At 43.5% G+C, this 72,089-nt stretch overlaps 2 protein-coding genes and 1 long non-coding RNA gene across 15 annotated transcripts in view; 2 read left to right on the forward strand and 1 right to left on the reverse strand.

The window, feature by feature from the left end:
• LOC307042413 (uncharacterized protein) overlaps positions 1 to 1,130 on the forward strand; it is a 7,747-nt gene extending 6,617 nt beyond the window's left edge. For all 3 annotated transcript variants that reach the window (XM_079686273.1, XM_079686275.1, XM_079686274.1), the window contains one exon: positions 1 to 1,130. This exon is cut by the window's left edge and continues 649 nt beyond it. The gene's annotated coding sequence lies outside the window, so the exon portion shown is untranslated.
• A 4,738-nt stretch (positions 1,131 to 5,868) lies between these two features.
• Positions 5,869 to 12,092, reverse strand: LOC307045450 (uncharacterized protein). Of its 4 annotated transcripts, none has more exons than XM_079691132.1 (11): positions 11,591 to 12,092; positions 10,616 to 10,927; positions 9,780 to 9,996; positions 8,458 to 8,552; positions 8,047 to 8,121; positions 7,638 to 7,679; positions 7,390 to 7,500; positions 6,873 to 6,971; positions 6,447 to 6,514; positions 6,301 to 6,344; positions 5,869 to 6,100 (listed from the first exon to the last, which is right to left on the reverse strand). In XM_079691132.1, the coding sequence occupies exons 3-8, from the start codon at positions 9,993 to 9,995 to the stop codon at positions 6,911 to 6,913; spliced, it is 600 nt and encodes a 199-aa protein (XP_079547258.1). In that variant the 5' UTR covers position 9,996; positions 10,616 to 10,927; positions 11,591 to 12,092; the 3' UTR covers positions 5,869 to 6,100; positions 6,301 to 6,344; positions 6,447 to 6,514; positions 6,873 to 6,910. The 4 variants fall into 4 exon arrangements, with proteins under 4 accessions (XP_079547258.1, XP_079547256.1, XP_079547255.1 ...); XM_079691130.1 differs by having other exon boundaries at positions 8,387 to 8,552; positions 11,611 to 12,001; XM_079691129.1 differs by having other exon boundaries at positions 8,387 to 8,552; positions 11,591 to 12,001.
• An 11,947-nt stretch (positions 12,093 to 24,039) lies between these two features.
• Positions 24,040 to 44,425, forward strand: LOC307043290. 8 transcript variants are annotated; one of them, XR_013809315.1, is made up of 9 exons: positions 24,061 to 24,472; positions 29,197 to 29,287; positions 29,507 to 29,585; positions 29,767 to 29,886; positions 31,170 to 31,210; positions 31,317 to 31,505; positions 31,940 to 32,009; positions 32,770 to 32,932; positions 44,308 to 44,425. It is a non-coding gene; the product is annotated as an uncharacterized lncRNA (long non-coding RNA). The 8 variants fall into 8 exon arrangements; XR_013809316.1 differs by having other exon boundaries at positions 29,767 to 29,861; XR_013809312.1 differs by having other exon boundaries at positions 24,041 to 24,472; positions 29,767 to 31,210.
• The last annotated feature ends 27,664 nt before the right edge of the window (positions 44,426 to 72,089 follow it).

Below are 72,089 nucleotides of genomic sequence, written 5' to 3' on the forward strand. Positions count from 1 at the left end.
AATGTACTTAACCTCTCCTACCAGTATTAAGACCAGAGGCCAGTTATCGTCAAACAATAACATTGTGTGCACTCTCACACACAACTTCTCACTTCAAATAATGTGAAAAAAAGTTGTTATCTTACTATGCATGTTGCTTCTTTGAACTAAGTGAACATTCTGGAATGAATTGCCTTGAACAATCCTTAAAAATGTGGCTTGTGAGGAATATGTAAACGTTTGTATTTAAAACAAACACATGACTAAGGTTGGTTCAAACATTGCTATGTATTGTATTTTAGTTAATTCTCCTCACATGATAACTATCTCAACCTTTACCTAACCCTCTGACTGACAGAAGCTTTGCTGACAGAGATGCACTTTCTCTATTTTTTATTTCTTTACCACAATTCACCTATTCGGGAGTCCTTCTGTGTCAGCAACCAGCTTTCCGTGAGAAGGCCCTCTCTCACACTCACACACACACCTACCTACAACTAGAAAGTGTTGCCGTTTAGGGTTGAAAACATTATATTGGTGTATATCGGTTTTATCTGAGTTATTATCTTCAGAAGCAGAACTCTCCCTTCACTGTCACATTGCGAGTGCAGTAAAGCCTGCCTCCGGTGCTGCAGGATCTGCATTCTGATTGGCTAAATCACTTCTATGTTGAAAACTCTGTAACGATTGGCCTGGAACTTGTGTGTTGTTTACCCTTTGTGAACTGGGATAAATATGCGCAAAAAAACACAAAATAAAAATTCTATATGAATTGAAGTTCACAAACCATGGTTTATTTGTCAACTCACTAATTTCTTTGTTGATGTTCACATATCTGTTATCTGATTAAATAAATGCTATTTTAGCCCACTTCCTTCCAACTGGACAGATGTTATCCAATACCCATAGTCCGACAGGTATTCACCTGGCTTTCTTAAAGTAAAACAGGTACACAAGTTAACAAAATACTACATTTATTGTCATGTGTCTCACACTATGAACCATTACAACAGCATTCGTCTACATATAAGAGGCAATGTAAGCTGTGTTTAAGTTCTGACACCCATGTGCAACATCTCAACTGGCTCATATCTTGGCTTATTAATGTTTCTCATAACTAATTGTATTAAAATAAACTCATTTTCCATCAACCAGCTTGTCACAGGAGTCTCAATGTTCGTCACACCCTCTGAATGTACCATTACAACAGCATTCAGCTACATATAAGAAAACATACAAGTGTGTCCAAGTTACGACACCCTGTGCAACACCTCAACTGGCTCATATCAGAATCAGAAATCCTTTATTAGTCCCACAGCGTGGACATTTCCGCTTGTTACAGCTAAAGTGGCATAGCAGCTAAACAAAATGCATACCACAGAATAAGCTAACATATTAATTATATTATATATAACTATATTTAAAAAATTTTTAGAAGGCCTCACGAAATACTTTAATGTAAATTAAAATGTGAAGGAATGTGTGTAATGTGGTGATTGCTATCATTAACATTATTCACCCACGGATCTATGGGTTGGGGTATTGTTCCGCACGGACATTTTAGTTAACCGGACTTCCTGTTGATGTGAAATCCGAAAACATTTTAAAAGAATAAAATAATACTTTATTCCGAGTGTGCTTGCTTTTCTCTTTGAAAGTCATCACATAACGGCATTGTAATACACGGTTCGGCTGCATTAAATATTACATATCTGCCGTAGTTCTCTATTTATAGAGCCCTGATGAGACTTCTAGACAAACAGGAAGAACTGCCGCCGAAACTGAATATGTTACGTGAATCATAAATATATCAGCAATTAAACAACATCTTGCATTTCTTTTCACACAATACGTCTTGCAGTATCAATACTAATTCGGCTGACTTTTATATTTGATCCAATTGGTAGATAGGCTGTATTTATACCATAAAGGTGCACAGCTGATAGAAAGGGACACCTAGTGGTTAAATCACGTTATTGAATTGTATTATTTGTATTATTAGATATTAATAGGAGACACAGTCAGACACACTAATAAAGCTTAATTTAAACATTAAAGAATACTTTAGGTTAAGGTCTTCTTTTGAATAAGAAAAAAGCTTTGGGGGTATACATATTAAGCCTGACAAAGTACTAATATATTGCTTTCCTGCAATGTTAACTACTGTATGTGTAAGCACTTATTTTAACTGATATTATACATATGTATTATACTCTTATAAGATGTATCTAGACAGTATAAGAAATGTGCAGAATATGACAGTTTAATGGTGGAGGTATACACACATAGTGATAGATGTCTTGTGATGCACTGTTGAGGAACCTGCGACCAAAGTCTTTCATCTCCAACCTTGTCAGGTATTGAACAATCAATAAATAAAGAACACAGAATTATTAAATATAAAACACAGAATTTGTGTGATTATACTAAATGGTTTACAAATAAACACCACTGCATATTTACAACTTTTACACATGCTGCTGTAACAAAAAAATGTCCAACTTGGGATCAATAAAGTATATCTTATCTTAAGATGATCGATGCTACTGCCATATTTACAAAATGAGCCTCTGAACCTTGACAAGTGCATGTTTCAGGCTTATCAATGAACAACAGGAGGGGTCACAGACATAAGACCAGCTGTTAAATAAAGCTCTTCTGACCTTAGCTGTCATGTGGGTATATATTAATGCTGCCCATTATGGGCACAAGCAATTTTCACCCATTTATTAATTATATGTTTTACATTTGAGTGTTTCCTATCCCCTAAACCTCCAGGGATGTACACAGTTTTAATAATGGCAACTTCTTATTATGTTCTTAAAACGTCTTTTAAAACTACAATTCCCAGTAGAGACGTGCCATAGAACATGTTGCGAACATGGTTGCGAAACACACAATAGCCAGCATGTGTAGTTCTGGGGACGGGTTGGGGGAGGGGGGTGGTGGACCCATCCGAATCCAGTTTTGAATAGTCTGCCGTGGTTCCATCCCATTTCAAAGTGCTGCCTGTTCGGCGCTCGGCGTAACCCATGGCGCACTGCCACTCAAACATCCAAATCACAGAGCTTGAGGACTCGTCACGGGGTTTGCAAACATAGCGGAGAGAATACTTCTGTGTGTATGTGTTTGTGTGTGCCAGGTGTGATTCACATGGGGGGATGGGCACATAAGGGGGGGAAAAACATCTAGTGTATGTGTGTGTGTGTTGTATCTGATCCGGATGGTTACTAATTCCATTTCTTTATGGCGGTCATTGGTGTAAAAAAGTTGACTAAATCATCAAAAATTCAATGAAAGTGCTGATCCGCAATTGTATATGTTCAAATGTCTACTGTGAAGGAGATCATAAACCTTAATGCAATCGAATGTAAAACAAAAAAGTTTTGATTGATGAAAGTAGTAAATCGGTCAGATTTGACCCGAACACAACAGGAGGATCAATGAGCGCATTTTGTGTTGACTTTGTTGGAGTTTTGTCAGCTAGGAAGTCAAACTGTTTTGTTGTTATATGTAGGTGTGTATTTCAGATCTACATTTTTGTCCTTTTGGTACAAAGAGCATGTGTTGCGGTCATGTTGCCATTAAGAACAAACTGAAACAGAAATTCTCATGTTGTCAGATTGGTTTATCAAGGACTAGGGAATATCGTTTTAGCTCCTTAATCTCAGTAAGATGCACATTTATGGGATACAACCAGGTGAAAAAATTACATTGCCTACTCCTAGATCTAGTGCCACTAAAGTCCCGTTCAATCTGTAGACCAGGGGTACTCAAATACAAATGTTAAAGGTCCAAAAAAAAGTTTTTAATAAGACAAAGGTCCGATTATTACGGTCATTCAACATTTAAAAAAATTGCAACAAGATTCTTAACACGAGGTTGCAAAAACAAAAATAATCTGTATGCAGCAGTTTTCATTGTTATTGCGTCTGTGCTTGATCCCTCAGAGTCGCAGAGCTGCACAGTTATGAATAAAGGCAGCCGCACCCTCTTTCATCCAGCATTCCCATCATTGCTTTATAAGTGTCTTGCCCCCTTGTGTGTCCACTGAGGTTCGTCAGGCCCAACACATCTTCAACAAACTCCCCCTTTGCCTCATCATAAAAACTCACAAACACCAGCAACTGAGCATTGTCAGTGGTGCCAGTGGACTCATCCACAGCTAAGGAAATGCACTGTGCATTTTGTATTCCATCACAAAGCTGATTAATCAAATCACCAGCCAGTATGTATGTTCTTCTGGTTGCTGTGGAATCTGAGAGGGGGATTTGCTTTATTTGACCTGTTATTTCCTCTTTTTGTTTGCCTTCAAACATGGTCTCCATCACTTCAGTCATGCATTATTTTATACTTCAGTTATTATCGAGTGGAAAGTCCTTACCTACTGGCCTAGTGGTCACTTTTTTTTGACTGGGCAGTGTAGTTTTACACACCGTCTTATTTGACTTTCTCAGGACTTAGAACAGTTTTTGGGGGAAAGACCCCCACAAAGAAAAAACACGTAAGGTCATCATCTTAACAGTTTTGTATGCTCATCCCGTGAACAGAGCATCATGTCTATTACAGCTGAATGCGGCGATTACCATTTTGTTCAGCAAAACGCCTCACAAAATTAGTAAGATCCAAAGCTTTAGTGCGTTTTGATTCAATGCTGAGTACAGCCAAACTTGACAGTCTCTTCTCTGTCATTGTAGACCGCAAATAACTCATTCCTTCAGTACTTGGGTCCGAATCAGTCTATGGTCCGAATGCTTCTCGTTTTGCGCCGTACCGTTCAAATGAAATCGCCGCCAATCATATTTCAACGCTCGCGCCATGGGTTGACGTGCGTTACAAGACGTGTGTCTTGTGCTGCATTCACTTGCACTCGGACATTAGAGACGTTCTCTCATAAATGTCCGATGAGCCACAACTTTTCTTTCAAAACAAAGCTGCCAACTGGGGTGGCAGCTGGGGTGGCAAGGCCTATTTTTAGGGTAGCTGTTGCCACCCCATGCCGCCCCGGGGTCCCCGGTAGGTGAAACTAGGCTTCTAGCTACAGTACAGATGCAACTAGATGAGCTGTTAACTCTCGCTCTGACTTTTTTTTTTTTAAACACACATTTTTCCCACCTGCATTCCTTGAAGACCCGCCCTACTGTGCCTCTGATTCGCAGACTGTTGGTGGGGGGGGGGGGGGGGGGAAAGGCTGACGGGATGCTGAATGTGATTGGACCAATGCGTTGACAGACACACACAGACACACACAGACAGACAGACAGATAGAGCGCTGTTTGTACACAACGGAGAATTTTGACTCGTTGCGTTGTCTCAAAAATAACACAGATAATACAGATAATACATATGAAAAGTATAATTTCGCTCAAAGTCCAGAGACAGTTGTCGTTCGGTCCGGATCCGGACCGGAGTCCGGACTTTGAGGATGCCTGCTGTAGACCATTCGGGTCAATATAAATACAATTAATGCAAAGCTCCTTTACCCTTGACTCGGCTCTCCTGTGTCTGCACACCCTGTCCATTCTGGTGCTGTTACCAAACTACATGTAACTTTCATGACAGCAGCCGAGATGTTGCAGCCCCAGCAGACCAGAGCATAAAAGATTGCTTATGCCATCACAAAGTCATGGAAGGTCTGAAGTAGTGCCCCCTGCACTCCAAAATACCTGTCTCCTCGGCAGATACAGTCTGCTCTGTCTCTTCTTGTAGATAGCAGCAGTGATCCGACCAGTCCAGTTTATTGTTCAGATTAACACAAAGTTACTTGTTAGATTTCACAATCTCAATCCCTAAATATTTATAATATTATTTCATAGGTTATATCTATTTGAAATGTGGTGTAGTAGTGTCTCATGACACAATATTGAAGCATTTGACTCCATGTTGCAAAAAGGGAAATGTTTTAATAAAACAAATTGGTATGTACACACACACACACACACACACACACACACACACACACACACACACACACACACACACACACACACACACACACACACACACACACACACACACACACACACACACACACACACACACACACACACACACACACACACACACACACACGACACTGAATTGACTGGCAGGCTCCCAGGTGTCTTCCCATTTTCTCCCACTGAAAAACACAATGAATAAAAACAACCATAAGATCATTGCATTTGCCGCAAGATAATTTCATATGCATGGGTTAACATAAAACAACAAATTACTTAGGGTCTGTTTTGTAGAAGCCCGATAGTAAACTAGTTATGAAGTAATACATTTATTTATAACGCACAGTCTAAAAAAAAGCTAACCAAAGAGCTGTGTTCTCACCATGATGCGCAAGGCAGCCAGCAGACCATTACCTCCTCTCTTCCCTACACACGGGCACACAAACAGACAAAAACAAGTGTTAGCCATATCAGCGACTACGGGTAAATGCATTGCTGCTTCATGCTCTGTCAGTTTCAACATCTTACCTTCTCTACCCTTCTGTCTTTTATTCCGTTGTAGTTGAATATCCGCTGCCTTGAGCATTTTCTGCTCCCTGAAATGGTGCAAATAAGAAGTTATAAACAAATGAAGAAAAGGTTTGGACATCCTCCAGACGAATATTTGATTAATGACTTTCATATAGGAAGAGAACATTAGCTAATCTGCAATGTGGCCTATTTGTGTCCAACTTCCTTTTTGTTTTATTTCATGAAACATCATTTCTAACCACCTTATAAAAAAAAGACAAGTCATTGAGCAAACCTTTATGGTTTTTTATGGTTATTAAAAAGAGAGGGATTATGGAAACCTGGATCTGATATCTTGTGTGCAAAAGGACTTGCGCGTGAATGGGAGAATAGTATACAGCTATTTATTTGTTCAGTAGGATGTACCACAAAAGCAAAACATACCCTTATTCTTCTTCTTCATCCCTTCCCCTGTGGTACTGCTACACTAATTTGCTACAGAGGTAGCAAGTCTCGGAGAGGAGGAGCGCTCTGTGGGCAAACCTGTGACAGATGTAAGAAAGTTAAATGAGTGACGGTAGAGACTGGGGCATAGATAGCATCACAACCTCTGTGGGCTATACATGATTTTTGCCCTTCATGTTCCTGATCTACTGACTTCAAATATGGAGTATGTCAAAATGTATTATTTAACTTAAATAACTTTCATAATATTTGTTGTTAGCGTCCAGCTGTGACTTTATGATAAATCACACCCTATTTATGGAAAGACAGTTTCCCTAAGATATCTGTGAATTGTGTTGTATTTGTTTTTCTGTTGTATATGTAAAATGACCTTGGGTTCCTTGAAAGGTGCATTTAAATGACAAGTGATATTATTATAAACCATGATGCCAGAGGGCAAATAACACTCAACACTCATTATTTAAAATGTAATGAATCACACAAACAAAACACTAACCCTTCTTCCTCTTCCCTGGCTGGGACGCAGCCGATGGTGTTAGGAGTGAATAGGTGCTTGCAGCTGGGACAGGGATGAGTGTCAGGGTGTACATCTCCTCGGATAGGTTTCCTACATAGAAGTAGAAAGAGTAGAATGGATGTACGCCACCTTCTTCAATGTACAGAACCTCCTATTTTACTGGAATTCGCGATGAACTGTAACTGAACTGTGCTACTGTGCTACTGTAACTGAACTGTGCTACTTACCAGAGGACTTGGTGGGGGTGTCTGCGGTGGCAATGGCGACTTCTGAAAAAGAAAAGGTTACAATTTGTAAAACATACAAATTGCTGTTAAAAGTGACAATGACTTTGAAGCTTACAAAAATAACACAAGTTTATATTGCATCAAGTACAACCACTCAATGCACCATGCAAACATAATTTTACCACAGAAAAAGGACACATTGGTCTCTAACCCCACCAATAGGAATGTCCTCATACAGTAAGTGCTAATAAAAGTAATGACATTAAGTTCTTAGGCGTTATTTTTCTCATTAGGCAGTTCAACAAATGTCATTTTGAATGGTCAGCTACTGGCTGTTTATAAAATCCTAATATAACGAATATAGTCAGAAAACAATGAAAAGAGTGGTACAATAGACTTCTGCAATTACTTGATGTGGCTGGCGAGTTTTCCGCAGGAGGCTGTGGGGTTTCGGAGGCTGCTGCAGGCTCTGTATGACTCCAACCTAGATTAAAGAAAATAAGCTTTGGATAGCATCAACAACATCATGTAATTCACTAGTTCTCCCATTTTTATGCTTGATTTAAGGAAGAGGTGTAAGTTTATTGCTGTCAATTACCCCTATGGGCTCCTCCTAAACTTTATTAAGAAAACGACATCTAAGTGTCTAATTTCATTTCCAATGAAATTATTGGTTAATTCTATAAAAATGTAAGTTACAATACTACCTACTTAATAATTTCTTTATTCACTTTAACAGACAACAATACCTTTCGCAACAAATTCAAATAACACCTCCATCCTTCGGAGGCAGGTGGAGGCATTGCTGCTGACATTGCACCTTGGCATCATTACTTCGCAGGTCCAGTCCTTCTTTATTCCAGGCCGGGCTAGGAACAAGACGCCTCTGGCTCCAAGGGCCTGACATTTTTCCAGCTTTCAACAAACCAAAATATACATTATTTCAGAACAATTATGCCCTGGTTATTTGCAAAGGCAAAACCAGTTGTTAAACATAAATCACATACACTGCTTGCACAAATATTCAACCCTATGCAATAACAAAGAAAACATTTGTTATGCATGCATTAACAGTCTTAAGACTGTTGCAATCAGCAAGTAGAAGCTTTGAACATTATTCTGCATTGCCTTTCTCATTTCTCTTGGCGGAATTTACACTGTATATATCATCTAAGTTTGTGGAGCAGCACTGTGGTTTATGAACAGTGCCATAGATTCTAAGTGGGATTAAGTTTAGAGCCATTCTACAACATAAACGTCGCAATTTTTGATCACCTGCAGTATTTTTTCTTGTGCTTGGGGTAATTGTACTACTAGAAGGTGAGTATTCACTTGGATGCCTTACACGTATACTAGATGTTCTGCTGTTGCACACAGGCTCAATCACAGTACTGAGATAATATCTCTATCTCTAAAGTACACTGTGGAGTATTTATAGGGGTTCTATAAGATATAATTGATTATGGTATTCATAATTAGGTTTCGATTAATGTGTATAATCACCTATAACTATTTTTTGTTGTGATTAGCTTAGAATAAGCCCTTCATATATACATAGCGAGCCGGTCTATTTCAATCTCTTCTCTTTGCCGTGTTACTACAGTAATTCAATCGGAAGAAAAAAAACACTGGCTCTTGAGAAGGCCTTTCATGTTGTTATGACAATGGATGGCCACTGTAGGTTTTTGTACACGCTTATAAAGGGAGAGGTACTCAGTTGGTTGCAATTTAGAAACCTCACTATTACACAGTGTACCTTTCAATTACATTGAATCAAATTCAGCGATGATTCGCCAAAGTTAAATAAACATAACTTATCCCTGTGTCTACAGTAGTTGTATTGACAGGGAGCAGACACACTGATGAAAATGTCTATTTCGAATGTAAGTTGAATTGGATAAATGATTAAATAGTGCAAATGTATTTAGCTGTGTTCTGACACAGTGCTTTAAAACTTGAATGTACATATAGTCACATTTTTTTTGGGGCACACAGTTCATGCAGGTCATGACATTTGCATAATGTGCACCAGCTCAAAGCCCATTTCTACCTAGGGCTTTGAGCAGCAGATTTGTATTACGTAATTATGATCAGGTATTAGTTATGCATGCAGGCCAACAACAAAAAAAGTCCATCCCATACCACCAATGCAGCTTGATCCCTCAGGTGGGATGAAGTTTTATTCTTTTTTTGTGCCTGGACCCAGGTGTTTGCTTTCGTATCAAACTTGTCCATTTGTTTGCTAAGGCGCAGTTTGCGGGGCTGAACCGCCTTGCAGAATTTGCAAGTTTTGCATGCCACATTCAGTGAAATCCAGCAGCTTGAGCAATGCCTCGAAGTGGAACCTGGTCCTGGCATTCTTTTGGAGATAAAGACAAATAAAAGACAAGGTCATTTAAAACTGGGTTTCAAATTCAGAATGCAATCAAATACAAATATTGACAAATTTTCCTTTGTCTAGTCCGTGACTGTAATTCCCTCCCCAAGCTACAACAAAAACTGAATCCTGTTTAGAATAGAATAAAAACACTTGCATTGTTATTTAATTTGAGTAAATTAATTTAGTATCAATGCAATAATGGCCCCTTACTTAGTTTTAGTACAATTTCAAAGCAAAGCTAAAATTCAGTGGTAAAATATTATGTCATCGAAACGTAAGGTTACACAACTTCTACTATCTTACAAGCTTGACCATGACATTGCAGTGTAAAAGCACTATCTTGAATTTGACGAAAATATATGATAATGTTAATCTGTTGAAATACTATATATAAAATTGTTTTTATAATATAATCTAGAATTATAGCAGTACTACAGTATAATACACTGCAACGTCGTCTACTGTGTTACCAGTTGAAATAAGACCATTTGAAATGTCCCTGTAAGTTTTGCATAACAAAGAGATAAATATATGACACTGTTAGTCGATTGTAATGCTATATTGCTATATATAAATCGTGAAAAGTTTAAGTTCTTACCTGTGGGCACAACTACCTGTGTGTGTGTGTGTGTGTGTGTGTGTGTGTGTGTGTGTGTGTGTGTGTGTGTGTGTGTGTGTGTGTGTGTGTGTGTGTGTGTGTGTGTGTGTGTGTGTGTGTGTGTGTGTGTGTGTGTGTGTGTGTGTGTGTGTGTGTGTACAAAAGAGAAAGTGGTAAAGAGACAGAGATGAAGATGGTAAAAATGGGGAGAAGACAGGAAGAAATATAGGGAATATAGCTCTGAGGAGGGAGAAGAGAAGAAATTGAAAAAGGATCTTAAAAGTGCTGTTTGATCTTGCTTTGGTTTGGTATCTGTTGAAAGAAAAAAGTACAGTGAACACTTTAGAATGCATGACAATTTAAAATCTCACATATCATCAACAAGCTTTAACATTGGGTGTAATTTACGAGTTAAAGCACTAATCAATCAGGGGCGGACTGGAACAAGGACAGCTCTGAACGTTTTTTCCTAAATAGGACCACAACAATCAGCGTGCAGTAACAGTCTGTAGATGGTTGTCATGACATTTCTTCACAATACTATTAGTTGCCAATGTATGCAAGTATGACAGCCACAATAGGCATTTCCCCAAGCTTTGTATATACAGTGCCAAAAGTATTTAACTCAATATTTTCTTACATTAACTTTGTTTCCAACACAGCATTTACATTGTTAGCAGTTATGTTTTGGTGTACTTCTAAAGGTAATTATTCTAAAGGTTCTTATTATACATCAATGGTCTGTAGTTCGTTTATAGCATAACGTTAGCATTTTGCTTCTGGCCATTAGATTTATGATTCAAAAATTATAAAAGTAGGGTAGATATGTGGAGATTATCCGGCTGAACAAAAGGTGCATTTATCAAGCAGGTTCGTTTTCCACAGATCTTATTTCGAGCTATTTTCCAAAATCCTATGGAGAAATCCCATTGACTCTGAGACGAGGGAAACAATAGTTGTAAAATGCTAACTCACTTCCGGGTTGTAGGACTCACCACATGCTTTAAAAAGATATGTAACTACAACTGATTTACTTGCAATAAACATTAAAATATTGGAGGCATGCGGTGCAGCACATTGCCTGCTTGGCGAAGTCAGATAGAGAGAAGGTTGTAGCCGATGTCCGGTGCGTTCATGGTCATCGGATAGTAATCGGTAGCATGGTGTTCACTTACTACGCGACCGCACAATGTAACGTACAGTAATTCCACAACCACATAAATGGATTAACATCGATTTAGCTGGGGCAACCAAAATAAATAAATGAATGAATCTACTGGTTTCATAATTTGAACCAAAAGTGGTGCATTTTGCACTATTTTGTATCTATCTTTATTTATTTTCTTATTATGTCCTATTTATATTATGTTGCACTGTTGGAGGAGCTCGGAATCTAAGATTTGAAAGGCCAAAATTACACTGTAGCTAGCATCTGATAACAAAAACCCTTGACCCTTGAACCTTAGTGGTGTTTATTTTTCACGGAGTTCAGTTGCTAAGCGATCACACAACGTCACGTCCGGTATTTCCACAACAACACAAATGGATTAACATCGTAGCCTTTGTTTATGCTAAAAGAGGTGTCGACCAGCTAGGGCCAGAAGAAAATCGGCGAAATCGAGTGTGACGATTAAAAATTTAATTAAAAACATCTAATTTTGACAATAAAAACCGACCAATAGGCGCGGTAGACCATTTGCTTGGCACTTCCGGGTATTTCTCCCTTTTAACAATACCGTGTAACTGTCACGCTTGAAGGGGATTAACATCGATGTAATACATTAATGTAGCCTTTGTTTCTGCTGAAAGAGGTGTCGACCAGCTAGGGCCACAAGAACATCGGCGAAATCGAGTGTGAGGATTACAAAATAAATTAAAAACATCTAATTTTGAAAATAAAAACCGACCAATAGGCGCGGTAGAGCCTTTGCTTGGCACTTCCGGGTATTTCTCCACTGGTTAACATGGGTTAACAATACCGTGTAACTGTCACGTTTTGAAGGGACAAAACCGTGACATATTCACGTCCCCCAGCATGGTAAAACGTCACAAAACGGGCAGACCGGTCTACAGAAACTACCGGTATGCTTAGTTACTGTACTGCAAAAAGCAGATGGCGCTGCGCTCAACACACACAGAGACTCAAAATCATGGACCCACACTGGCACATAAGTTACATAAACAATTGATAGGCCTAAATTGCATAAATGCTTGAGCTACAGTATTGCTGACAGCGCTGCTTCTCTCTCTCTATCTCCATTTTCATGATCTATTTAAAACTCATAAGAAACAAGCAAAATTCCCAAAGTTGTCCTTAAATGAACTTATTAAATAAACGAAACGAAAAACATAGCCTACTTATGCAAACAACATTGAATCTGGAATTGAAATGATTCTGATTAGACCTAGCCTACATGCATGGCGAATAAACGGATCTTGTATGCGCACCGCTTCGGCATTATTCCTGGCATGCGCCCTCTCTCTCTCTCTTTCTCTCACTCTCTCACTCACACACACACGGTCACGAGCGTGATGACGAATCTTAATTTTATAAGGAAATCGTTTTAATTTTGTATTATAATTCCTATGAAATGTATTATGTTTTTGTCATTATTACAACAAATACACACTTGCAACTGATAACACTGGCAATGCTTTTATATTTATTAGACTATTCAAAAAAAAAGTGGGGGCTCCAAATAAGTGGGGGAACGGCGATCCCCCGCGTCCAATGACCACTAAACCACTGGTTTCCTGTAAATATCAGCCTGTCCTCCAACAAAAAACGACCAAATAGGTTGATTGTTCAGCAGCTTATTACGACCCATAGTCACATTTTTTAAGTGTAGCACCTCTAGCGGTCGTGTAATAAACAACATGCTCCCGTTGATTGCAAACGCTCCGGAGGGTCGTTTATTCACAAATAACCCTCTCTGGGAAATCCTAAATTGTGGAATAGTTTGGCATTTAAAATGCTTTTTGATTAGATTTCTATCGAGAAGTGTATATTGTACTTTTAGAATACACGTCCAGTCGATGTGTAGGATCTATAGTTTGATAGATGTTACAAATATGATTTGAGGTCTCGCCAGGAGAACGTGTATACTACATCTTTTCGCAGCGTCCATGTAAAGTTGGCGTCAACCCTCACGGGGTGAAAACAGTATTTCCGGTCTCGAAGTTTTCATAATAAAACTGGAAGTATTCCCCACACTGTCAAATGATTACACAGTGATATCTGCATTACTCATCCATTAAAAAACATCAGTTTATCCTTGTTAATTACACAATATTGATTGGTTTGAATTGTGTAATGCTTTTGTGTTTTTAAGCTTTGATTCTGAGAAACAAATAGTTTTTTCGGAGTGTAGACACTACAGAGTTTCCGAAGACACTACACTACCCAGAATCGTCAGCTATCGTTTGGGACTACAACATCCGCTTTGCTTTACAAACCCTGTGATTAGTCCTCAAGCTCTGTGATTGGATGTTGGAGTGGCAGTGCGACAAGGTTACGCCGAGTGTCAAACAGCTCTTTGAAAAGTTATTTAACCACGGCAGACTATCCAAAACTGGACTCGTCCAGCCCAGCTGAAAATCAGTAATATCTTTAAAAACTACAAGTCCCTTTCTATAAAGTGTGCACCGTTATTGTGTAAATATAGCCTATTTACCAATTGGATCAAATATAAAAGTCAGCCGAATTAGTGTTGATACGGAAAGGAGACGTATTGTGTGAAAAGAAATTGAAGATGTTGTTTAATTGCTGATATATTTATGATCCACATCACGTATTCAGTTTTGGTAGCAGTTCTTCCAGTTTGTCCAGAAGTCTTCTAATCAGGGCTCTATAAATAGAGAACCACGACAAATGTGTAACATTTAATGTAGCTGAACCGTGTATTACAATGCCGTTATGTGATGACCTTCAAAGAGAAAAGCAAGCACACTCGGAATAAAGTATTATTTTATTTTTAAAAAATGTTTTCGGATTTCATATGACATAAATTCCATATCCCAATGTGCATTGCGGCTAAAACATCCAATCACCAAGCTTGAACGGTAGCTGAGGATTAGTTCGATGTTTTAAAACCAAAGAAATGTGTCTCTCAGAATCGAAATGGAAAAACCTATGGGAAAAACACAAAAGCAGTGTACACAATTTAAACCAAGGATAAACTGATGTTTTTTAGTGGATGAGTAGTGCAGATATCACTGTGAAATCATTTGAAAGTGAGGGGAATACTGTTTTATTATGAAAACTTCCCCGTGAGGGTTGACGCCAACTTTACATGGACGCTGCCTATATGCAGGGACGTGCACAGACATTTGGAGGGGCTATTGCTCTAAACTGGAAAAAGGGCCTCCCCCCGAAAAAAAACATAAGACCTTTAGAAAATTGTAACTTGTTTTTAATGTAAAAGAAACCAAACGATTATTACATCAACTAAATTGAACGGTAAATCACATCTCATAACAAAATAAACTAAGCCGACTACTTGCATTCGGTGACTTGATTTTAAAAATTAAAACCAGGGACATGTTTTGTTTTGCGGTCCATATCTCAATAAAATATCTGATGTTAGTAACTATTAAAGACAAAATGGGGACAATTCTGTTCTAATCAGAGTTGGGTGTATAATAATATTACTTTTGTCGGTAACGGTGTAGTGTAACGCGTTACTTTTATAATTCAGTAATTACACTACAGTTACTAACATTGCCCCGACACGCGTTACTTCGTTACTTTTATAAAATCAGTCATAATCACACTGACAGACAAGAGGGGTTTCCGCTTCAGGTTTATATGTAGGCTACGTAATCTGCACGACTTGCGCATCCACATCTCCATGTGCAATGCTGCATAAACATGGCTGAGTCAGCGATAACTTTCGAGGGGTGGAGTATGCCCATTATTTTGAGTTCGTCCAAAGAATAGACAGGAATGTGACGGTGAGGTGCAAACTGTGTCCAGGCCAGAAGCTGTTATCCAATGCTGCAGGGACGTGCACAGGTACGGGCTAATGTTGCCCGGGCAACGGCCCGTTTGGCCTTTTTGGCTGACCTGCCCCTCTGGAGAGAGCGAGAGTTTGTTTTTCTTTTTTCTGTTGTGGCCGAATCAACATGATAAGCCCACAATTATGGCGCATTTACACTGCAGGCTCGCTCGGCCAGAGCTAGCTGAAGCTACCAAGCTAAGCTAACATGGTACCCATCTGCACACTGCCGTGGCATTTTACGTTTCTAAGGTAAGCGGACATGAAACTATTCAGCAAAACTATAAATAATAATCTAAGTTATTGAGTTTTTAGCATAATACTTCAGAATCTTAAAATCCCTTAACGTTTGTGTGCAATTGTGCTAAATCTCACACTGGAATCAAGCAAATATTAATATGTTTGCATGACATTAGTTATTTATATTTTGATATCACTTAATTATACGTTTAATACATTTAAGTCAAGCTAAGGTACATGTGATGGTAGCTAGTTAGTGCTCTTACCTGTGAGGCCTCCTCCAAACAGCATAATAACCAGACTGTATCATTAAAACTAAGTACCAGTTCTAGATCCTTGACTTTAGACAAACAATTCAAAAGACAACATGTATTTAAAGACCAATCTTTATTTGAATGTGCCTCTTAACCTGATATATTAGTTATACAGTAATAGTATTGACAATCTAAAAAGATTTAGCAACTCAACAGTCAACTTTATGTTTCTTATTGTCTAAAGCATTTGTTATTTTCATTTTCCCCCTCTCATATTCAGTGTGGACAGATTGAGACAGCGTGGTGTCCAGAAAGCTGCAGAGACTTCAGGGAGAAACCTCCGTGTGATGGACTGTCTGTTGGTTTGGAGAGGACTGAGGGTCTTTTCTCTGTGAGGAGGTCCAGGCCTGATGGAGGAGCCCATGCTGGGCAAAGCTGATACCAACTGCACAGGCCTAGTCTGTCACTTTATTTGACTAAATGTGTTTTACTTTAATAGTTTTACACCTTCTGTCCATATGTGCTTTTTATTTAAAACATGTTTGATTAAGTTTTGGTTCACATTTCAATAAATTGTATTTGTATTTGCACTCCTTTTGTCCATTATTCTTACTGAAGATTGGCCCCATTTATTTGTGACGTTGCAAACTCTGCGGTACAAGGCACAAGTGATGTGAAGCTCATAAAGCGAGGCAAATAGAAATAATCAGCGGATGGAGTGTAGATGTGGAAATAGGTGCATTCGATCAGCTGACTTTTTTTTACAATAAAAGTAGTTTCTTAGTGTACTGGTCTTAAAATCTCATAGCATCAGCTTTTAATTTTCCTCTTCGATGTTCTTCTTGACCCTCAGAAAAGGAGAAAATGTTGTGTCTTTCAGGCATGTCCTTTCCTAACAAAAATTACAGGAAACATAAAACATATTATTGCAGAACAAGTGTGTTATTTATGAAAGCGGTGTGTTTGTGTGTTTAGGGCCTGTAGATATAATTATTTTGTAATTGTAATGTTTTTTTTTTTATTTCAACAGTGAGCTATAAAGACAATCAGATTATGAATGAAAAGTATGAAGTTCTTCAACATTGAAATGTATGTTATTATCAAAATAATATTGAACTGTTATCAAAACGTAGTGCAACTGTAGAAGCTTGCTCTGTTGTCTCACTGAAAGAATAACTTTTACCACGTTTTTTACAGACAATATTGAGAGATAAATAGTAGCAGTTCTCACTATGTGTTAAATATCTTTGCCTTTAATACATTAAATTAGAAAGCTGACAAAATCATATTGCTTGTTAACATCTAAATGTAACTTTTTGCTCAGAAAAAACCCTCAACTTCACTGGTGTTTAGGTGATCTAGTATTGTTTAATGGAATGTATATCAGTGTATTAAAGTGTATCAATACTTTCTTGATTCTTTGTACAGTATGAAAAAAATAGTATTTGTACCTGTGCTGAAGTTCACTGCTGTGAGGAGTCCAGTTCTGTCTCTCACTCTCTGGTCCAGCCTGTCTGCATCAACTGGATACCTTAAACAAACAGATATATATGTAAAGTACCATGTGTACAAACAATATAACTGATTCTCTTCTGTTGAACATGTTGGATTGTGTATTGTCCGAGTCAGGGTCCTTTTTATTTTACTGTAACTTTGGAAGTTGTGTTACCAATCCTTGCTGTTTATTTGATACCAATTTGGTAATGCAATTCATAAAAACAACAAGGTTTGGGTTTGTTCTTCAGATGACTGTGATGTTAACGTGTAAGCTCAATAATGAACTCCAGCTCAACCAACCATATTGTAATATCTAAGTAATCATCTTGAAATATGACATTAATAATATTAATATACACACATCTTGTTGTGAGGTTGATTTCACATACACTACTTCGACATTAGCTTTTCTACATATAGTCCAGCAGGAAGGGCCCTCAGATTTTGAGATACCCCTACCCGAGGTAGAACAAATGACATCAATGATTTTTCTTATCTTTAGGGTCTCCCATTAAGGAAATTGAGTATTGTCAAATTTTATTTTGGGGGAAAAAATGTTTTTTGGGTTGTTCTTTAGAACTACCCAAATCCCTGAAAAAGAGCCAAATTAGACCAGGCCGAATGTGGGAAAGTTGACAAGAAAGCCCATAACTTGAGAATTACAACTCTTTTCCTCTTCAGATTTGCTGAGGTATGAACCAGGTGGCTGTCCTACATCACCAAATAGTCAGACAATTATTTAACTAAGAAAATACTGAATTATAGTCCTGTAAACTTAGCTTTAGTTTAGACGGAAATTGTACTTTTTGGTGATAGGAACATAAGATTCAATCACTTTTCTCTCATTTATCAGAAAAACAGAAATCCCTAAAAAATATACCATTAGTGAATTGTCTAGGGTGCTATTGAACACTAACCAGTAGTTGTATGGAAATATCTGGTAAAGTTCTATTGCAAAATGAGATTTATTTAGACATAGGCCTACCTCTTCTCTGATACAATCAAATTCTGAATGGGGGATAAGTGGCATAATAGCCTATAAATTAATAATGCTCACTCTGATGGTCATTATATTTTTAGAGGGAAATACCAGGTGGCTGAACTACATCACCAAATAGTCAGAATAAGAGTAACCCAATACAATAAAGTGTATTAGTTCTAAATTGAAAGCCTCTAAAACATAGGTGTAAATAGTAAAGGTTTTATTGAAACTGGAACCTTAATTCAAAGTACAGTATACAATTCATCAAATAATTCAGTGAGAGGTCAAGTATATAGATACTAGAATATAATGTTAAATGTCAGGTTCCTCAGAAACGTTAGGGGAAACATTTTGACATTCTGTCAATGTGTCCCCTGGTTGAATGGCCCCATCTCCGACAATCCACCCCTTGCCAACAGGACTCCATAACAAGGGTTTGGGTTCGGGCTGTGACACCATCGCTGTCTGAAACATTGCTCTTTGTACATGTTGTTGAAATGCATCCTCTGTTGGCGGCAGATTTTCTGAGGCTGCATCTGTTGTTGATGCAATTATGAACCTCAGTTCATCCTAGTTTGTGCACATCAGTCCAATTTCCTTTTTTCCATATAGCAGAAGCACCAATTCTCTTGCGACTGTCAAAGATTCTTCCAAGCTGGCAGAGAGTCCAAAATGGACCAGATCTTTTAGCTCGCTGAGATGGGTCTTGAGTTTGGTGAATGCTGTAGTCTTTCCTATTCTGTACAAACTACTTGTTGTGCCACAGCCAGTGAGTGCATGACATGCTGGTAGACATCATTGTAGTTGCCGCCCAGCTTCAGGACCATCTCCAACTAAACGGCCTCTTTGAGAAATCCCAGTCCGGTTTCCGTTCCGCCCACAGCACTGAAACAGCTCTGGTCAGGGTCACAAACGACCCGCATATGGCGGCTGACACTGGTTCCCCGTCTCTCTTCATCCTAGTGGATCTCAATGCAGCATTCAACACTGTCGACCATAACATCCTCCTTCAGCGCCTCAAACACACCATCAGACTCTCTGACTCCGCCCTGAGCTGGCTCTAGTCCTACCTGTCAGTAGTAGAGAACAGAGTACGTCTCCTTGGGAGGTGCGAGGTCCCAGACACACCCTGTCACCCGTGTTGTCCCTCGAGGGTCGGTCCTCGGGCCCACTCTGTTCACCCTGTACACTCTGCCCCTTGGCCGTGTCATCAGCCAGCATGGAATATCATTCCATTGCTACGCTGATGACACGCAGCTATATATAAAGACAGACCCTATCCCACATGCATCCTCACTGTCACCATCATCATCACCGTTCCCATCAACATCCTTTAACACCTGCATTGAGGAGATAAAGGCTTGGATGCAACAAAACTTCCTGCAGCTCAATAGCTCCAAAACAGAAGCTATTTTAGTTGGCACACCAAACCAGGTCCAACCATCCCCCATGACCCACATCACCTTTTCTGGCCAAAACATACCCCTCTCCACAGCAGTTACCAGCCTGGGTGTAAGATTTGACCGACATCTGACCTTTGACACCCACATCAAACACCTCCTGTGCTAAACCTCCTACTACCACCTCAGGAACATTGCAAAACTCCTGTCAGATGCTGAACAACTGGTCCATGCCTTCGTTTCCTCAAGGCTTGACTATTGTAATGCTCTCCTCATCGGGACTCCTAGCGGGAGCCTTCAGAAGCTCCAATATGTACAGAACAGTGCTGCTAGGATCCTGATGAGGGTGAGAAAGTACAACCACATCACACCTGTTCTTCATTCCCTCCACTGGCTTCCTGTCTCAATTAGGATTGAATACAATATCTCACTGCTCACCCATCAGTGCATCCACGGGAATGCTCCTTCAAATAACTACTCACATCACAAACCTCCACACTCAACCTCCGCTCCACAACAAACCATCTGCTTCGCGCCCCCCAGGACCAATCTCAGCAGAATGGGGGATCGGGCTTTCTGTGCAGCTGCTCACTTGTGGAATTCCCTCCCAGACCACCTGAGGACTCCACAGACCACTGAAGCCTTTAAGAAAGACCTAAAAACAAATGTTTAGACAAAAGTGCAGATCTGTAATGAGGACCCATCTCTGAAAAATAACACAAGTGTTATAACCTAAAGCAAAACAAATGTCCCAAACTACAGGAAGTACTTGAGGAGTAGTGGAAACAAGACTGCACTCTGCATGTTTGTGAGCAACTACATTGTCACTGCTGCCCCACAGAGACTACACTCAGGATTTGACGAAGGGGAGGAGGTGAAGAGCATCTGCACAGCAGGAGTCAGCAGTTTGACATCACTGTACAGTGATCAGGAGGAGACAGACACAAGGATGGTGCTCCATGCCATACATCTTGCAGAGTCATATTCCCGCATCATTGTGAGGTCTGATGACACAGGTGTGGAAGTACTGCTCATATATTATGCAAGCAAATACATGTTTGGTTCATCTCTAGTTTACATGCATGCAGGCTATGGAATGAGAGAGATATGTCCCCATCAACATCATACAGTATGTGAGAAAATTGGAAAAGACTTCTCTAACTGTCTACCAGCATGTCGTACACTCACTGGCTGTGGCACAACAAGTAGTATAGAATAGGAAAGACAATCAGCATCAGCAGGTCGTTTGTGACCCTGACCAGAGCTGTTTCAGTGCTGTGGGCGGAACGGAAACCGGACTGGAATTTCTCAAAGAGGCCGTTTAGGGTGAGATGGTTCTGAAGCTGGGCGGCAACTACATGTCTAACTGTCTACCAGCATGTCATGCACTCACTGGCTGTGGCACAACAAGTAGTTTGTACAGAATAGGAAAGACAACAGCATTCACCAAACTCAAGACCCATCTCAGCGAGCTCAAAGATCTGGCCCATTGTGGACTCTATGCCAGCTTGGAAGAGTCTTTGCCAGCCGCAAGAGAATTGGCGCTTCTGCTATACTGTATGGAAAAAAGGAAATTGGACTGATGTGCACAAACTTGGATGAACTGAGGTTCATAATTGCATCAACAACAGATGCAGCCTCGGAAAATCTGCCGCCAACAGAGAATGCATTTCAACGAAGAGCAATGTTTCAGACAGCGATGGTGTCACAGCCCGAACCCAAACCCTTGTTATGGAGTCCTATTGGCAAGGGGTGGATTGTCAGAGATGGGGCCATTCAACCAGTGCTATTTACAAAACCCCCAGCACCTACAGAAGTGAGAGACATTACTCACTTGTATTGCAAAGATGCAAAGTGTGGAGAGAGTGGAAAGTGCCAGTGCCTCTGTTGGCCTTCCCTGTACAGGGTTCTGCACCTGCTGTGCAGAATGTCAAAATGTGTCCCCTAACGTATCTGAGGAACCTGACATTTAACATTATATTCTAGTATCTATATACTTGACCTCTCACAGAATTATTTGATGATTTATATACTGTACTTTGAATTAAGGTTCCAGTTTCAATAAAACCTGTACTATTTACACCTATGTTTTAGAGGCTTGCAATTTAGAACTAATACACTTTATTGTATTGGGTTACTCTTATTCTGACTATTTGGTGATGTAGTTCAGCCACCTGGTATTTCCCTCTCCAAATATGATGACCATCAGAGTGAGCATTATTAACTTATAGGCTATTATGCCACTTTTCCCCCATTCGGAATTTGACTGTATCAGAGAAGAGGTAGGCCTATGTCCAAAGAAATTTCATTTGCAATAGAACTTTACCAGATATTTCCATACAACTACTGGTTAGTGTTCAATAGCACCCTAGACAATTCAGTAATGGTATATTTTTTAGGGATTTCTGTTTTTCTGATAAATGAGAGAAAAGTGATTGAGTCTTATGTTCCTATCACCAAAAAGTACAATTTCCGTCTAAACTAAAGCTAGGTTTACAGGACTATAATTCAGTATTTCTTTAGTTAAATAATTGTCTGACTATTTAGTGATGTAGGGCAGCCACCTGGTTCATACCTCAGCAAATCTGAAGAGGAAAAGAGTGATCATTCTCAAGTTATGGGCTTTTTAGTTACCTTTCGGCCTGGTCTAATTTGGCTCTTTTTCAGGGACTGGGATAGTTCTAAAGAACAACCCAGAAAAAAATGTTTCCCCCCAAATAAAATTTGACAACAATCAATTTCATTAATGGGAGACCCTAAAGATACACTGTAAACAATTACCAGCATTTCACAACATTTAACAGTATTATTTTACAGTGACATATTGAAATCAAGACCCCCTGTAATATCCCAACAAATACATGTAAAAATGACTGTATCCTTGGATTTCACAGCATTTAACTATTATTTCACAATAAAATACTGCAATCAAAATCCTCTGTAATATCACATCAAATGTTGTAATATCACAACAACATTGTAAAAATTGCAAGGATTTCACAGCATTTAAGTGTATCATATTACAGAGAAGTATTGTAATCAAAAGCCCCTGTAATATCACAACAAAATATCTATAAAACAGTAGAATTGGATTTCACATTATTTAACTATTATTTCACAGTAAAGCAATGTACTCAAAATCATCTTAGCACAACCATGATAGACTATATAAAGAGCACAACTCATTACTGTAAAATTTGAATTGTGCACCATTGCACATGTGCAGAATAGACTATTCTAACCGGCGTGTGTCCTGGCAACCCTGTCTCCTAAAAATTACGTTCCCACAGAACTAAACTGCATTCTCAATTACGTTTAACTAGAAATGTATTTTTGCAACGATTCCAGGGATGCCTGACTTGAGTTTCTAGCACCAGGGAAAGTGGAAAAAGTGCCCCAAATCAGCGTCTTAATTTACCCAGGGCCTAGTGCTTGGCTTTCGGCATGAAAAGTCAGGAAACTCCCCTGAGCATTTTAGTAAATATCTCAACTTTGGAGAGGACATCCGAGAGGAGTTGGGGGACAAACGACACATCAAATCACATCTCCACATCAAGCCGAAGCTAACTAGAATACTCTTGACTGCCTAGCATGCGGGGAAATTGGCGTGCTCTATCACCACAAGAGCGAGAGTGAAAGCGGCTTAACGGAAGGCTTTTTCCCGTTTTAAGCAGTAACGTTTGACATTCGGAGCAGCAGAGGGATGAATCTGCATGTACTCTTCGAGACGATTCCAACGACACCAAGCTCAAAGCTGTCGGACCTTCCTTTGTGCCGTCTAGAGTATTGAGAGCCATGAAAACATGAACTTTAACCTTAGTTGGCGACCTGGTTGAAGGTCACAGCGGCCCCAAATTTTGCAAGCGGGTTCCACACAAGTTAAACAACATACTCTCAAAGTCTCGGAGCGCCAAGCACCTTTTTTCAATTTTTTTCAATTTTCTCTCCCTCCCTCACCAAAGGGTGTCCAATCCTTAGCTCTAGACAGGATTTTGTGAGAGTTTGACATTAGATTGAAAAAAGATTCTGGGTGGGTTACGGTTCCCATGTTTCAGATACCTTATCTGGACCTTATTTAGAGTCCCCTGGTGAAAAAATTATCTTTCCAGCCCTTTCCAAAGTCAGGTTATTAAAGATTAAAGATTATTCAACAAAACATTTCAATAACGTGCTTTAACCACTAGGTGTCCCTATTTACCAATTGGATCAAATATATAAGTCAGCCGAATTAGTGTTGAGAAAGTTGAAGATCACGTGACATACACGCCAGAAAAAACGTCATTTCCGGGTATTTGTCAACCCTAGGTGTCACGTTTGAAGGGACGAAACGGAACGTCATCGCTCGAACGGCCAATCATATCGCGCTTTGAGGAACCCAAAGCCTCCTTACAGAGATGCCTCGATCCTTTCGAAAATTTGCACGGAGGCAACAGTCAAGGTGAACATCTGTGAGTTTCTCCAAGGCGGTTACCATCGGTAAACAGCAAGTAAGTACTGCCCATAATGTGGAATAGTGGTGGATATTATGTGCTTTCGATTGCAAACGCCAGTGGAGTAGTGTCGTTTTGGTTTGTACATGGTAGCGAATAGATAGCTAGCGTTAGCTAGTAACATTAGCTTGATAGCAGCCATGTCCACCTTCAAGCAGGTGGCCTTAACGTTAGCCTAGCTAGTGCTAGCCAGCGCCGTATATGGCTATGGTAGATGGCTCTGGTGCTAGCAAGCTGACTGTTCCATTTGTTGGCAGAAGGCTTATGCCCTATTCGAATGAAAGAGCGAACAATGAATACTTTAACAGGTAAGACTGGCATAATTGCCATTGGTATAAGCTAGTTAGCTTAGCATTGCTGCTAAGTTTGTATTCTGAAGCCATGGTCTAACTAACTTACTAGTAGGTTAGCTGATGTTAGCTAGCTAATGAATGTTTCTTGTGCTAGGTGGTTGGTGGTTTCATGACATTTGAAGTATTATTTGAATTATTTGAAGTATTAAAGTAACGTGTTATGGCAGGAAAGTTCAATCTGGTATATTCATTTTAATGTCACCTTATATATTCGTGGGTGTTAAATTTGAAAGTACATTTTTACTGTTTAAATAATAGAGGCTTTTCATATATTCCTTTTAACAATGTCCCACTACTTAGTAATAATAAATTAAAGCAATAGTCTTTTCTTCCACTTTTCATGTGTAGTCAAAAGGGTGGTTTTATGACCTTTGACATCTGCTTTGCAGTTCCCAGCAAGGAAGGGGCCCTGAGTCTCTAGCTTCCACTGCTAATTGCTAAAACCCGTATTGATTAGCTCAAAGGGAGATTTGCCTCAGATACAAGACAGTTGAAGCCTTGTAGAATTAATGATTTATCTCCTACAGACCCCAAAAGAGGCCTTGAGACTTGGGTCACCCAACAGTAAATGAGATGAAGGTCCTTTTGAGCTTATCAATAAAATGTATTCATTCCTAGTAAGCTGACTTTGGGGTGAAGGGAAGTTCAGGGAAGCCATTAAGCGATAAGAACAATTAACTTCTGTTAAAGATACATGATACGATGTTTGTGTGTGTTGAAGATGTTTAGGGGGAATGAGTATGTGTCCTGTCAAAGAGTCCTCTGTCATGACACCAAATCATTGATTGGGGGATCTGCCTAAGGGCAGAGGGACAGAAACACACACACACACACACACACACACACACACACACACACACACACACACACACACACACACACACACACACACACACACACACACACACACACAAGCAACAGATGGAATCAACAAACTGACTTACTACCTACCTGGGATCCCGCCCAGAAGGGAAACCGACCAATGGAACACTGCCAACTCACTGTCTAGCTCGCTCAGAAGTGAACTCTGTGTATAAATGTTGTGATCATTTTGAAGATCGGGGCTCTTGTTTCTGACTGGCCGTTCCTGAGACATGTCTCACACGTAGGGGTGTCACGGTGTGAAATTTTCGGCTCACGGTTATTGTGACCAAAATTACCACGGTTTACGATATTATCTCGGTAATTTTTTTTTTTTTTAGTGTTAACATTAAGGTGACCAGGTACCGATCCGAAGACCTCGAACAACAACGTTGTTCCCCAAACATCCACATCCAACCTGGAGATGAGAGTACATGGAAACCGCAGTAGGATGTATTTTAAAATGCTAGCAGTGGGCGTGCTTACACTGACATTTAATATCAAGGTTTAACATTTTAGACAATCGGGTATATCGTTGCATTATCCCTTGACCCAAAGTCAGAAGTAACTTAATCATTAATGTGTTTCACTGCACTATTTTCACTGTCTCATGGCATATCAAAGTTTAGCTATTCAACTTAGCTTAGAATGGCGTTTAGCGCCGATCTAAGAATGGTGAACACACGAGAGCAGGTGCATTTGCTAATGTAATGTAAATGATTATTATCAAGATTTAACATTATTGACAGTCGGATATAATTGTTACATTTCCCCTTTACCCGAAGGCAAAAGTTATTTCGAGCATTTCAGCTAAAACTATGTGTTAATATTAACAAATATACCTTGCACTGGCTGTGCAGCTGCGGGTGATGGTCTCGTAGATGAGTGAGCAAATTCGATGTGTTGCTCCCTTTCGCGGATACCTTCCGCCGGCATGTCCTGCACACGGGGGCACCGTCCTCCACCAGTTGCCCCTCGGAGTTTTTTAAATATCCAAAGTAGGACCACACTTCTGATCTTCTGCGCTTAGAAGGTGGAAAAATGGTACCATCGCGGCTTCCTTCTTCTGCTGCCATGCTTAAAGTGAGAGAGTGTGATAAAAGAACCTAGGACTAGTGGCGCCTGCGAACGTTCGAAAGTGTCACGTGTGTGGTGTAGAGCTCTAGTAACGCACATAGATAACATTATGTTTTGAAATGCAAAGTATTTAGCGCGGTAACAGTGTAATACAGTGTAACCGTGGGAGTATTAGGGAAATGAAAGCTCTCCCGGTGTAACGGTGTGCGGTAATTTAACCCACCGACATAACACCGTGTTTTGAAATTCAGAAGGTTATCTCACCGTCAAAATATTTTAGCGCGGTTACCGTCTACACCGGTAACCGTGACACCCCTACTCACACGGTGGTAGAACCTGAGCCTGGACTACTCTGCAGAGTGCTTCGTGATTCGGTGATGTATTTGTATGTTTGCACCATTAAAGCAGATTATTGTTTAACCCTTATCCTGGCTGCTTTGAATTTTTCCTTTTTTTGAGAACCCGCTCATATAGGAACGGCACGGAGCAGAGATTCTGCCCCAACACATTGTCTAATCAAATTAGGCCTAATCTAAATCGGTGTCAAAGTTGGTAACGTTAGTTGCTCTTATAATGTTCTCAATGAATTCGTCACGGACCCTATTGCACATTCGTGTCACCACGTGTCATAGGGCTGCAACAAACGACTAATTTGATAATCGATTAATCTATCGATTAATGAAACGATTAATCGATTATTCGGATCGTTAAGGTTTTAACTGTACTACTACTTATATCAATACTGCTTATCGATCCGGTCCTTTTAACGATAGTATTAACGGTTCTTTTGACAAGAAATAAGGTAAACTAACTAAACAAATTGTGAACAAAACTAACATTGCTTTTTATTTTAATTAAATGCATAATATTTCACATCAAAAGAAACAACAATGTTTTAACAAATCATATTAAAGAATGTGATGACAGAACTGTAAACAGAATAGCTGAAACTTTAACAAAATAACTCAGTTACCTCTAATCATTAACCTATGTTTTTATAACTGAGTTAACTCTGTGTTGCTGCTAGCATACATAACACCTGACGTGGAAACGTTACTCGTGGACGGGGCTACAGAGCTACTAGAAAGACAGTCGAACCCGGTGCATTCCTCAGTCTGAATGTGGTGCACTTTTGCTAAATGTTTAGACAAATTGCTCGTTTTACCGCCTTTATATGATAAACTGTTATTGCACTTTTGGTAACGAGCATTGTCCACATCGAGACGGCTAAAGTTTAACCACACCTCGGAGCGAGTTCTCTCCGTCATCTCCTGCGTGTGTGTGTAAACTGCCCCGCCCCCTCGCAAGCAGGCGGGGGAGTGATCTCGCGTCTGAATTGGGAAGGTCGAAAATACATTATAGACGCATTTTGTAGTCATATTGCATATTAGAAACTGAGTTGGCGACACTAAGACTGCGATATGTTTATGTAGCAATAATACATATGACATATGTTTTAAATCTCTCCTGTACCGATAAAAAAGAGCGATAACGTTGGAGCTTAACGGGGTGTTGAACACATGTGATGACGTCACCAACGAATCGACGACTGAATTAGTTGCCAACTAATTTGGTAATCGATTAAGTCGATTAGTTGTTACACCCCTAGTGTCTTGGCTTTCAGAATATTAAACTTGTGCTCTCTCCTGACAGACTGAGAGGCTGATAACCTCAGCTCAGTGACGTAAAGGCACACCTTTTATATCATCATTATAGTTTAACAAAAATAAGAGACTAAATGAAAAACAGGTATAAAATACTATATGACATTAACACAACAGTTGTTAAAAATAACAAGAATACAGTTTGAAAGGGGAGTGATTTGTAAGATATCCATAAAGAAAAATAAAATCTGTTTACAGTTCTGTTTCATATGGGTGTTGAGAGATGTATCCATAGATCTCTTAATGTTGCTCTGAGACACAGAGTTCAACATTTTATGACTGAGCATGCTGCTCTCAAAACATGCTCAGACATAAAAAGTTGAACTCTTTTTTAGCCTCATTGTAGCCTGTGGCTTACTTAGAGTTTAAGCCTCGCCTAGCAAGCAAAGTTTCAATCACTCAATACTTTAATCAACACTACTCTGGATGATAAAGGATTACCAAACTCTCTCCCCCTCTTCACAATGTTTACAGGTTCGCAATGTTTATAGGTTTGAAATGTTTATAGGTTATTGCAATGCGTAATGTTATTTCTCTGAAAACACAAACATTTTTTATCTTATTTTATTTCTATACTATTCTAGCCTAAATTAGCTTCTACTTTTACCTGCATTTTGTACACTGTCCTGTTTTGCACTTTTCCTGTCTTGTCCCTGCACCCTGTCCAATGTTGTCTTTATGTCAGTACCTACCAGCAACACATTTCTAGTATGTTGTAAAACTACATGGCGAATAAACGGATATTGTATCTTGTATCTTCCTCTAGGCCTACTGATTGCCTGCCTGGTGTTGACCGACGCGACGAGGTGTATTGCCTAAATCCTAAATCCAATCCACGGATTGCTTCCTAGTTGGAGGTAGGCCTAGTATGCAACACAGACCGTAGTTTATAGACTGTGCATAACTGCAGTCCCCAGCTCCAGTGCTTCCCTCCATGAAGTACTGAAGCTCAGACATTTGTTACCTGTGCAGCACACCTGAGATTAATCACTTCATCCAATACTGTTTGACAGTACATTTATGTGAGTTTACCTCTCTTGCTTCCCTGTGGTGGTTTTTTACTGCCTCTATTCCAGATTTGACATCCTCGTGATCCTGGTGTGCGTGCGCCTCGAGGAAATTGCTAGTGACTGTTCGAGTGTTGTTGCAGCTAAGGTAGTTAACATTTCGATATGATTGTGTGACTGCGGTCTCGTCTAAATGGGATGCTCAACTACCTGACTGAATGGCTACACCTTTACAACATGCTCATGTTCATAATCTGCATACAAACTGAAAAATTCCTTTTGTTGGTTGCCTTTGTAATTTCTCCTTTCTCTGGTCTCCTTTTTTCTAGGTCATCAGAGAGGCCAACCATCCTCTTCAGTGTCAGGCAGCCAGGCTAACCATCCTCTTCAGTGTCAGGCAGCCAGGCTAACCGTCCTGTTCATTGTCAGGCAGATTTAATTATGTTTGGGTAGTTAACTAGTTACCACGCACAACAATGTTCCACTGTAAATATATTGGATGTCAGCATGTGTCTGAGAAGGTGCATAACTTTGGTCAGCACACAAAGCTGCACAGTAATGCCCCCAATTTTCACTATCAGTGTGGGGTGCCTGACTGCTCACGGAGGTACAGAAAACACACAGCACTGAAATCGCATATATATAGGCTGCATAAGTACTACCTGCAAGCTGCTCGGCCTATACCGCCTGACATATCAGCTCTACCACCTGACACATCCTTGAAATGTGTGCTTGAGGCTTGTGCATTTAAGTGTGACACTTTAGCCTCTCTTATTAAGCATTTGAAGACACACGTAAGGGGAGGAATGGAAACTAGATGCCCATTTAGAGGTTGTGATTGCAGGTTCACAAACGTGATGACTTTTGCTTCACATATTAACAGGAAACATAGGCGTGCAGAGGATTCAGTTTTAGATGACTTGGTACTAGACAAGTCTATTACTACAGAGTCATTGCCAGAACCCATTCAGTCATCTTCAGAAGCTGCTGGTGAACATGATGATGAACATGATGATGAACCAGAAGTGCCATTAGTTGTGGACGAAAACCATTTTTTACATAACCTTACACTTTTGTATGTGAAATTGCAATCTAAGCTACTCTTACCGGCAAGCACCATACAAACCATTATTGATGGCTTTCAAAGTGCTCATGAACTTGGTCTGTCTCATTCACTTAACATTCTGAGTGAGAAATTGAAGAAACTTGGAATCCCTCAGGCCACTATAAGCAGCATCATCGATGAACTGAACAGAGAGGATCTACTCACACTCTATAACAGGGGAAGACTCAGTACAGATGCAAAGAGGAAGGCTGCTTTTAAAGAGTGTTTCAACTATGTTCATCCCGTGCCTTTGCTCTTGGGCAATGATGAAAATGACAAAGAATGCTTTGCTCAGTATGTACCTATATATGAGACATTGGTGACACTGTTAAATGAGTCTCTACAAGAACAGTATATCATGACATGTTTGCAGCCATCTACTGATGCTGTCTATCAGGATGTCAAGGATGGAGAAGGATTTTAAAGTAATCCAATGTTGAAAGCTGACCCTTCCTCACTTGGTTTGATACTGTACCAAGATGCCTTTGAGGTTGTGAACCCACTGGGCTCAGGGAAAAAAAAGCACAAGGTTTTAGCTGTTTACCTAACCCTGACTGACATCTTGCCTTACAATAGATCTTCTATAGAGCAGATGCAACAAACATGTATTTGTATGTCTGTACACAGAGGAAGGGATGGGTGGGGCAGAGAGAGCAGAACCTCTGATGGTGAGGACCTACTTTATCCTGCGGAGGTACCTCAACAGAATGCCTGCTCCAGCCATGTTGTAGGTCAAAGAGGAATGGCCTTTTCTCTTTTCTCAACATACTTCAGAAGCTCCAAGAGGCCCTGGGTCAGAGAGGACAGACCATCCTGCATTTCTGCCAGAAACTGGACAACCCGAAGATCAGGGAAGTTCTGGCCAGCTATGATCCAGAGGGTTCGGAGAAGGCTGCCTGCATCCTCCAGCTCCTTATGGTCTACTTTAAGGAGCCTACGGAGAAACTGATGCTCGAAGTTGATGTACGTTTTTAAAAATGTATTTAAAATGCTAAACGAGTGATTACATTACGGGCGACTGAAGCTCAGTTGGTAGAGCTGGTCTTTCATCGACCGTAGGGTTGGTGGTTCGAATCCTGGCTCTGACTGTCCGTATGTCGGAAGTATCCTTGAGCAAGACACTTAACCCCCAAGTTGCTCCAAATGGGCCGAGCTGATCTGTGTTGAGCTGTATTGCGCGGATTAGCTGTTGCCTTAGCATCACCCAGGCGGGGGCTACACAATGGTTTGCGGACGTCCATTTGTAAGCGCTTTGGGTGTCTTGAAAAGCGCTATATAAATGCAAGTAATTATTATTATTAGACCATTTATTATGTTCTGATTTACCTCTGACCAATGAACGATCTTCATCCTTGCATAATGTTAAATCTATGCTATTGTGTGTTACTTTGTTACAGACCTGTGCCACTGCTGCTGATGTAGTGAATACTGCAGCACTCCCAAGCACCCCCTGCTTGATCATTCAAGGTAATGTAATGTTCAGGGATGGGATTTTTCCTGTTTATACAGGATTTCCTGCTTTTCTGACCTGAATGGCTAGACTTCACTGCTGCTTTTATTCTTGTTATATAATTTCTCTTAGGACATCCCTGTTCTGCTCCACCATCGATGAGGATAGGATACTGAATGGTTACTCTTAAGAGCTTAAGTGTTCCTTTGCATCAAGGGGAGAATCTGACTGAAGGCCTTCCATCTCTCCTGCACTCCATTCAAGTCCAGTCTGTGAAACAACACTTACGATACTCTGACGCCACATGTTTCAGCGATTCGCGTTAGTTAAAATCTCTAGCCTGTTTAAATGATTCAGGGGTCTGACGAGTTGACATGTTCCCGTTCCAGCTGGGCTCGTAACCATCTACCCATAGAGGAATGAGGTTAAACCGTCTAGCCATAAAGGCAGAGGGAGGAGGGCTAGGGAGTTGCTTTGTCGTTCAGCCAGATTCTCCTATCTGCACAGGGACCTTTGATGCTTTTACAGTGACTGTTAAGTAGCCTACCTCACTGATGGTGGAGTAGAAAAGTGCTGTCCACCTGAAGTGGAGGGTTCTGTGTAATGTCCTTGCATGCTCTGTACTGTATATTTTCCTGCTTTTTGGTCCTTGGCCAATCATGAATGTTACTCGGATCTGGTATTGACATCTCTAGCTCAAGTATTATTTTTGTTTTGATTGATTCCAGGAATTTACCTATCCACAATAACGCATGACGGGGTATCTGTTCATTTCAGGTGACACAATGAAGCCTTCTGGGTGGATGCTATCCATCGAGGGACAAGTGGTAATGGGCCCACACCCATTTTTTTTGCATGGGGTAGCTGCTTTATTCAGCAGCTACTATGTCTTCAACCTCGAATATCCCGTTGGATCATGCACACTGGAGTTCATCCAAAGGTATTGTAACACTCAAACACATGATCAATGTCATCAGTAAGACTTATCATGCAAAGTTGTGTTTCACTATCTGGCTATTAAGTCCATGCCTTTCTACAGAGGCCATAAAGTAGATTAAATGCTTTGAGTATGCAGCCTGTAACCAACTATGCGAATTGGGACCACACCATCACTTGATGTTGCTGGGCTATCTTGTTAAAAATGTGACATAATGGTTTAATTCACATTTATAGAATGGCTTCAAAATTCGGATAAGTAAGTAAACCTTATGTTAGAGGTACCTGAGGCACTCTGCTAGGCTACAAGAGTGAGTTTATTTAAGGTAATTAGTTAGAGGCCCTATTTTGCCAGTAGTCTGCACAGCAGTTACAATGGTCAAACTACATTAGAACCAGAGATTTGGCTGTTACTAAAAAAAAGTAATATATTACTTATTACTTTAAAGTCCTTATCTTGCGTAATTTACTGTAGCTGAAAGATCATAGAACTGTTTCAAAATGCATTAACTTGTTGGGTCTTATTCCAGTAACACGTGATATAGATCGAATATCGTTTCCTATTTGCTGTAAATCACTTGTTAATATCGGGAAAATGGGTCAAATTCAGAGGTATCCAGAAAAGTCTGGATTCAAACTTGCCGCTGCTTGGTGCTGTGTCGTGACGTCACGTGTGGTTCCGCGAATCCTGGTGAGTTCAGCCCGTCCCAGCATCACACAGTGTAGCATTGCTGGTATAGCCGCATGTCAACTTTGTGTATCAGTGTTTATCTCCGAGTTTGTCTTGTTTTTTCCGGATCATGGTGAAGAGGTGTGTCGTTGGCGGGTGTAGCAACACCAATCGGGATGGTTTTACCGTTCATTTGTTCCCGAAAGAGAAGGTTTTACGGGAGAAATGGGAGCGATTTGTGCGGAACACAAGAAAAAATTGGCAGTGCGCCAGTGAAACCAGCGTTATTTGTGGGGCACATTTTGTTGTCCCTGATGATTTTGAAGGCTACCAACAATGGAAGATGGGTTTCAAAAAACAGTTGGACATAAGAAAGGGTCCAATTCCATCAATTAGGACAGGTGATTCAACCCCAATGACTTCCTCGCGTTCCGAGGCTGAGCCCCAGGCATCGTCGATATTTCGCGGCCAACGGGAGACAACGCTGTCCGATAGTAAACAGGGTGAAACACAAGTGATGTCAGACTCCTTGGCGGAACCCCTACAAAAGAAACACAGGTCCGATAAAGCTGTGAAAAAACTAACACTGTCCAGGGTGAGGGTGAATTCCAATCTGTGTTGCCGACTCGAGCTGGTGCTGGCGAGGGCGGAGTGACTTCCATGTTTTCAGCTGAGGCCGGTGGTGCACATTCGCGTTTTGCTGGCTCGAACCTATACGGTTCTAGGCCTCTTATTTCTGGTGTAAAAGGCGGCAGAGATCGTTCAGATTCATCGTCACTGCTCGCATCGTCCACACCAAATAATTGTTCTGTCAAATTGTGCCAAATACCCGCGCTATTAGCTTTTTCTGATGCGTAAACATCAACAATATTTGACGCCATTTTTCGTTGTGAACTCTCGCTGGCTGCGCGCATTGGCTGTCGATCCGGACGGCAGCAGGGAGCCAGACAGCGGCAGCCGGGAACCACACGTGACGTCACGAAATGGCCTGCTTCCAGAAGCAAAGTTTTTTTATTGGACCTAATATTTTTCCTTTTTTTACATATTATTCAGTATGAAATAAAGAAACATACATTGACTATCTGTTGCATACACCCCCCAGAAATCAACTGCCCAAAAAAGTTTTTAATGTAAGATAAGGACTTTAAAAAAAAAAGTAATACATTACACTACTTCGTTACTCTCTACATAAAGTAACTCGTTACTTTACTCGTTACTTTACTCGCAGGGCCGGCCCGCCCCTACAGGCAGATCACGCAGACTGCGGCGCACCTACAGTGTAAGCGCGCCACAGTTTTGCCTCTGCGAGACTCCACTTGCACCCCCAATTACTATTGCATTAAGGAAGACATAACACAAGTCTTTCTTTTTATATAGTCTTTAATAAAATAGGCTACCAGCCTACCACAACAAGCTAACAGTCTGTGAAACGTAAAGACACTAATTAATGAAACCAGTTCAAGACGCATTATTCTTATTCTTATCATTCTTTATGAGCGCAGTAACGGTAAGGTATCTAATTACTTATTTATTTAGCATTCCATAACTTAGTAACAGAGATGGTCAAACTAAAGTGGTAGAGACATGGCAGAATTCCTACAATGAAGCGGGACATTGAACTGTTCGCCCGTGAGAGTGCGATCAACAAAAGAGAGCGAGCGGCCCCGTTGAGGGAGTTTACAGATGAAAAGACACAGAAAGACAGAAGCACAATAACAACAAGTAGTCTATATTTAGGTGTTTTTTTTGTAAATAACCAACAATATCAAGAGGAAGTAAAGTCACCTGGTTTGTCCCTTATACCTTAACTGCCATGAGACAACTCAAAATCAAATTTCCAAAATCCGACACTGAGGTGGTCTTAATGCAGCGGCAGATGACAGCGCTGACAAAGTGTGTTTCCCGCAGCGAGACGCTACAATACTAATGGCGCATTCACACTACAGCGCGGAGCTCGCTTTAAGCGTGCCGAGCCGTGCGGGGCCTGTTTTTGGTTGCGCTTACACTTGGCCTGGTTCCGGCCCGTGGCTACTTTTTCACCTTTTTTCTGGCCCGATTAAATCGTGGTTCTAAGGAGGCCAACAAACAGGGCTCAGTCGGGCTGAGTTTGCTAAACTAGAGAGAGAATCGCTGTCAAGGGGGCTACAACTACAACAAGATGAACATATTTTACCATGATTTAATTGTAATACACGTTTCAAAATGATGCCGAAGTAACAACATACTGATACTGGTTAGTAAAAACCATGAATTAATGCTTTGACAAGTCTGCAGACAGACGGCAGGCGAAAAACCTTTTAAAATGCGTGTTTTCTAAATGGTAGGGATGTAACGATACCAAAAACTCACGGTACGATAATATCGCGATAACAAGTCCACGGTACGGTATTTATCGCGATATTGAATAATAAAGGGAAGGAAAAAAAAAATCATAATTTTTTTTTTTTCAATAAAACATTTTTTTACTCGAAAAATGTTTCTTTATTACATAATAAATCTGATTTTTACAGCCTTTTTGTAGGATAGCAGTATTTTAAAGTGTCAAAAACAAAGTGACAGTAACAGACTGGAACAAGAAAACCAGTGTTTTTGTACCTACTGGTACTACCAAACAAAGTAAGCATTTTCTTTATGCCACTGCATCTCACAAATAAACAAGGACATTTAATAATCAGACCCTGCAATAAAATAAATCAAGTTTCACTTTAGTTTTTCAAGTAACTCAACTCAAACTCACTAGTCACTCACTCAGCATCATCAGACAGGTATTTAGGAATATGAGAATGTCCACATTTCCAGGTATTTATAAGCTGGGGTGTTTGGGCATTTACAATATCCCCTGCTCTGGAAACAACTCTCTCGCTTGGTACTGATGTTGCTGGGACCCCAGTGGTCGCGTTAACCGAATATTTTATTTAACAATGACAGAAAAATCTGAAAGCAGTCTGTCATTTTGACAGATTAGAACAAACTCGGAACAGCGCCAACGTTTCCCCGCAGCGAGGCTCTGCTGTTATGCCGTGTTATGCATGCCCTCCAAAAGGAAATGATATAGTTCCCAAACCGTACTTTGCCGTACAGATCAATACATGTCTGGGAGGTTTTGCTTCACGCTGTGCGCGTCCCGCGAGGTGCATGCACACACGGCATAACACCGCCCCCCCCCCCACCGTTGACAGTTCACGAGCATGCTCTATCGTGATATGTTCAGACCCGACGGGTAATAAGGGATTTTGACGGATATTTTACGATCCTGTCTGTCAAAATGACGGACAGCGAAAAAGTCTAACGCCAGGCTTATTGACATGGCGAGATATAAATATATGGTTGGTACTTGTCAATGTCTCTAGGTGTGTAAATGTAGCCCTGTAAATACGATGTCCTTTTGTGTTATCTGTTGTTTTATTTTCATGTTGTAACCTACTTGCTGCCATGTTGGACAGGTCTCTCTTGAAAAAGAGATCGAGGATCTCAATGGGACCACCTGGTTAAATAAAGGTTTAAAAAAAAAAAAGTGTTTTAAAAAAATAATATTTTTTTTTAAAAATTATTATTTTTTAAAAATCGCGGTAGATTTTGTCAGTCTCACGACGGTATTGGGAAGTTTATTTACCGCGATATTCGGTATATCGTTACATCCCTACTAAATGGAGCTTGGCTAAGCTAACGTTATATATGCTCCGACCGTCCACACTCACAACAGCGGCCTATACAGACATAAATAAATCAGCGACTGTATTCGCCATGACACAGGCAGTCTGTGGTTTGTAATTAACTTTGGTCTAGTTTCTGAACAGATATGAAGAGCTGTGAGCTCTGAGTGCTAAGAGCTAACGGCTGTGTTGTTTTTCTCGGGCGCTCATTGAAGATGACGTCACGGCTCCGCATACACTGCGTTACAATAGATACTACCCAAGCGGCAAACTCTGTGGAAGAGCCGGGACGCCAATACGGAAGTGGCACACACTGCAGTTCATATATTGGCCGATAGGGACTGACTGCAGAAAGGAGCAATTTCCATAGACCCCCATGTTAAAATGCCCAGTTTTACAGCAGAACAAAAACATGTTTCTACCCATGGATGCAATAAATATTATTATGCATATAGTTAGATTCCACCTTCATGATTATGGATCTGTGAATGAATTGTTTTCTAACACAACCCTTTTATTTATATTAGGTCTTAACGTTTTTGCATAAATTAGGGCGTGGTCACATTGAGTGACGGCTCTGTGAAGTGACTGCTGCAGTTAGCTTCTTGTCTCTCTGCTAGCTGCTCCGTGAAGCTTCAGGCACTCTGCCTGTTCAGCTCATCCAGGGAACACAACCTGCCCCCGGCCGTGTTTGTTTGTTCTTCATGCTTATATATCGGACTATTGTGACTCGCTCTGCGGTTGAAACAGACGGTGCATGAATGCGGTTATGCTCAAGTATTAGTCCAGCAGCAAGTCCTCAAAAAAGGCTTTAGTTTTCGAGATACCCCTACCCGAGGTAGAACAAATGACAACAATGATTTTTCTTACACTGTAAAAATATCCACTGTGAATTCACAATAATTACCTGGCAACTTGTTGCATGACTTTCACAGTAAGGTTCACAACAATTTACTGTGAATGTCTTCACAGCAATGTATTGTAATTTCACATCCATGATATTACAATGCATTGTTGTAAAGGTACAACTGTATACTGTAACTTCACAGCTTCAATTACTGTGATATTACAGTATGTTTCTGGGGAATTACATCATTTTGTTGTACATGCATTACAACAAGGGCCTGTACTTTTACATTTCTATTGTGAAAGTAATGCAGGAGTAGCCAGTAATTTACTGTGAATTTACAATGTGTACTGTGAAAGTAATGCAGGAGTAGCCAGTAATTTACTGTGAATTTACAATGTGTACTGTGAAAGTAATGCAGGAGTAGCCAGTAATTTACTGTGAATTTACAATGATACATGTGCATTACTGTAATCCCCAACTCCAGTACTTCCTGGAGGAAGCTCATACAATGGTTTCCTGTCCAAGTTTAACAGGAAACCAAAGTGTGAGCTTCCTCCTGGAAGTACTGAAGCTGCACTACAAAAATGCACGTAATCTTATTGTACAAGTAAAAACAACACCAAATGCACAAATGAGGTAAAATCAATGGAAGCCCACTGGCATATTTATTGACAAAATAAACAGAGTAAACAACAGAGTAAACAACAGAGTAAACAACAGAGTAAACAACAGAGTAAACAAACAGGAACATGAACTAGTTCACCTCAACTATCCATAAAAAACAGATGAACCCTTAACGGATCCTTTAAACAAATAATCCCTCGAAGGTGAACTGACCGTAATGCTTCCCACTGGACTTGTCCCCACACACCATGCAGTCTATGCAGACCATTTTAAGTCTATCAGCTTCCGGTGAAGGGTGCTCACGTGAGGGTTAATGGAGCTTTGCTTCTTTGCCTTGGAGCCTTTCTCCGGGTTGATGCCCAAGAAGCACCTGTTAATAAGCAAAGATAAGTTTCAGTTTTAATTAGACTCATGTATTGCAGGCAGCATTTATCAAGGTGTTCACCTGTGTCTTTTCCCACACCGACTGTTACTAATCCAAACCTGTTGGATCATCCTCTCACAATAACTAATGAAACCAGTTCAATACGCATTATTCTTATTCTTATCATTCTTTATGAGCGTAGTAACGTTAAGGTATCTAATTACTTATTTAGTATTCCATAACTTAATAACAGAGATGGTCAAATTAAAGTGGTAGAGACATGGCAGAAATACTACAATGAAGCGGGACATTGAGAACCCATGAGAGGGCAATCAAGAAAAGAGAGAGAGCGGCCCCGTTGAGGGAGTTTAGTTTACAGATGAAAAGACACAGAAAGACAGAAGCACAATAACAAGTAGGCTACATTTAGGTGTTTTTTTGTAAATAACCGAAGCTATAAAGAGGAAGTAAAGTCCCCTGGTTTGTCCCTTATACCTTACCTGCCATGAGACAACTCAAAATCAAGTATCCAAAATCCGACACTGAGGTGGTCTTAACGCACTGGCAGATCACAGCGCTGACAAAGTGTGTTTCCCGCAGCGAGACGCTACGATACTAATTGTAGGCTTATCATGTTGATTCGGCCACAACAGAAAAAACAAAAAGAAACTCTCGCTCTCTCCAGAGTGGCATGTCAGCCAAAAAGGCCAAACAGGCCGTTGCCCGGGCAACATTAGCCCGTACCTCTGCACGTCCCTGCCTATATGTGTGTATATATATATATATATATATATATATATATATACACGTTCTCCTGGCGAGACCTCAAATCATCTTCGTAATATCTATCAAACTATATATCCTACACATCCACTGGACGTGGATTCTAAAAGTACAATATACACTTCTCGCTAGAAATCTAATCAAAAAGCATTTTAATGGCCAAACTATCCTAAAATGTAGGAGAGGGTTATTTGTGAATATACGACCCTCCGTAGCGTTTGCATTTAACGGGAGCGCTAGAGGTTGAAAACTTTCCAACGTGATTATAGGTCATAATAAGCGCTTGAACAATCGACCTATTTGGTCGTATGATTTGGAGGACTTGTTGGTAACTATATGCCAACATAACTTGCCTGAATACATGGTTACTTCCCTTTAGTAAATAAAGTACATTTTATTACATTCCATCAGGAGCTCCAGAACAACTTCTATATACAGGACTGTCTCAGAAAATTAGAATATTGTGATAAAGTTCTTTATTTTCTGTAATGCAATTTAAAAAACAAAAATGTCATACATTCTGGATTCATTACAAATCAACTGAAATATTGCAAGCCTTTTATTATTTTAATATTGCTGATTATGGCATACAGCTTAAGAAAACTCAAAAATCCTATCTCCAAAAATTAGAATAGTTCCTCAGACCAAGTAAAAAAAAAAGATTTATAACAGCAAAACACAATCAAACATTTGAAAATGTCCATTAATGCACTCAGTACTTGGTTGGGAATCCTTTTGCACGGATTACTGCATCAATGCGGCGTGGCATGGAGGCAATCAGCCTGTGGCATTGCTGAGGTGTTATGGATGCCCAGGATGCTTCAATAGCGGCCTTTAGCTCATTAGCATTGTTGGGTCTGGTGTCTTTCAGCTTCTTCTTCACAATACCCCACATATTCTCTATGGGGTTCAGGTCAGGGGAATTTGCAGGCCAATCGAGGACAGTAATGCCATGGTCAGTACACCAGTTACTGGTGGTTTTGGCACTGTGGGCAGGTGCCAGATCATGCTGGAAAATGAATTCCTCATCTCCATAGAGCTTTTCAGCAGATGGAAGCATGTAGTGCTCTAAAATCTCTTGGTACACAGTTGCATTTACTCTGGGCTTGATGAAACACAGTGGACCAACACCAGCAGCTGACATGGCTCCCCAAACCATCGCTGACTGTGGGAACTTCACACTGGATTTCAAGCAACTTGGATTTTGCTCCTCTCCAGCCTTTCTCCAGACTCTGGCGCCTTGACTTCCAAATGAAATACAAAACTTGCTTTCGTCTGAAAAGAGGACTTTGGACCACTGTGCAACTGTCCAGTGCTTCTTTTCCTTAGCCCAAGTCAGACGCCTCTTCCGTTGTCTTGAGTTCAGAAGTGGCTTGACCATGGGAATACGGCTATTGTAGCCCATTTCCCGGACACGTCTGTGAACAGTGACTTTTGATACCTGGACTCCAGCTTCAGTCCACTGTCTTTGAAGCTCCCCCAAATTCTGGAAGTGACTCTTCTTCACAATGCTGTTAAGGCTGCGGTCATCTCTCTTGGTTGTGCAGCGTTTCCTGCCACATTTCCCCCTTCCAACAGACTTTTTGTGGATGTGCTTTGAAACTGCACTCTGTGAACAGCTTGCTCTTTGAGAAATTTCTTTTTGTGTCTTACCCTCCTGATGGAGGGTGTCAATGACGGTCCTCTGGACAGCAGTCAGATCAGCAGTCTTCCCCATACTTGTGATTTAGTTTACTGAACCAAGCTGAGTGTTTTTCAAGGCTCAGGAAACCCTTGCAGGTGTTTCGAGTTAATTAGACGATTCAAGTGATTCGTTGAACACCCTACTAGTATACTTTTTCATGATATTCTAATATTTAGAGATAGGATATTTGAGTTTTCTTAAGCTGTATGCCATAATCAGCAATATTAAAATAATAAAAGGCTTGCAATATTTCAGTTGATTTGTAATGAATCCAGAATGTATGACATTTTTGTTTTTTAAATTGCATTACAGAAAATAAAGAACTTTATCACAATATTCTAATTTTCTGAGACAGTCCTGTATAAATGTTTAACAAAATACTATTTAACTCAGCCAATCGAATCATACGCCAGTACAAGCTCTAGCCCAATCAAACCGCGTGCTTGTGTGTCCGGGGCGGGAGATTCATGTGATTGGTTGTTGGTCGAGCGTCAGACAAGTCCGCCGGCAAGCTTCAACGCACGCCACCGTGTGCAAGCTCCGTGAGTGTGAACCCGTACAGAATCCTCTGCATTGTTCCCCCCTCATCTGTGAACACATTAAGGCACGGATGTCCAAACTGCAGCCCGGGGGCCAACTGAGGCCCGTTGTGCATTTTGAAATGGCCCTCAGCAAATTCTTTAAGTATAATGGAATATAGCCCTAACCTAAAACTTGTGCTTATTAAATACATACAGTATCTAAAAATGTCTCACAGTAGTATTCATGTGTTAATAAGCCCACTTTTCAAAGAAGTTCAGTCAATTAAAGTTGAGAACATTTTCTAACACATCTTAGTTAATAAAAAAAGCCCAATAACTTATTTCCATAACAAGCTTGAAATATACCCTTGCCATTTCCCCTCATTGTCATCAATCTGAGGCGTCTGTTTTAAGGGAGGAGCTGCAACACTGTTACCCCTAGTTTCCATCGGGTCCGCCTGCGGCGCGTTATGGCTGCGCCGTAGTTTTGGTCCGGCCTCCTCCGGCGTCATACCCTACCGGGCGCGTTTCACGAGCGTTTCAGAAGCATTACGGAAGCGGAGCATCGTGCATGCCGGCTCGCAGTTCTTGTTGATTTGGGCATATTTCCTGGACATTTGTACTTCTACATATCTATATTTATATATATATATATATATATATATATATATATAAACATAGGCATATGTTGATATAGGAAATAAGATCTTACTTTCTTGTGAAATGCAAGTTTACTGAAAAGCTATTAAATTACTTTCAAAAGATTTGAAACTACTGAATGGCTCCGTACTGTAGCTACAAGTATTCATTAACATTAATGTGTTGGCTAATTAGTAGTTTTCACCTTCCACTCCACAAATTCCAGCGATTAAAAACCAGGACTTGTCCTTTCTGATGTTGTCCTTGTAAAAAAGATGCGTTGTGTCATATAAAATCCAACCCGGTATCACGGCAAGACGTGAACATGTGACGTTTTACCATGCTGGGAGACGTGAATATGTCACGGTTTTGTCCCTTCAAAACGTGACAGTTACACGGTATTGTTAACCCATGTTAACCAGTGGAGAAATACCCGGAAGTGAAACAAAGGCTACATTCATGTATTACATCGATGTTAATCCCCTTCAAGCGTGACAGTTGCACGGTATTGTCAGCTGGGTATTGTTAACAGGGAGAAATACCCGGAAGTGCCAAGCAAATGGTCTACCGCGCCTATTGGTTGGTTTTTATTGTCAAAATTAGATGTTTTTAATTAATTTTTTTAATCGTCACACTCGATTTCGCCGATTTTTTTGTGGCCCTAGCTGGTCGACACCTCTTTTAGCAGAAACAAAGGCTACGATGTTAATCCATTTGTGTTGTTGTGGAAGTACCGGACGTGACGTTGTGTGATCGCTTAGCAACTGAACTCCGTGAAAAATAAACACCACTAAGGTTCAAGGGTCAAGGGTTTTTGTTATCAGATGCTCGCTACAGTGTAATTTTGGCATTTCAAATCTTAGATCCCGAGCTCCTCCAACAGTGCAACATAATATAAATAGGACATAATTAGAAAATAAATAAAGATAGATAAAAAATAGTGCAAAATGCACCACTTTTGGTTCAAATGATGAAACCAGTAGATTCATTCATTTATTTATTTTTGTTGCCCCAGCTAAATCAATGTTAATCCATTTATGTGGTTGTGGAATTACTGTACGTTACATTGTGCGGTCGCGTAGTAAGTAAACACCATGCTACCGATTACTATCCGATGACCATGAACGCACCGGACATCGGCTACAACCTCCTCTCTGTCTGACTTCAGGCAGAAAACAGCTGTGATCCGGCTCTCATGAGCAAGAGAAGAGAGCGAATCCCATAATAAGACATAATAAGAAAATAAATAAAGATAGATAAACAATAGTGCAAAATGCACCACTTTTGGTTCAAATGATGAAACCAGTAGATTCATTTATTTATTTTTGTTGCCCCAGCTAAATCGATGTTAATCCATTTATGTGGTTGGGGAATTACTGCGGTCGTCATGGTGAGAACACAGCTCTTTGGTTAGCTTTTTTTTTAGACTGTGCGTTATAAATAAATGTATTACTTCATAACTAGTTTACTATCAGGCTTCTACAAAACTGACCCTAAGTAATTTGTTGTTTTATGATAACCCATGCATATGAAATTATCTTCTGGCACATGCAATGATCTTATGGTTGTTTTTATTCATTGTGTTTTTCAGTGGGAGAAAATGGGAAGACACCTGGGAGCCTGCCAGTCAATTCAGTGTCATTTGTGTGTGTGTGTGTGTGTGTGTGTGTGTGTCGATTTGTTTTATTAAAACATTTCCCTTTTTGCAACATGGAGTCAAATGCTTCAATATTGTGTCATGAGACACTACATTTCAAATAGATATGACCCATGAAATAATTTTATAAATATTTAGGGATTGAGATTGTGAAATCTAACAAGTACCTTTGTGTTAATCTGAACAATAAACTGGACTGGTCGGATCACTGCTGCTATCTACAAGAAGAGACAGAGCAGACTGTATCTGCTGAGGAGACAGGTATTTTGGAGTGCAGGGGGCACTACTTCAGAACTTCCATGACTCTGTGATGGCATAAGCAATCTTTTATGCTCTGGTCTGCTGGGGCTGCAACATCTCGGCTGCTGTCATGAAAGTTACATGTAGTTTGGTAACAGCACCAGAATGGTCAGGGTGTGCAGACACAGGAGAGCCGAGTCAAGGGTAAAGGAGCTTTGCATTAATTGTATTTATATTGACCCGAATGGTCTACAGATTGAACGGGACTTTAGTGGCACTAGATCTAGGAGTAGGCAATGTAATTTTTTCACCTGGTTGTATCCCATAAGTGTGCATCTTACTGAGATTAAGGAGCTAAAACGATATTCCCTAGTCCTTGATAAACCAATCTGACAACATGAGAATTTCTGTTTCAGTTTGTTCTTAATGGCAACATGACCGCAACACATGCTCTTCGTACCAAAAGGACAAAAATGTAGATCTGAAATACACACCTACATATAACAACAAAACAGTTTGACTTCCTAGCTGACAAAGCTCCAACAAAGTCAACACAAAATGCGGTCATTGATCCTCCTGTTGTGTTCGGGTCAAATCTGACCGATTTACTACTTTCATCAATCAAAACTTTTTTGTTTTACATTCGATTGCATTAAGGTTTATGATCTCCTTCACAGTAGACATTTGAACATATACAATTGCTGATCAGCACTTTCATTGAATTTTTGATGATTTAGTCAACTTTTTAACACCAATGACCGCCATAAAGAAATGGAATTAGTAACCATCCGGATCAGATACAACACACACACATACACTAGATGTGTTTCCCCCCCTTATGTGCCCATCCCCCCATGTGAATCACACCTGGCACACACAAACACATACACACAGAAGTATTCTCTCCGCTATGTTTGACAAACCCCGTGACGAGTCCTCAAGCTCTGTGATTGGATGTTTGAGTGGCAGTGCGCCATGGGTTACGCCGAACAGGCAGCACTTTGAAATGGGATGGAACCACGGCAGACTATTCAAAACTGGATTCGGATGGGTCCACCACCCCCTCCCCCAACCCGTCCCCAGAACTAAACATGCTGGCTATTGTGTGTTTCGCAACCATGTTCGCAACATGTTCTATGGCACGTCTCTACTGGGAATTGTAGTTTTAAGAACATAATAAGAAGTTGCCAGTATTAAAACTGTGTACATCCCTGGAGGTTTAGGGGATAGGAAACACTCAAATGTAAAACATATAATTAATAAATGGGTGAAAATTGCTTGTGCACAGCATTAATATATACCCACATGAAAGCTAAGGTCAGGAGAGCTTTATTTAACAGCTGGTCTTATGTCTGTGACCCCTCCTGTTGTTCATTGATAAGCCTGAAACATGCACTTGTCAAGATTCAGAGGCTCATTTTGTGAATATGGCAGTAGCATCGATCATCTTAAGATAAGATATACTTTATTGATCCCAAGTTGGAATTTTTTTCGTTACAGCAGCATGTGTAACAGTTGTAAATATGCAGTGGTGTTTATTTGTAAACCATTTAGTATAATCACACAAATTCTGTGTTTTATATTTAATAATTCTGTGTTCTTTATTTATTGATTGTTCAATAACTGACAAGGTCGGAGATGAAACACTTTGGTCAGAGGTTCCTCAACAGTGCATCACAAGACATCTATCAATATGTGTGTATACCTCCACCATTAAACTGTCATATTCTGCACATTTCTTATACTGTCTAGATACATCTTATAAGAGTATAATACATATGTATAATATCAGTTAAAATAAGTGCTTACACATACAGTAGTTAACATTGCAGGAAAGAAATATATACTTTGTCAGGCTTAATATGTATACCATACAATATTTACCATACAAAGCTTTTTTCTTATTCAAAAGAAGACCTTAACCTAAAGTATTCTTTAATGTTTAAATAAAGCTTTATTAGTGTGTCTGAATGTGTCTCCTATTACAGTTTTTCTCAATTGCTAAACCCACTATTTAGAATCAAAATTCATTTCTTCAAAACAAGAACATAGCCATCTAAACAGAAACACACTTGCCATAACTCTGAATATCTTTTGCAAAATGCACTTACATGACCAAAACTGAAAATACTGGTCACAAAAAAGAATAAGTCGATCGAAACAGAACAAATTGTCCTCTAATGAGACAAATATGTTTTCATAACTGAAACTATAGGTTACTTACGTAACCCCAGTTCTCAGAGTAACATGAAGTGAGATGTCTCACTATGGGATGCGCCTCATCGCGGAGCAAACAGAAGCATCAATCTCATTACGCCAATCCTGATTGGCTGGTGATCTTGACGTCAGCGTCAGGGAATCTAACCCCTATAAGTAGCTTGCGCTACGCCGCATGCATCATTCAAAATATGCACCTCTTCTCGCTTCACCATAGCAAGGAGGGCCGTCTGGTGAGACATCTCACTTCATGTTACTCTGAGAACTGGGGTTACGTAAGTAACCTATAGTTCTCATTCGTAACACTCCGTTCGATGTCTCACTATGGGATATTGTAGCTCCCGTATTGCCAGACGAGCTTATCTCGAAAATCACCAAACCAAACCAGAATTTAACAGTTAGAGCTCTAACTCAGCAGGGGGCCCAGCACTGCATGGGCCACACTGGGAGCAGAGACGTCTAATCTGTAAAAGCGGACAAAAGTGAGCGGCGAGGACCAGCTCGCCGCTGCACAAATATCTTGGATGGAAACACCCCTGAACAAAGCCCAGGATGTAGCCAGACCACGAGTCGAATGAGCACGCAAACCCGAAGGTGCCTGCAGACCCTGACTCGTGTAAGCCAAAGCAATTGCCTCCACAATCCAGTGAGAGAGCCGTTGCTTAGTAACAGGCTTGCCCTTCTGAGGGTTAGCCCAGGACACAAAGAGTTGGTCATTATGACGAAACTCTTTTGATCTGTCCATATAAGTGCGTAAAGCATGGACTGGACATAGCAAATTTGGCTGCTGTTCCCCGGAGGGACACAATGGCGGAGGAAATGCCTCAATGTCAATGGGGGTACATGAACCAACCACCTTAGGTATAAAGGCAGGGTTGGGCTTCAGCAACACTCTCGTTAACCCTCGGGCGAACTGAGTGCATGAAGGATGTACAGATAGCGCATGAATGTCACTGACTCGCTTGGCGGATGCCAGGGCCAGTAACAGCACTGTCTTGAGTGACAGGTGCTTCATGTCAGCTTCTTCCAGGGGTTCAAATGGGGCTCGAGTGAGCCCATCTAAAACCACTGTCAAGTCCCATAAGGGCACCAGTGACCTGGAAACAGGAAGAAGCCTGCGAGCTCCCTTCATAAAACGGCAGAACAGAGGATGTTGGCCGGCCGTCTTACCCTCAAAACCCACATGGCATGCAGCAATAGCAGCCAGGTAGACTTTGATCGTGGAGAAAGCTCTGTGTTTATCAATTAGGTCCTGTAGAAATGATAAAATCACTCCCACAGGGCATTGAAAAGAGGTGTGCCCTTTTTGAAGGCACCAGTCCTCAAACACCCTCCACTTACAGTCATAAAGAGACCTAGTGGAGGAAGCTCTTGCACTCTGAATAGTGTTTATCACCTTCTGCGGGAGACCCACTGCATTCAGATTATACCACTCACCGGCCAGGCCCATAGGGCCATGCGCTCCGGATGTGGGTGAAAGATCGTCCTCCCCGCCTGAGACAGTATGTCCCTGCGTAGGGGGAGCTGCCACGGCTGACCGCACAGCAGCTGATATATCTCCGCCAGCCAGTACATTGCAGGCCAGTGCGGAGCTATCAGGATCATTGTGTGTCGCCGTTCCCTCACTCTGGTCAGAGTTGGGGGTATCAGCGCCAGGGGTGGGAACGCGTACAGGAGGACCGGAGGCCAAATGTGCGCGAGCGCGTCCACGCCTAATGGTGCGTTTTGATCCCGCATTGAAAAGAAAAGCTGACAGTGAGCATTTTCTTTTGATGCGAACAGATCTACCGCGGCTCGGCCGTAACGCACCCACAGCTGGCTCACAACATTTGGATGTAGAGTCCAGTCTGCATATAGTGGTACGCCTCTGGACAGCAGGTCTGCCCCGAGGTTCATCACACCCGGTACGTGCGTCGCTCTCAGAGAGAGGAGACGGCCGCAGCTCCACAAGATCAGTTTGCGTGCCAGCATGTGTAACTGGAGAGAGCGCAAACCCCCTTGTCGGTTTATATACGATATTGTGGTCGTATTGTCCGTCTTCACGAGGACATGGTGTCCTCTGAGAAAAGGCAGAAAGCGTTTTAGGGTGAGGAACACCGCTAAAAGCTCCAGGTAATTTATGTGCGACCGCTGGAGGTCTCTGCTCCAGAGACCCCTCACCGGACGACCTTCGTAAATACTTCCCCAGCCTGTCAGACATGCGTCTGTGGTGACCACCTTCCGTGAAAGGACAGCACCCATAGGCACGCCCCGTACCAGAAAAGTCGGGTGCAGCCAGTGGCGCAGTGCCATTACGCATTTCACAGTAACCATCACTCTCCGCGCGCCATGACGCGCGGGGTTTAGTTTTAGAGCGGCTACCCAGCGCTGAAACTCCCTCATGTGTAACCGTCCCAGTCGTACAACCAGGATGGCTGACGCCATGAGACCCAGTAACCGCAGGCATGATCTGAAAAGAACATGTTTGCGCAGCTGGAAATGAGCGAGGCAAGCTCTGAAAGCTTTCACTCTTTCCGCTGACAGGCGGGCTGGGCACCGAGTTCAGGTGTAAACCCAGGAAGAGTACAGTCTGTGCCGGGCACAACATGCTCTTTTCTGTGTTTATTATGAAACCCAGGTTGAGCAGGTGCTTTACGAGGACATTTGTCTGCGTAATAGCCTCCTGTTCCGACTGTGCGAGAAGCAGCCAGTCGTCTAGGTAGGTTGCCAGGCGAATACCCTGTTGTCTTAACGGGGCTATCGCGGCTTCCGTACATCGTACAAACACTCTTGGACTGAGAGACAGACCGAAGGGAAGTACTCTGTATTCGTAACAGATCCCCTGAAATGTGAACCTCAGATATTTCCTGTGTGGGTAATATACTGGGATGTGGAAATACACATCTTTCAGGTCGACTGATGTAAACCAATCATTTTGTCGCACGAGACGCAGCAGAGATGTGTGAGTGAGCATTCTTTATTTGTATCTTCTTAGATATTTGTTCAGAGCCCTCAAATCTAGTATTGGCCGAATTCCGTTCCCTCCCCGTTTGGGAACGAGGAAATACTTGGAATAAAAGCTGCTCTGACTCCGCTCGGCGGGTATTCTAGATATAGCCTTCTTTTCTAGAAGTGAGAGAATCTCTCTTTCCAGAATGTGGGCTGACTCCCCTCGGGCCTGTGAATACAGAACGCCCGAGAAGCGAGGGGGGGTGACAGCGAATTGGCGTCTGTAGCCCTGTGTAACTGTCTTGAACACCCAAGCAGACGTTGTGAGCATCTTCCACTGTTTGCTCCTTAGAGCCAGCGGAGATGTCACGTCTTTTGCCCTCTGAGTCTCTATTTGTTGTGTTATGGGGCCCTCTAGTGTCTGAACACGGTGGTACCCCGATTTGATAGTCCCCACCGACACTGCGCATGCGCGTGACGGAGGTGCCTTCACAACCCCAGCCGGCACTGCGCCTGCACGTGACGGTGGTAGCCTCACAGCCCCAGTCGTCACTGCGCATGCGCGTGGCGGCGGTGCCTTCACAGATCCGTTCATCGTCCGCCTTTTGAGAGAGGCCGTAGCTGCTCTCAAAAGGGGAACAAATGGCGGGCTGTTTATTGGTTTTATTGTTTTTATTGTTTTCTCTTTCATTTTTCTGAGCTGCGCCCTCAGCCTGAGGCCTGGATGCGTCAGTGGAAAATGCTTTATCCGAGAAAACAGAACAATATTGTGACATGTGTTTTGGTGCACTTGAGGATGGCTTTGAGGCATCTCTCGAGGCAGCAGGAACACATCTGGAGCTGGGGGACCTTCCAGCTCCGTCACCGAGGGAAGAAGAGGAGGCTGTCAGGCCGCCCGCTTCTTCTTCCTCACCTGCTGGCCAAAATTCCGGGTTGGCTGCGCCTGGGCTGCAGCCGGAGCCGGAGATTTTCTGGGCCAACTCTGTAGGACCGTTCAGTCATGGTTGACTGGAACCGGTCCGCCTTTGCCGGCAGCGTGGGGTTCCTGCTCGGTGTAGTCGCCATCCTCGGGAGGAGGTGAGCTGCCACCAGCGGTTCCATCGGCGGTATTCGGAGCAGGCCGAGCCTCTCCATACCGTCGCAGTCTAGGGAGGAGGCACCCTGGATTGGGGCCTTGTTGCTGAAGGGCCGGTCTCTCCACGAGACCGACACCTCATCCAACATCTCCGGGAAGACCGGCAGGAGTTGCCTCTTTGTCCTCGTTGCTTGGGGCAAATTTTTCCCCTCGTAACGGGTCCTGGAGGTCTCCTTGGCCATTTCGGGCCATGGGATGTCTAGTCTGGCTGCGGCACGCTGACACACGGCCTGCAGGTCCATACTCAGACAGGGCGAAGCTGGTGTGCTATCGCCCGGGAGAGCAGCCATCGCTCCCGGCTTTGCAGCCTGAGCTGATGACACGAAGACATCATCGTCTTGCTCATCAGAGTCGGACAGGAGGAATCCAGAGGTTTCATCCTCTTCGTCCTCCATGTATTCCAACTCCAGGACATCATTCGCGGGCGAGACCATGGTGAGGTCCAGTTGGGAGCCCCAGCTTGACACAGCGCGGGGCTCCGCTCGCACGTCCCTCGCTGCCTCCGAGTCCCAGCCTGACACGGCGCGGGGCTCCGGTTCTGCAGCTGCCACTACTGATGAGCCCCAGACCGAGACAGTGCGGGGCTCCATCTCTGTGGCGGACGCCCCCGTGTCCTGATTTCCGTCCGGTAAATCAGAGGACATGAGGGAGTCCTGACCCGACAAGCTAGCTTGGTGTGCTAGCCGTCGGCGGAGGCTCTTGATGGTGAAGCGGGCACAATGTCCGCACGAGCCGGGGTTGTCGATAGCCTCCTGGGCGTGTTCCAGCCCGAGGCAGGACGAGCAGACCTGGTGTGAGTCTGTGCCTGATATCTTCAACCCGCAGCCACAGAGCCGAGCCTCCGAGTCCCTGACTCCTCTGGTGTGAGGGAGAGAAGCGTCCATCTCGGTCGCCGTGGTGACGGAGTGGAGAGGACCCGCTCGTAACAGGTACGTTGCTGAGAAAAAAATCCTTCCCCACCTGTCGTTAATCCGGAGAAAAAACGAAGGTGTAGAATTTTATTCTCAAAGAATATTAACTGGTGTGTTAATACCCTTTTTATCTTCCCCTCCTCTGGTGTGAGAGAGAAAAAGAAAAAACCGTACCCGCTACCTTGGTGTCGGTAGTGAGGAAAGGCAAGTTAGTAACAGGTGTGTTACCAGCTTGAAAAATCAAAACCTTACCTTTAATTCCGAAGAAAGAAACGGTGAGGTAGATTGCAACACTAACTGGTGTGTTAGTATTAACAGTCTTCTTGCAGAAGTATATATAGAAGTAGCCGGCGAGCGCCCGTCGACCGAAGTTAGCTTGGATAGCTTGGTTCCGTCTGTGGACTGTGTGACCTCGCCCGGCTACCAGTAGAGATGTGCTCTGAAGCGAGAAGAGGTGTTTGAATGATGCATGCGGCGTAGCGCAAGCTACTTATAGGGGTTGGATTCCCTGACGCTGACGTCAAGATCACCAGCCAATCAGGATTGGCGTAATGAGATTGATGCTTCTGTTTGCTCCGCGATGAGCCGCATCCCATAGTGAGACATCGAACGGAGTGTTACGAATGAGAACTCCGGTCACCATAATAACCCATTCAACCATAACAATATACATTTCTTGCAAAGTGCTCTAATGCACTCAAAACTAAAAATACCCCTTCCAAAACCAGATACCTTCTCCAAAAACGAACATTTGTCAGCTCATTAGAAGACTATTTGAACAGTCATTACTAAGTGGCACACTAAATACTGACTACAATCATCAATACACAAACCTCAAGCTATCGATATTGGAAACTGAACGGAAAACTGACAAGTTGGGAGAAACAAACTTACATATAGGAAAAACAGTGTGTTACTGTAACTATGTCATTGTTTTTATGTCTCATTTTCAGTAGAGCACCGTAACAGAAACAAAAGATGAATAGCAATACACTGGAAAAAAAATAACATGGGTAAATGTATAAATCAGCAGTAAAGCAGAGAATGAGATCTATATAGCTTTACTGATCTGCTCTTTGGCATCTGTCTGGCCACATAGCCTCATCTACGTCACAGCGTATGTCTTCCCTTGCAAGGCAGCGTGGGAAATATCTCCTTGCGTGTCGACACCACCCTTGACAAACATCTTACTGAAGTGAGGGAGGTCTTTTATAGGATTCTCACTACAGTAATTACAATTACTATAGGAAATTCATTGATGTCAGCTGTGAGCAATTCATTTACATGGAAGTGAAGTACTCAATTCACCCCAATACAAAAAAAAACATTTCTCAATGTGCAAAAAGGAAAAGACCACAATTACTGACTGTAAAAATGTTGTATCAGCTATAGCTAATCCTCCCCATATGAACATCTCAAAGAGCTATGCAAGTCATATCAACACTATTATAGCTTTACCGGCACCATTTAAAAAAATATTTTAAGTACAGTCATGCAAATTCTATCATGTAAATGTTTTCAATGTAACATCATTACTGTAAGGCAGGGGTCCCCAAACTTTTTTCTCTGGGGGCCACATTATCGTTCCTGACTGTGATGAGGGGCCGGGATCGATCATGTGGGCTGTATACTAGGCCACTGCCTGTTATAGCCATAATTTCTAGCACAAAATAGTTCATCATTACAAGTGATTTGCAAAAGAAGTGAGTACTTCACATGTTTTTCAATTTGAAATACCACAGGTATTCCTTTTATTTTCTAATAACAACCATGTAAAAATAGCAAGGAAAGGTTAGAAAAACATGGTGATTGACAGTTTATGAGTGATACAATAGAAATGGTAGGCCTATATTACAGTGAGATGAGAAATCATCAAGACAAGAAACTTGGTGAACAATATATCAACTAACCAACTCTTATTTGTATATTCAGGTGAGATTTTTTTTGTTCAAGGTGAAAATGCAATGAGCACCCAAACACTTTTACAGCACAATTATCATCCCTTTGAAATAGGAGATTGAGATGAGGGGCAGTGCATAAAGAGGAGAAAGAGGAGAGAGAGGAGAGAGAGGGAGAGAGAGAGACAACGATGGAGAGGCAGATGCTGAGAGAAGAGATTGGGAGGAGAGACTGAGCAGTAAAGCCTCGGCAGGTTAAACTAGAAGAGAGTAACAGAATGGGAAGTCAGCAATATGTGCAGTAGGTGAACTGAATTGGTACTTGTAGCCAGGGTGGAAGGAAGGATGGATGGGCAGTGATCTTTGAGGTCAGCAGTTGCAGTCCCCTCTCTTGCTGCCTGGAAACCTGGCATAAAGGGATGACATTGGACACATTCAGTAAATTACATAAATATGCTGCCTGTTGTTCCTTGTGATGTGATTTTACAAATACAGTGTAGCATTATTCATTAAAATTCATTAAAAACATTAATCATATTTCATCAAAAAATCATAGTTCATGTTTACAGCCATATAAAATTGTAATAGTTAAAATCAGTATATTTACCATATCAGTGTGAACTGTGTGCTTGCTTCTGGCTGGTGAGAAGTCCGATGTCTGGGTGTAGCCTAGTGGTTGCCAGTCTCAAAGTTTGATGCAAATGTTCATCTGAGAGTCTGTTCCTCGTTGGATTTTTTATTTTATATACCTCGAATGCTTTTATGTGGGAATACATGTCGCTGATGAGATTCCCTTTGCCTTGGAGCTGTAGGTTGAGGTGGTTCAACAGTTCAGTCACATCAGTTAAAAACGCGAGGTCCCATTTCCACTCCGGGTCGGTCAGCTACCGTACCGTTTCACCTTTAGACTGGAGGAAGGTGTTGATTTCGGGCAGCAGGTCGTAGACACGGCGCAATACTTTGCCTCGACTTAACCACCGGATTTCGGTGTAGTACAGCACATCCTGGTGAGCAGACCCCAGCTCGGAGAGAAAGGCCTGGAACTGCCTGTGTTTCAGCCCATTTTTCCGGATGTAGTTGACACAGTGCACAACCACCTTCATCACAGACGCCCACTTCAAAACTTTGCAGCACAGCGCTTGCTGGTGAATCAGGCAGTGGACTTGAATCGGTGGGGCGAGACCTCGTTCCTCGAACTCGCCGTTCAAGCGCCCTACTAGACCCCTCGTAGATCCGACCATGCTAGGCGCACCATCTGTAGTGACACTGGCAAAATTAGCCCATTGCAGACCAAGTTCGCCCATTGTTTTGCACACTTCGACAAAAAGGTCTTCTCCAGTTGTTGTGCCTTTTAGGCTTCTCAGTGATGCCAGCTCCTCTGACACTTCAAAACGTGTGTTGACTCCACAAATAAAAATCAACAGTTGTGCCGTGTCCTGTACGTCATTACTTTCATCCATGGCTAAAGCAAAACACTTGAATTCTGCGGCTCTCTCTCTCAGTTGGTCAAACACGTTTCCCCCCCATCTCCTCAATTTGTCTCGTCATCGTTTGTGCTGAGAGACTCACCCCACGGAAGGCATCTGTCTTCTCGGGACACACCTCCTCGGCCACAGCCAGCATCATGGCCTTCCCGAATTCTCCGTCTGTGAACGGCTTGCCGTGGGTAGCCAGTAGGTTAGCTACTTTGTAGCTAGCTCGGACAGCAGCCAGGTTGACCCGGGATTGACGAAGGAAGGCATCCTGTTGAACAGCTAGTCCGCCTTTCAGACGCCGAACCTTATCATCTCTCGCTAGCCCGCTCAAGCTAGCATACTCTCTGTGCCGGGTTTCGTGATGGCGGCGAAGGTTGAATTCTTTAAACACGGCCACATTTTCTTTACATATAATACAAATGGCACGGTCCTTCCATGGAACAAAAAAATAATCCTTGGTCCATTGTTCTTTAAAAACCTGACACTCTCTGTCAATTTTCCTCACTTTACTGCACGCCATTACACTGCTGTTCAACTGTAGCATAATATTTTCTGCGCATGACTTCGATCAGCTTGTAAGGTGGCGGAAATTCGGTCATAAACATACGTCATATAAATAATACAGACACACATATTAAATTATATAAAATATAAATGGTTAATAAAAAAATATTTTAGTGTTAAAAAAACAAGATGCAAATGTAACAGATGTCAACCAGAACGTTACATAACGTTGCTTTTAAAGCGTGATAGAGGCGCTGGCGATCTGATTGACAGTTCCACTGTTTGGCTCATGGCCACTACCAGAGCCGCTCTGGCCACTACATACTGACGGCCTCGAGTTCTAATCTCAGGTGACGGAATGAACAGCGATTACCGCCTTCGTTTGGAGAGTCATGTTATTATTTCACAAAACAAGTTGGACAACTAAAATAAAATATTTTCAAAAATATTTTATAATTTTTTTTTTCTTTTTTTTTTCTTCTTTGGGCCAGTTCAAATGGTGAGGTGCAGAGAGGTGGAGGGCCTGTCAAAGGGGCGTGGCGGGCCGTATGCGGCCCGCGGGCCGTAGTCTGGGGAACCCTGCTGTAAGGTATACAGTACATTCCATGGAGTTACCTTTTTCAATGGGGTGATTGACTGATAACAAGTGTTAATATTTTGCACATCAAGTGTCAATTAGTGTAGCTATGGTCTAAGTTTATGAGGAAGTGTTATCCACTGTGAGAAGATTATTTTTGTTTTGTAGACATGAGTTACACAAAAGATCTTTGATCTTTGTGTAGAGAATTGTAACTTCAGTTAGAGAATTGTGTGATCTGTTTTGCAAAACACTGCTTAGCATCTGCATTTTGTGTGATATCAATGATAAATGGTATACTGTTGTAGAGAAATGGTTTTCTGTTTCGATGGCTGTGCTGTTGGTTTGATGAAAGGAATTTTGATTCTAAATAGTGGGTTTAGCGATTGAGAAAAACTGTAATATCTAATAATAAAAAATAATAAAATTCAATAACGTGATTTAGGTGTCCCTTTCTATCAGCTGTGCACCTTTATGGTGTAAATACAGCCTATCTATGTCACGATTCTCATGTTATGTCACGTTTATAGTTTTGTAGGTTTGGGTGTTTTTGCTGTTTTCCATGTCATGTTTTCCTTTGGGTTATTGTCTGGTCCTTTTCCTTGTGTTTTCCTCTTGTCATTAGTTTCCCTGGTGTGTCTAATTGTCTGATTATGTTCACCTGGGCCCCTGTGTTTTCTCCTCCCTCCTCACCTGTGTCTTGTTGTGTGATTGAGCTTGTGTGTATTTAAGTTCTGGGTTGTCTGTCTGTCTTGGTCGGTTCGTCTTGTTCGCTGACTAGTTCTGCGGTGAGTGTTCTGTTTTTGTCATTGTACATTGTTTCATCTCTTAGCCTTGAAATAAAGGAAGTTCAGTTGATATCTGCATTTGGGTCCTTCTTGTTTCACAAACCGTGACAGTACGAACCGACCTGAAAAATGGGCCCAGCAGATCCGTTCGAGTCGGAATTATTAAATGTTTCCTTTTTTTTGGCTAACTGCTCGGATCGATGGAAGAGAGCACCCGGAGTTCAGCAGCGGGAGGCTGTGTTGTCGGAGGCGCGCCAGATGGCTAGAGAGAAACCAGGTATGGTGAAGTTCTTACCTGGCTGGATTTCAAAGATCCTCCCTGTGTGTGATTCCCGGCCTGCTAGCCCCAGGCATGCTAGCTCCATGTCTCCCAATTCCCAACCTGGCACCATACGCCTTGGTGGGTTCCGTCTGAAGTCAACCCATGCTTCTGCCCCAGTTCCTGCTCCTGTCCAGGAGTCATATTCTGGAACTCGTCTGGCTTATGGAGGTCCACGGAGTATTCAGGCGGCTGCTAAGAGGAGGAGTCGCAAGGCCAAACTAGCAGCTCAAGCCCCAAGAGCCATGTTTCCGGCTCCAGAACCGGACCTTACAGCCATGTTTCCGGCTCCAGAACCGAACCTTACAGCCATGTTTCCGGCTCCAGAACCGGACCTTACAGCGATGGTCCCGTCTTCAGTGCCGGCTCCAGTAACCATGGCCTCGACTCCGGCTCCTCGTCACCTGCTGACTCATCGGCCGACGCCAGCTCCTCGAGTCCTGTCGGCGTACCGGCCGACTCCAGCACCTCGTGTCCGGTTGGCTGTCTGTCCGACGCCAGCTCCCCGAGTCCTGTCGGCGTACCGGCCGACTCCAGCACCTCGTCTCCGGTTGGCTGTCCGTCCGACGCCAGCTCCCCGAGTCCTGTCGGCGTACCGGCCGACTCCAGCACCTCGTCTCCGGTTGGCTGTCCGTCCGACGCCAGCTCCCCGTGTTCTGTTGGCGAACCAACCCACTGAAGTGTCGTTGGAGGTCCCGCAGACTGCCTTTCTGCCGGGGGTCCTGCCAACCCGATGTCCTGTGCCGTTGGAGGTCCCGCAGACTACTCTTCTGCCGGGGGTCCTGCCAACTCCATATCTGGTCCCGTTGGAGGTCCCGCAGACTACTCTTCTGCCGGGGGTCCTGCCAACTCCATGTCTTGTCACGTTGGAGGTCCCGCAGACTACTCTTCTGCCGGGGGTCCTGCCAACTCTATGTCTGGTCCCGTTGGAGGTCCCGCAGACTACTCTTCTGCCGGGGGTCCTGCCAACCCCATGTCCTGAGCCGTTGGAGGTCCCGCAGACTACTCTTCTGCCGGGGGGCCTGCCAACTCCATGTCGTGTCCCGTTGGAGGTCCCGCAGACTGCTTTTCTGCCGGGGGTCCTGCCAACTCCATGTCTTGTCACGTTGGAGGTCCCGCCGACTGCTCTTCCGCTGGGGGTCCTGCCAACTCCATGTCCTGTCGCGTTGGGGATCCCGCAGACTACTCTTCTGCCGGGGGTCCTGCCAACTCCATGTCTGGTCCCGTTGGAGGTCCCGCAGACTACTCTTCTGCCGGGGGTCCTGCCAACCCCATGTCCTGAGCCGTTGGAGGTCCCGCAGACTGCTCTTCTGCCGGGGGTCCTGCCAACCCCAGGTCCTGTGCCGTTGGAGGTCCCGCAGACTACTCTTCTGCCGGGGGGCCTGCCAACTCCATGTCGTGTCCCGTTGGAGGTCCCGCAGACTACTCTTCTGCCAGGGGGCCTGCCAACCCCATGTCCTGAGCCGTTGGAGGTCCCGCAGACTGCTCTTCTGCCGGGGGTCTTGCCAACTCCATGTCTTGCCACGTTGGAGGTCCCGCCGACTACTCTTCCGCTGGGGGTCCTGCCAACTCCATGTCCTGTCGCGTTGGGGATTCCGCCGACTGCTCTCCTGCCGGGGGTCCTGCCGGTCCTGTGTCCTCTTCCATGGGGGATCTTGCCAACACCGGCTCCTTACCGGCCTCCGGAGCTGTCTGGTCTTCACCCCTCCTCGGACTCTGCCTTGCCCCCGGGCCGTCCGCCCGAGATTCCCTCCATGGACTCTGCCTTGCCCCCGGGCCGTCCGCCCGAATTCCCCTTTTTGAACTCTGCCTTGCCCCCGGGCCGTCCGCCCGAATTCCCCTTTTTTGAACTCTGCCTTGCCCCTGGGCCGTTCGCCCAAGACCCGTCCTCCAGACCCCCTCCACCCACCCTGCTGGATTTTTGTTTTTTTGGGACGTCTAGAATCCGTCCCTTGAGGGGGGGGTTATGTCACGATTCTCATGTTATGTCACTTTTATAGTTTTGTAGGTTTGGGTGTTTTTGCTGTTTTCCATGTCATGTTTTCCTTTGGGTTATTGTCTGGTCCTTTTCCCTATTTAGGCGCAATGGATGTCCACTTGCGGGAGACGACAGACAGTGGTGCGGTTAGCCAAAGTGACAATGGATGTCCACTTGCGGGAGACGACAGACAGTGGTGCGGTTAGCCAAAGTGACAGACCTAATGTTAGACCAATTTACAGGCAATGGACGTCCACTCTCGGGAGAGAGACCTCCAGCATGTGTCCCTGACATGGAGACTCTGTTTATTTCACTCATCCAGGACAGAGACCGGGGAAATCTCCTCTCTGTGGCCCCTCCAAGACCCCCAAAGGACGGACCACAGACCTCCAGCATGTGTCCCTGACATGGGCACCTCCATAACCTTGCACACCGTGAGTCCCCGGACTCCCGGACTTAAGCACTCCCCCACGGACTAAACCCAGATGTTCACACCCTACAGAACTCCATGCCCCTGGTTAACCTAAAGGGGGTGGATTTTGCGGTGCTTTACCGTCGGCACATCGGTATCCATATTCGGCCTTATTCACGGCACCACCACCCCTTCTGTGGAGGATATTCTCATGCTCCTGGTAACCCTTTAAATAGTCTGATACTGTCAGGGCTCATCACCGCACTTTACAAGCCATAAATAATGTTTAAATGGTCGGGGAAAGTGTTTTTAAACGTCTGGAAGAGAGTTGTAGCCTGTCATTTTGCAGGATATCATTTAACATGTAACCTCTCCTGGAAATGCACAGAATATGTCCATTTCCAGGAGAGGTTCCATGTTAAATTATATCCTGCAAAATGACAGGCTATAAGCCAGGAAAAAGTGTTTGAAAGGCGGGGAAAAGTTGTTTAAAATAGTCGGAAAAGTGTTTTTAAACGTCTGGAAGAGAGTTGTTGCCTGTCATTTTGCAGGATATAATTTAACATGGAACCTCTCCTGGAAATGCGCAGAGTATGTCCATTTCCAGGAGAGGTTCCATGTTAAATTATATCCTGCAAAATGACAGGCTATAAGCCAGGAAAAAGTGTTTGAAAGGCGGGGAAAAGTTGTTTAAAATAGTCGGAAAAGTGTTTTTAAACGTCTGGAAGAGAGTTGTTGCCTGTCATTTTGCAGGATATCATTTAACATGGAACCTCTCCTGGAAATGCGCAGAGTATGTCCATTTCCAGGAGAGGTTCCATGTTAAATTATATCCTGCAAAATGACAGGCTATAAGCCAGGAACAAGTGTTTGAAAGGCGGGGAAAAGTTGTTTAAAATAGTCGGAAAAGTGTTTTTAAACGTCTGGAAGAGAGTTGTTGCCTGTCATTTTGCAGGATATAATTTAACATGGAACCTCTCCTGGAAATGCGCAGAGTATGTCCATTTCCAGGAGAGGTTCCATGTTAAATTATATCCTGCAAAATGACAGGCTATAAGCCAGGAAAAAGTGTTTGAAAGGCGGGGAAAAGTTGTTTAAAATACTCTGATACCTCCAGGGCGCATCACCGCATTTTACAAGCCAGGGAAGGTGTCGGAATCCTGGGTAAACATTGTTTAAATAGTCTGACACCTGGCACTGTATTTGCCCCTGGGAGAGGTTCCATGTTAAATTATATCCTGCAAAATGACAGGCTATAAGCCAGGAAAAAGTGTTTGAAAGGCGGGGAAAAGTTGTTTAAAATACTCTGATACCTCCAGGGCGCATCACCGCATTTTACAAGCCAGGGAAGGTGTCGGAATCCTGGGTAAACATTGTTTAAATAGTCTGACACCTGGCACTGTATTTGCCCCTGGGAGAGGTTCCATGTTAAATTATATCCTGCAAAATGACAGGCTATAAGCCAGGAAAAAGTGTTTGAAAGGCGGGGAAAAGTTGTTTAAAATACTCTGATACCTCCAGGGCGCATCACCGCATTTTACAAGCCAGGGAAGGTGTCGGAATCCTGGGTAAACATTGTTTAAATAGTCTGACACCTGGCACTGTATTTGCCCCTGGGAGAGGTTCCATGTTAAATTATATCCTGCAAAATGACAGGCTATAAGCCAGGAAAAAGTGTTTGAAAGGCGGGGAAAAGTTGTTTAAAATACTCTGATACCTCCAGGGCGCATCACCGCATTTTACAAGCCAGGGAAGGTGTCGGAATCCTGGGTAAACATTGTTTAAATAGTCTGACACCTGGCACTGTATTTGCCCCTGGGAGAGGTTCCATGTTAAATTATATCCTGCAAAATGACAGGCTATAAGCCAGGAAAAAGTGTTTGAAAGGCGGGGAAAAGTTGTTTAAAATACTCTGATACCTCCAGGGCGCATCACCGCATTTTACAAGCCAGGGAAGGTGTCGGAATCCTGGGTAAACATTGTTTAAATAGTCTGACACCTGGCACTGTATTTGCCCCTGGGAGAGGTTCCATGTTAAATTATATCCTGCAAAATGACAGGCTATAAGCCAGGAAAAAGTGTTTGAAAGGCGGGGAAAAGTTGTTTAAAATACTCTGATACCTCCAGGGCGCATCACCGCATTTTACAAGCCAGGGAAGGTGTCGGAATCCTGGGTAAACATTGTTTAAATAGTCTGACACCTGGCACTGTATTTGCCCCTGGGAGAGGTTCCATGTTAAATTATATCCTGCAAAATGACAGGCTATAAGCCAGGAAAAAGTGTTTGAAAGGCGGGGAAAAGTTGTTTAAAATACTCTGATACCTCCAGGGCGCATCACCGCATTTTACAAGCCAGGGAAGGTGTCGGAATCCTGGGTAAACATTGTTTAAATAGTCTGACACCTGGCACTGTATTTGCCCCTGGGAGAGGTTCCATGTTAAATTATATCCTGCAAAATGACAGGCTATAAGCCAGGAAAAAGTGTTTGAAAGGCGGGGAAAAGTTGTTTAAAATACTCTGATACCTCCAGGGCGCATCACCGCATTTTACAAGCCAGGGAAGGTGTCGGAATCCTGGGTAAACATTGTTTAAATAGTCTGACACCTGGCACTGTATTTGCCCCTGGGAGAGGTTCCATGTTAAATTATATCCTGCAAAATGACAGGCTATAAGCCAGGAAAAAGTGTTTGAAAGGCGGGGAAAAGTTGTTTAAAATACTCTGATACCTCCAGGGCGCATCACCGCATTTTACAAGCCAGGGAAGGTGTCGGAATCCTGGGTAAACATTGTTTAAATAGTCTGACACCTGGCACTGTATTTGCCCCTGGGAGAGGTTCCATGTTAAATTATATCCTGCAAAATGACAGGCTATAAGCCAGGAAAAAGTGTTTGAAAGGCGGGGAAAAGTTGTTTAAAATACTCTGATACCTCCAGGGCGCATCACCGCATTTTACAAGCCAGGGAAGGTGTCGGAATCCTGGGTAAACATTGTTTAAATAGTCTGACACCTGGCACTGTATTTGCCCCTGGGAGAGGTTCCATGTTAAATTATATCCTGCAAAATGACAGGCTATAAGCCAGGAAAAAGTGTTTGAAAGGCGGGGAAAAGTTGTTTAAAATACTCTGATACCTCCAGGGCGCATCACCGCATTTTACAAGCCAGGGAAGGTGTCGGAATCCTGGGTAAACATTGTTTAAATAGTCTGACACCTGGCACTGTATTTGCCCCTGGGAGAGGTTCCATGTTAAATTATATCCTGCAAAATGACAGGCTATAAGCCAGGAAAAAGTGTTTGAAAGGCGGGGAAAAGTTGTTTAAAATACTCTGATACCTCCAGGGCGCATCACCGCATTTTACAAGCCAGGGAAGGTGTCGGAATCCTGGGTAAACATTGTTTAAATAGTCTGACACCTGGCACTGTATTTGCCCCTGGGAGAGGTTCCATGTTAAATTATATCCTGCAAAATGACAGGCTATAAGCCAGGAAAAAGTGTTTGAAAGGCGGGGAAAAGTTGTTTAAAATACTCTGATACCTCCAGGGCGCATCACCGCATTTTACAAGCCAGGGAAGGTGTCGGAATCCTGGGTAAACATTGTTTAAATAGTCTGACACCTGGCACTGTATTTGCCCCTGGGAGAGGTTCCATGTTAAATTATATCCTGCAAAATGACAGGCTATAAGCCAGGAAAAAGTGTTTGAAAGGCGGGGAAAAGTTGTTTAAAATACTCTGATACCTCCAGGGCGCATCACCGCATTTTACAAGCCAGGGAAGGTGTCGGAATCCTGGGTAAACATTGTTTAAATAGTCTGACACCTGGCACTGTATTTGCCCCTGGGAGAGGTTCCATGTTAAATTATATCCTGCAAAATGACAGGCTATAAGCCAGGAAAAAGTGTTTGAAAGGCGGGGAAAAGTTGTTTAAAATACTCTGATACCTCCAGGGCGCATCACCGCATTTTACAAGCCAGGGAAGGTGTCGGAATCCTGGGTAAACATTGTTTAAATAGTCTGACACCTGGCACTGTATTTGCCCCTGGGAGAGGTTCCATGTTAAATTATATCCTGCAAAATGACAGGCTATAAGCCAGGAAAAAGTGTTTGAAAGGCGGGGAAAAGTTGTTTAAAATACTCTGATACCTCCAGGGCGCATCACCGCATTTTACAAGCCAGGGAAGGTGTCGGAATCCTGGGTAAACATTGTTTAAATAGTCTGACACCTGGCACTGTATTTGCCCCTGGGAGAGGTTCCATGTTAAATTATATCCTGCAAAATGACAGGCTATAAGCCAGGAAAAAGTGTTTGAAAGGCGGGGAAAAGTTGTTTAAAATACTCTGATACCTCCAGGGCGCATCACCGCATTTTACAAGCCAGGGAAGGTGTCGGAATCCTGGGTAAACATTGTTTAAATAGTCTGACACCTGGCACTGTATTTGCCCCTGGGAGAGGTTCCATGTTAAATTATATCCTGCAAAATGACAGGCTATAAGCCAGGAAAAAGTGTTTGAAAGGCGGGGAAAAGTTGTTTAAAATACTCTGATACCTCCAGGGCGCATCACCGCATTTTACAAGCCAGGGAAGGTGTCGGAATCCTGGGTAAACATTGTTTAAATAGTCTGACACCTGGCACTGTATTTGCCCCTGGGAGAGGTTCCATGTTAAATTATATCCTGCAAAATGACAGGCTATAAGCCAGGAAAAAGTGTTTGAAAGGCGGGGAAAAGTTGTTTAAAATACTCTGATACCTCCAGGGCGCATCACCGCATTTTACAAGCCAGGGAAGGTGTCGGAATCCTGGGTAAACATTGTTTAAATAGTCTGACACCTGGCACTGTATTTGCCCCTGGGAGAGGTTCCATGTTAAATTATATCCTGCAAAATGACAGGCTATAAGCCAGGAAAAAGTGTTTGAAAGGCGGGGAAAAGTTGTTTAAAATACTCTGATACCTCCAGGGCGCATCACCGCATTTTACAAGCCAGGGAAGGTGTCGGAATCCTGGGTAAACATTGTTTAAATAGTCTGACACCTGGCACTGTATTTGCCCCTGGGAGAGGTTCCATGTTAAATTATATCCTGCAAAATGACAGGCTATAAGCCAGGAAAAAGTGTTTGAAAGGCGGGGAAAAGTTGTTTAAAATACTCTGATACCTCCAGGGCGCATCACCGCATTTTACAAGCCAGGGAAGGTGTCGGAATCCTGGGTAAACATTGTTTAAATAGTCTGACACCTGGCACTGTATTTGCCCCTGGGAAACTTCAAGGTTATATTCATGTTTTATTATTTATTTAATAATCACATGATTTTTACAAAAACAGTATACACAGTATACATATATACAATAATAATAATAATAATAATAATATAAGAATATACATAATAAAAACATGAAAAGTGGTGAAAATTAGAAAATGTATCCGAAAATAGTGCCTCCTAATGCGGGCATGTGGACAGTAGCCACAGACTCACAGGCACACACACACATGCAGAGATCCAGGGGGCGGAGCACATGGCTTTTTTTACCCAGAAATAAGTCTATGAGAGGCGGGGAGACTCAGAGGACAGGCTGCGTCACCTCACTTTGTAACCCAGGAAAAGAGCAGGAATTCTGGCTGCGTGAGTGTTAAAAGTGCATTCATCTGTGTTAATCCGACAGCCGCAGAGGTGCTGACGCAAAGCAGGCGGAACAAATTGATTATTTGAACCAGGAATAAATGTTTGCAAGGCGGGGAAAGTGTTCCTGCAGCCCCTCCATAACGGTAATAATGATTAGAAATGATTTCCAGGGCAGAAAGCGTTTTTTAAATGTGGAAAAAAATATGTTAAACTGTTTAAAAAGCACAAAGTGATTTGAGTGCAGTTCTCATGTGTCCCCACAGGAGGGCGCGTCGTCCCAGGGAGCACAGTACATGGTGACAAGGTACGATTTATACCCTAAAATAGCATGCTAAGTGTGGGTGGATTAGTTTCAAAGCATGCACACTCTGCTCGTGTCAGACTTCCATCAAATAGACCGGGGAAAACACCTCTCATTAGCCCCTCAAAGACCACCAAAGGACGGACTAAGCAGCTCCAGCACGGCTCCCTCACATGGAGCTCAGGTTATTTCATACCTCCAGGAGAGGGACCGGGAAAACCACCTCTCTGTAGCCCCTGAAAGAGCCCCAAAGGACGGACTAAGGACCTCCGGCAACAGTGGCACTTCCATAACCTCGTGCACCGTGAGACCCCGGGCCCCCGGACTTAAGCACTCCCCCACGGACTAAACCCAGATGTTCACACCCTGCAGAATCTCATGCCCCTGGTCACCTTTAAGGGGGGGTGGATTTTGCGGTGCTTTACCGTCCGAACACAAGCATCAATATTCGTCCTCCTTCACAGCAGCAGCAGCAGCAGCAGCAGCAGCAGCACCTGCCCTGCTGGAGGTTCACACTTTAACTTATTTGTATTCGTTTTTTTTTGTTCCCCTCCTCTGCCTTACACATCCTCCCACGCTCGAGCACTCCTCACTCGGACTAAACCCCTCCATGCACACCGCCAGAACCAGAACCTCACGCCCCTGGTGACCTTAAAGGTGTTTGTCTTTGTTTGTTTTTGTACTCCACATAGACAGGCAGGTGTTCAGCACCACGGACAGAGCGGGCCCGCTGCTGCTGCTGCTGGAAGGTGGAACACTTTGAGTCTTTTTATTTTCTCTTTTCTCCCTGCTCCTGCACACACCTTTTGTTACCCTCCTCTGCCTTACACATCCTCCCACGCTCGAGCACTCCTCACTCGGACTAAACCCAGATGTTCACACCCTACAGAACTTCATGCCCCTGGTTACCCTAAAGGGGTGGATTTTGCGGTGCTTTACCGTCCGCACATCGGCATACATATTCGGCCTTATTCATGACACTACCACCCCTTCTTTGGAGGATATTGCAGGATATAATTTAACATGGAACCTCTCCTGGAAATGCACAGAGTATGTCCATTTCCAGGAGAGGTTACATGTTAAATTATATCCTGCAAAATGACAGGCACTGTATTTGCCCCTGGGAACCTTCAAGGTTATACTAATGTTTTTTTTTTATTTTTTATTTAATTATCACACCACTTTTACAAAAACAGTATACAAAATAAACATAATAACAACATGATTAACAGGGGCCTTGGGGCCATATTAGCCGTCTAACTTGTACAGTGCACCGGGGAAAAAAGGTTGAGTCCACGGCCCCTTTCCCCTCATCAGGAGTACCAATCGGTCCTGAAGAAGAGGTATCGCTGCTCTCCGCCCCTGAATCCTCTTCGGAGGTAGCTGACGGTGGTAGACCTCCTTCTGATGATGATGCTGCTGCAGCTGCTGCCGCCGCCCTGAACATGGAGCGGATCTTCAATGCCTCCTTTATTCCAGGCGTATTCGCGTAGAACCGGTCTGCAGTGCTTACGTCGTGGCACATAAACCTAGCCAGAATCGACCTGCTTTCTGGATCTTGGTGATGCTTGATATTGTCAGCCAGGGCAGTGCGCAAGATGGTGAAGGTGACGGCTGTTTCTAGCCCAGCATCAGCCCAAGCCCTCTTCAAGTGAGCGTTCAGGTTCTTGGAAGCCTGCTTCCCCGATGTGAAAAGGAAGAATTCATTCTGAGGACCCGACAAGCCCTCTTTTATCCCCATCCACCGCATGACCCAGCTAAACTCCTTTATTGTAAGCACCAGCTGTGCTTCACCAAATGTCTTGGCAGTCTTGTGATCCTGCACGTGGATGATGTAGCCCTCAGCAGTGCCCCTTCTGTCCGCCTCAAAGACCTCCGTGTTGGTCATGTTTGCATACACACCCGGACGGTGGCCATACAGGAGGCTCCAATGGAGGGTTAGATAGCCATATAGCAGGTACTGGGTGATTGTGGTCAGATTGCTAGCCATCAGGTCAAGGAGATCAGGGATGCGCTTCTCAGCGGCCGCCATGGCGGCGAGAAGCTCCGCCTGGCTCGGCAGACGATCCAGCTTGTCCCTCTTCACCTTAAACTGGTGGAGAGTGACAGACTTTTTCAAATCGTTAATGTTGGCTTTCACCTCTCTGATGATGTTGGTCATATCAGACTGGGTGAGCCTGCACCCCCGGAGCTTTGATGCAGACAAGTACCTCAGGAAATGGTTCACAGTCTTCAGGAACAACAGCGATGTTGTGACTGTCCGGCCCGACTCTGAAATATACTTGCTCCAGCCACGGACCCTCTTTGTGTCTTTTAGAAACAGCCAGTCTGACAGCCGGTCAAAACCATGGGCCATGAATACTATGAAGTTCTTTATCCGGCTGACATTGGACATACAATTCTCTTTCCGTTTTACTGTCGGTGCAAGACCCTCACAATGACCTCTGTATGTCTGAATGTACGTCTCCATGCTTTTAGGCAACGTGATTTCACGCATGGTATTCCGCAGTCCCTTCCCAGTGCACCATTGATTTTGGGAAGAGGGCCAGTCCTTAGCCAGATTAGCTTTCAGCTTATTGGAGACAGACGCACGGGTCTTCTGGCATACAGGGGTCTCACTACAGGAGGCTTCTACGGACCGCATGACAGTCTGCATCGGGGTCTTGCTTCCGGAGGCTTCTGGGGACCGCATCACAGACTTGAGAGGGATCTCACTCGCAGAGGCTTCTATGGACCGCATGACAGTCTTCACTGGGGTCTCACTACCGGAGGCTTCTGGGGACCACATGACAGTCTTCACTGGGGTCTTGCTTCCGGAGGCTTCTGGGGACCGCATCACAGACTTGAGAGGGGTCTCTCTACCGGAGGCTTTGTTGGACCGCATGACAGTCTTCACCGGGGTCTTGCTTCCGGAGGCTTCTGGGGACCGCATGACAGTGTTCACCGGGGTCTCACTACCGGAGGCTTTGTCGGACCGCATGACAGTCTTCACCGGGGTCTTGCTTCCGGAGGCTTCTGGGGACCGCATCACAGACTTGAGGGGGGTCTCACTCGCAGAGGCTTCTATGGACCGCATGACAGTCTTCACCGGGGTCTTGAGAGGGGTATTGCTGCCGGAGGCTACTGAGTTCATGTCGGGGGTACTTGGGATTGCTACGCCCTTAAATCGTATACATTCTTCGTCTTCCTCAAGCAGAGCAGCAGTGGCATTCTGCTTCCTGGGTTTTAGACCCTGTTTTAGCCTGGAGCGCAGGGTCTTCACCTCATCAATGAGGGCATCCTTCTGAGCCCTCAATGCCACATTGTCCAGCCTCACCTGCATGCAGTCCTCTTCGTCACACTCGGTATGTGGGGAGAAGGATGGAGGGTGCACCGGGTATTCCTCCTCATTGTCTATATCCAATGATGTAGCCATTCCAATGATGGGATTAGTCTCTCGGAGGTCATGGAGCAACTGCAGGGCCACACTATGCTTCAGCCTTGCCATGACCTGATGTGCCTCATCTCGGGAGAACTCAGGGTGGTCACGAGTTACATGACGGTGTAGTTTCCTCCCAGCATACGAACACCCTGTGATGGGACAGGGTTTGGTCCGAACATTTATTCTACCACTGGCCATTTTAAGAATGATGCCTCTTTCATCCAGGTTCCGCACTGCATGTTTGTGCTTAAGGTGCTTATTCAAAGCCAGATAGCGGAGGCTGCACACCGGGCATTCGGTCAACATCCTTCCAAAAACACACACAATGAATTATATTTAAATGGTTTTCTGTTTCTCCGTTTATATGCGTTAGCCAACTGCTGATTGCAACCATGGGTCCGATGCTTCAATGCAGGGAACACGGACCAAGGGGAGGACTTGGGTTACCACCTGGTTAAAATGGTCCCACCTCCGCACCAACGCGACTGGCGATGGGTCCGATACATTGATTGTTTTTTGTTTCATGGTTCTGCCACGAACTCACAAGACAGTTTTGGGTACAAAACGTGGGGGTAACAGTACCTCCGGGCGCTCCGTCCCGCTCCGGCTTTCGCCGCAGCGGGGGGAGGAGGCATTGAACCCCTCGCACCTGCCCCCGGAGGAGGCAGGGGAGTCAGGTACCCGGAGGCGCACGGTGGACGGCCAGGGCGAGACCGCCACACCGCACTGGAGTCAGAGTTCCGAGTTTTTCGAGCCAGGTCCCGGTGAAACGCAGTACGGAGCACCCGGCAGGAACCTCCAGCAGACCCCCCCGCGCGGTTCCCTCGTCCCTCGGAAGAGGCGGAGAGGTGGGTGTTTTTCATCTGCTGGCGGACTGCCGGGGAGAACGTGCTGCTCGGGAGCCAGGCTCAGAGTTAGTGGAAGTGAGAGCCCGTGCACCTGCCTTTTACAGCAGGCACGCGCTGGTATCGGGGTGGGGAGAGAAGGTAGATGCAGAGGCTGCAGAAACAGCCAGAGCCTTTCCCCTCTAACACACCCCTCATTTGGTTCATGAGCACTGGGCAGAGTCCCCTGTCAACTCTCCTTATATTCCTCCGGAGACCAGTTGGGAAATGGCAGCATCCCACTTCACCTGGTAGACCAATATCGTTAAATGAGCTCAGTAATGTACTGCACAACATCACATGGGTAAAATGAGCTATATCATGCACTGCAAAATCACATTTGGTTTATTTCCAAAAAGCCTGGAAAAAACACATATCCATCATGTCCTGTAAAATATCATTCTTTGTTTATGTCCGCTCCAGGATTACCCGTAGTTTGGATGAACCGACCGCCAAGCACCGGAAGCTGGACCCGGGGAGGAGGCCCTCCGATGGCGGGTCAAAGTTGATGATACCGCAGCTGGCTGGACACTAGCCGTAGAAGAACACCTGGGCGGGACCAGGCATGTCCCTCTTTGCAGACAAGCATATGTGCTCCCAGGAGCAGAGTCAATCACACAGTTTGGAGGAACCGACCGCCTAGCACCGGAAGCTGGACCCGGGGAGGAGGCCCTCCGATGGCGGGTCAAAGTTGATGATACCGCAGCTGGCTGGACACTAGCCGTAGAAGAACACCTGGGCGGGACCAGGCATGTCCCTCTTTGCAGACAAGCATATGTGCTCCCAGGAGCAGAGTCAATCACACAGTTTGGAGGAACCGACCGCCTAGCACCGGAAGCTGGACCCGGGGAGGAGGCCCTCCGATGGCGGGTCAAAGTTGATGATACCGCAGCTGGCTGGACACTAGCCGTAGAAGAACACCTGGGCGGGACCAGGCATGTCCCTCTTTGCAGACAAGCATATGTGCTCCCAGGAGCAGAGTCAAACCCGCAGTTTGGAAGAACCGACCGCCAGAGCACCGGCACGAAGCCGGGCCGGCGGAGGCCTTCCGATGGCGGGTCACGTTTGCCATTCGATCAATGTCTTTGCAGACAAGCATATATGTGGTTGTTACGCAGGATCAAATAGGTAGTTTGATGAAGTAGGGTCCTGTGCCCGGAGCAAGGCCAATTGCTGAATGCCGCAGCCGACTAAGGCCGCTATGCCACAGTGGAGGATGAGAGAAACAGGTGTTTGTTTTGCATTCCGCGGCAAAGAGGGGAGGTGGAACTTCCACCCCGCTACGGAACCTGTGGTGGGACCCCTGAGTCAGACGGTTCGTCTTGGAAACGCTTCATATCGGTCGGCCTGGGAGGTAAGAGACACGCAGGGTAACGGACACGCAGGGTTACCCCCACGCAGCCCACGCAACACGGAGGAGGCAGGGGAGTCTGGTACCCGGAGGCGCATGGCCGCAACACCGCACTGGAGTCAGGGTTTCGAGTTTTTCGAGCCAGGTCCCAGTGAACGCAAGACTCCAGCAGGAGCCTCCAGCAGACCCCCCCGACGTTTCCCCCGTCCCTCCCGGCCATCAGAGTCGAACCCGCAGTTCGGAGGAACCGACCGCCAGAGCACCGGCACGAGGCCGGGCCGGCGGAGGCCCTCCGATGGCGGGTCACGTTTGCCATTCGATCAATGTCTTTGCAGACAAGCATATATGTGGTTGTTACGCAGGATCAAATAGGTAGTTTGATGAAGTAGGGTCCTGTGCCCGGAGCCTCCAGCAGACCCCCCCGACGTTTCCCTCGTCCCTCCCGGCCATCAGAGTCGAACCCGCAGTTCGGAGGAACCGACCGCCAGAGCACCGGCACGAGGCCGGGCCGGCGGAGGCCCTCCGATGGCGGGTCACGTTTGCCATTCGATCAATGTCTTTGCAGACAAGCATATATGTGGTTGTTACGCAGGATCAAATAGGTAGTTTGATGAAGTAGGGTCCTGTGCCCGGAGCAAGGCCAATTGCTGAATGCCGCAGCCGACTAAGGCCGCTATGCCACAGTGGAGGATGAGAGAAACAGGTGTTTGTTTTGCATTCCGCGGCAAAGAGGGGAGGTGGAACTTCCACCCCGCTACGG

This window comes from Notothenia rossii, assembly GCF_949606895.1.
Source record: "Notothenia rossii genome assembly, chromosome: 6".
NCBI lineage: Eukaryota > Metazoa > Chordata > Actinopteri > Perciformes > Nototheniidae > Notothenia > Notothenia rossii.

Coding starts and splice junctions, on each gene's coding strand:
- LOC307045450 (XM_079691130.1), bottom strand. CDS start 9,995: ATGCCAGGACCAGGTTCCACTTCGAGGCATTGCTCAAGCTGCTGGATT. Junction 8,122..8,386: donor ATTTGAATTTGTTGCGAAAG/GTATTGTTGTCT, acceptor TCTTTAATCTAG/GTTGGAGTCATACAGAGCCT. Junction 7,501..7,637: donor CACCCCCACCAAGTCCTCTG/GTAAGTAGCACA, acceptor ACTTCTATGTAG/GAAACCTATCCGAGGAGATG.